General features: G+C 27.7%; 5 protein-coding genes across 5 annotated transcripts in view; all 5 read right to left on the minus strand.

Annotated features, from left to right (window-relative positions):
- The window catches only part of LOC135957699 (arrestin domain-containing protein 17-like), a 3,896-nt gene extending 3,673 nt beyond the window's left edge, over positions 1-223 (minus strand). The window contains exon 1 of the mRNA XM_065508528.1: positions 112-223. Coding sequence (XP_065364600.1) covers positions 112-223 — 112 coding nt within the window. The remainder of the gene's footprint in view (positions 1-111) is intronic.
- A 16,924-nt stretch (positions 224-17,147) lies between these two features.
- On the minus strand, positions 17,148-19,572 carry LOC135957799 (arrestin domain-containing protein 17-like). The gene is made up of 3 exons (XM_065508640.1): positions 19,461-19,572; positions 17,765-18,102; positions 17,148-17,676 (listed from the first exon to the last, which is right to left on the minus strand). Exons 1-3 carry the CDS (start codon positions 19,570-19,572, stop codon positions 17,164-17,166), a joined length of 963 nt encoding a protein of 320 aa, XP_065364712.1. The 3' UTR covers positions 17,148-17,163.
- Positions 19,573-22,864: 3,292 nt separating this feature from the next.
- Positions 22,865-25,062, minus strand: LOC135957890 (arrestin domain-containing protein 17-like). The gene is made up of 3 exons (XM_065508761.1): positions 24,951-25,062; positions 23,479-23,816; positions 22,865-23,396 (listed from the first exon to the last, which is right to left on the minus strand). The coding sequence occupies exons 1-3, from the start codon at positions 25,060-25,062 to the stop codon at positions 22,869-22,871; spliced, it is 978 nt and encodes a 325-aa protein (XP_065364833.1). The 3' UTR covers positions 22,865-22,868.
- Positions 25,063-29,138: 4,076 nt separating this feature from the next.
- On the minus strand, positions 29,139-38,455 carry LOC135957985 (arrestin domain-containing protein 17-like). The gene is made up of 4 exons (XM_065508877.1): positions 38,344-38,455; positions 30,295-30,647; positions 29,469-30,207; positions 29,139-29,398 (listed from the first exon to the last, which is right to left on the minus strand). The coding sequence occupies exons 1-4, from the start codon at positions 38,453-38,455 to the stop codon at positions 29,301-29,303; spliced, it is 1,302 nt and encodes a 433-aa protein (XP_065364949.1). The 3' UTR covers positions 29,139-29,300.
- An 8,553-nt stretch (positions 38,456-47,008) lies between these two features.
- On the minus strand, positions 47,009-51,562 carry LOC135958083 (arrestin domain-containing protein 3-like). Its single transcript, XM_065508983.1, has 4 exons — positions 51,451-51,562; positions 47,856-48,208; positions 47,127-47,768; positions 47,009-47,056 (listed from the first exon to the last, which is right to left on the minus strand). Exons 1-4 carry the CDS (start codon positions 51,560-51,562, stop codon positions 47,009-47,011), a joined length of 1,155 nt encoding a protein of 384 aa, XP_065365055.1.
- Between the last annotated feature and the right edge of the window lie 6,742 nt (positions 51,563-58,304).

Consider the following 58,304-nt stretch of genomic DNA (forward strand, 5'->3'; position numbering starts at 1 on the left):
AAAAATTAAATTTTGAATATAAAATTTTTTAATTACAGTTTCTTAATATGTTTGCCCTTGATTTGAAACCATACACAATGTTTATAGCCAAATTTATGTTTAATCACTTACCTTTTACATCCTTGGGACTGGTAGTGTTCAAAACAATTGTACAGCTAACAGTGTCTCCACTGTGGTAAATCGCATCGGGTTTGCTCAAATAAAATTCGCATGTTGAAGGCATTATTATTATTTTTTTTTAATTAAATATCTAATCCAATTATTATTTACATTATGTCATCAAATGTTTTTTGGGTAAACTTACGCCTTAGGTATTCACTCCACCAGATAATTTTTGGTACTAAATATTTAGATATTTTTGTTGTGTGTGTCTCCATAGTATTGTCCACAATTGCCAGATACATTTGGTATAAAAAAGTCTGAGAGAAAGTATGTTTTTTCGTATATGAAATTCATATTATGAATTGAAGCGCTACTGAGAGAGTACAAATATAGCAAAAAAATACATTTTAATCATTAAAATTAAAATTTAATGAGATTTGGAAAATTGAGATTTTTATACGGTTTTAAGCTATAACCGAAAGAGTACAAAATTATTTATATGCTTGTTTCGCTTATAATGAGTCAAAACAAGATTGAAATTCGTATTTGTTTTAGAATTTCGATTGTGTTTTCAAGTCGTTTGAACAAACATTCTAATAAGAGAATATATAAGTAAAAATTAAAGTTAATTTTCACTTTAAAATTTGTAATGTTATGTACCAAAAATATGCTCTAAAAAAAGTGTTTTGTGCGCATAAAAAATTCACTTAAAAACAAAAAAATATGCTCTTTAAATTTAAAAACTACGCACTTAAAAATAGTTTTTATTTGTTTGAAGTTCAAAGTTTTAATAAAAAAAATAAATAAAATACTGAACTCATAAATTTAGGTTATTTATTATACGATTAAATTTTGATTTTAGTGACTTTGGCACTCCTTGAGAATAATTCGATTCATTCATAAAGTTCCGCATAAATTTCTCTAAATGTCTCTACTCTACATAGAGCTACTTTTTTACATTCTAAATTATGTTGTCCCTTATAGGCAGTGTTGCCAGGAGCTGGCGAAAAAAGAAGCTATATTGGCTTCAAAAAAAGGCCAGAAAAAGCTAAACCGCTTTAGAAAAAAAGGCAAAAAAAAGCTAAAATATTATAAATTAAGAATTTTGGTTTATATTTATTTTTAAATAAAAAATTAGAAAATATGTTCATAAAATTCATCTGCTTTACTTAAAGGAAGTACTAAAAAGTTAAATACTAGATTAACCATGTCAGAAAATGGACATTGTTGGTTCTATATTTGTCCATTTGTAGTTTAATATATTCTGCCCCTGAGCCTTAAGCTTCGTAATTTTATTAGCACTTTAATTTTTCACTATCAATATGACATAATATATTTTTTTTTGGTTTTACTACTTTATTATCAACGGGAAAAAAATTGATTTTGCGTAGAGTTTTCATATGGTAATCTTTGTTGCAATTGCTCAATTAGTTTAATTTGTGGTATTATTTTTGTCATAATCTTCACTAATTAAAACGTTCTTTATTTTATCTCTCATTCATCAAACTAGTATGAAAAATGTGTCAAAAACATTAAACAATTTTCAATTGGCGACGATAATGGATCAAATTCCTTGAATTTTAAATCAGAAAACAGCAAATGATGAAAAAAGATGGTACACCAAATTATAATCAGTGTATTAATTACTTAAAAGTTTGGCTTTTTAGAATTGCTGGTTTGACGAAATTAAAACAAAATGGGTTTTAACTCGAAGCATAGATCCACAAGATGTTTAACGGCTATTGATCGCCATCGAGTATCACAAGCCTTCAAGAGTTTGTGGGGCTCTTGTCCATTATATAATGATGAATATAATGTGTAATAACAATTTTGTCTTGAAAGAGAATTTGCTAGACATTTAAGCTTTCAGATATAAAATACTCTATTTCATTTTGAACCACTTGATATTGGCAATTGTTATTTGTTCTTTTAATACTCCACAATTCTTGAGTATGTTGAAAAGCTAAATGAAAATCAGTAATGAATTAAAATGAAAATGGTTCACAAATATAAATTTAGCCTTTTTATTTACTCTTTAGTCTCGAAATGTTTAGCCTTTTTTAATTTCAAAAAAGGCTATTTTGAAATTAAGAAAAGGCAAGAAAAAAGCCACGAAGCTAAAACCAAAATTTCGAGGCTAAAGAGTAAATAAAAAGGCTAAATTTAGCCTCAAAAAGGCTAAACTGGCAACACTGCTTATAGGGTTGGGCATCATAACGTTCATTTTAATTTTTGTTCAAAAAAAATGAATGAACAAGTTTGTTCTTTTTCTTGAGCTATTCCTAATAGTGCTAATTTGCATTAAAGTTAGTTTTATTGGATAGTAATTCAGAAACAATTTTTCAACAAGATCGGTTGAGAACTCTCTCAGTTAGATGGGTTCAAAATTTGACATATTGACCAAACACGTGTTTTTTCTCATCCATGTAACTTGTTACCTATTGTTCTTAGCAAAATGTGTCCTAAATAGTTTAGACAGCTATATTTTCAGTCTTTGGAAAAAAATTTAAAAAAAAATAATAAATTTTTTAAATTTTTTTCGAAATCAAAAACTTTTATGATTTCATACCGATTGGAAGACATCAATTTCAAAATTTAGTTCTCTTGGCATGAAATCTCCCATATACGTATATAAAACCAAACAAAAATTTCTACCTACCTATTAGGGTATTCGAATTATTCGAGTTTTCTCTTGTTCGAATAAAACGAATAATTCGAATAAGAGATTTTAAAAAAGTTTTTAAAAAAGTTAAGAATGAAGTTTTGATGTCGGTTTTTTAATATTTTGTTGTTAAAGAAAAACAAAAAATAACGTTAAAGTTAAAGTTAACAATTCAAGTATTGATAATGTTAAAAAACATTCGAAAACAAAGTCCATCATTAAATTTTCATCAGAAATATTCTGATCAGATTAACTCCCGAACAATCTACAAAACAATTGACTATGCTTTAAAAAATGTTAGCTAGTTGGACATGATCCTGAATTCAAATACAATATAAACGTATTAAGAACTTTTTTATATCTTTCATTAATTAGGGTTTTAAATTGAGTAACAAATTCTTTAGTAAATTAATTATTCACTATTTCTAAATTATTTATAACAAATTTTATTATACATCAAGCTCTATCAACGTTGCCGAATCTTTGCTTAATAAAGTTTGATATCATTGTCAGTGAACGTGGGTAATTTGTAGTCCGGCAGTACATGATTGACGCATTTACAAATACGCAAAAAGTTTATTACCATGTTAGACAAAGATGTTCAAAATCATGTATAAGACGAACACCATGCTTTTTCTTTGCAAGATTTGTGTTTATCATTCGATTTATTAAATATTTTGCAACATCACTTATATACATATATTTTAAGATCATGGCCTCCATCTATTTCAATGTAATCATTATAAATGTCAACTCCACTTTAATCTAAGTTAAAATTTTGATTATTAAGTGTGATTCTTCTAATATTTCGCCAGCTAAATAACAAATATTTTATTCAGTACCTTTTATTTTCATTGGTTCAAGTTTAAGTTCAAAATTTTGAAAGATTTGTTTTTAGAATTGTAACTTCTTGCAGTAATATTTATAGAAGGAGCTATCGAAACACTCATCTACAGTGATCGAAAGTCCCTTTGTCTTTAGTTATTTGTCGAATTTCAGAAACAATGCAATTTTATAGTTTTGTTAAATTTCATCAAAATCGGCCCAAAAATATACAATATTTCGAACATTTCGAAATCTTTCCAAGAGAAATTCCAAATATTGAAAAATTTGACCTTTGACCTTCACGATTCAAGGGTTAACGTTTTCCGATTTTAGTAAAAGTTTCAGAGTATATTCAGAATTATCTGGACTATAAATATCTAGTAAAGTTTTGCTTAAACTTCATAAGAGTAAGGAAATAGAGCTCTTTGGCCTAAAAATTGCCAAATAATTGGTTTTTCTCGAAAATTTAAAAATTTAAATCACAGGTACGGAAAAACTATACGAGATATTTTCATAATTTTTTCACATTTTTATTCCCTATTATACTCTTAATAAATCCCAACGAGATGATCAAAAAATTCTGAAATTTGTGTAACAAAATTTTTAAAAATTTGAAAATGGAGTTTTGAAACTTCCGTTAAAAAAATTTTATTTTTTTGATCATACCTAAGAATAGGTTAACGGTATCCTACGAAGACAAAAACTCATATACAAGTATATATGGACATATTTTAAGTAAAAATGAGCTTTTATTTTAATATTTTTCAAAATATGTTAATTTTGTTCCTACATTTCTTGTTCTAGTGGCCTGAGACACGTTAAAGGCCTGGCGAATTTTTAATAACTTTAACATTTTTTTGACCGATTTCTGTTTTTTATATCTCATTAGAACGAAAATTACGTACACATTTCGATTATTTTAAATTAAATTACAAAAGTAATTTTTTAATGGCAAAATTTTTACAAAAACTGAAAAAATGCATTTTTTCCCCTTGTAAATGCATCTCAAAACTTCAGAGGGCTTGCGACACGTCTTATCCCCAACCGATTTATCTAAAATTTTTTCAAAATCCAACTTTCGTTTATTAAGGGCCACCCTAAGGTACATACTAGGGTATTCATTCGACTAATGATCGTTCGATTAATCGAATAATTTCTTACGAATAATTATTCGAATAATTTAAAAATGACCATTTTCGAATAACGAATAATTCGAACAATTTTATGTAAATAATCGAATAAAACGAATAAATCTTCATATATATTTAAATTTATTAAATTGCTTAAAATTTTTCATAATTTCCAATTTAAATAAGTAATCATGACTCACAAAAATTGTATTGTTTCTGAAATTCGACAAATAACTTTCGATCACTGTAGATGAGTGTTCCGATAGCTCCTTCTATAAATATATTAATAATACTGCAAGAAGTTACAATTCTAGAAACAAATCTTTCAAAATTTTTAACTTAGGACTTGAACCAATGAAAATAAAAGGTACGGAATAAAATATAGCTGGCGAAATATTTGTAGAATATCAATTAATAATCAAAATTTTAACTTAGATAAAAGTGGAGTTCAATGAGATGGAAAATGTGATTTTGAAACGGTCGTCGAAAGTGATATTGAGGATGACATTTATAATGATTACATTGAAATAGATGAAGGCCATGATCATAAAATATATGTATATAAGTGATGTTATTATTAACCGCGTACGTAAGTGTTGCAAAATATTTAATAAATCGAATGATAAACACAAATATTGCAAACTAACATTTTGTTGCAAGAAAAGCATTATACATGATTTTGAACATCGTTGAACATCTTTGTCTAACATGGTAATAAACTTTTTTCGTATTTGTAAATGCGTCAATCATGCACTGCCTGATTTCAAATTAGCCACGTTCACTGACAATGATATCAAACTTTGGACAGATTCCCTTTCTTAATTCCCCAAGACCACTTTATTAAGCAAAGATTCGGCAATGTTGATAGAGCTTGATGTATAATACAATGTGTTATAAATAATTAAGGAATAGTGAATTAAGTAGTTACTCAATTTAAAACCAGAATTAATGAACGACTTTAAAAAAGTTCTTAATATATTGTATTTGAATTCAGGATCATGTCCAACTATCTCAAATTTTTTAAAGCATAGCTCCAAAACGGAAACAAAAGTGTTTGCTAGTCAATTGTTTTGTAGATTGTTCCGGAGTTAATCTGATCAGAATATTTCTATTGAAAATTTAATGATGGACTTTGTTTTCGAATGTTTTTTAACATTATCAATACTTGAATTGTTAGCTTTAACGTTATTTTTTGTTTTTCTTTAACAATAAAATATTAATCATCAAAACTTCATTCTTTACTTTTATACAAAAATTTAAATTATTCGAATAATTCGATTAATTTTAAACGTTTGATCGAATTATTCGAACAAGTTAAAATCTCTTATTCGAATTATTCGTTTTATTCGATTAAGAGAAAAATCGAATAATTCGAATACCCTAGTACATACATATGTGGTACTTTTTATTTTTTTTTACTTAGGAGAATAAACGGTCGAAATTGAATTGTAGTCCTTCTAAAAAATATGAAATTTATAAGGGGTAAAATTTAACCCTATTTTTAGTACTTTTTTTACAAAAACATTTTCTATATATATTAATATGGTTAATAAAGAAATATGATTTTTTTCTACTGAGAAACAAAAAATGTACCAAAACGGGTAAATTACTCATAGCGCTGTACTTTTTAAAACATAATGGGTTCCTGGACTAATTTTCCTTGCTAATTCGAAAATGGATTTCTTATACTGACGTATTCGAAATCCAACATATTAGTTTCAGACTAATTTTCCTTGCTAAATCGAAAATGTATTTTTTATACTGACGTATTCGAAATCCAACATATTAGTTTCAGTTTTCGGTTTCAAATCGGACAAGTATATTTCTACTTTAGTAAAAACTAAGTGAAATATGACTAAAGAGTTAAAAAGATTTTATACTAAAAAATTCGTTCTCTTTTTTGTTTTTTCGCCCACGGCTAATCATTTGGGAAATCATAATTTAATCATTTTCAAATAGAAAACTATTTCGAAGAAATGCATTTAAAAAAAAGAATTGATTAGGTCTCCTCTAAAAATTTAACTCCAGAAAAAGAAAAGTTAAGAAACATTATGCGACTCGAAACCAGATTTCTAACTTCGTTATGTTTGAATTAAAATACAATTTCAATATTACAATGTATGTATGTAAGACCTACATTGCATGTATGTATATGATATAATGATTCATCAAGGACGTGACTGCATATAGAACATATATTTATTTACTACAATCTTACATAATCATGTGGAGGGTAAATTGATATGGTATTTCGTTTTAAATATTCATTTATTTATTAAAATTACATTTCTGGCTCAATTAAAATAAAAGGTATTAATACAAATTTAGTGGATGGTAGATTTCGTCGCGCACCTACAATGTTGATCGGACTAAACTGCGTACAAGACTAACCTTTTGAGGGAGTTACTTGCAACATCCGCTCTCCCTTCAATAAAGCTTTCTACAGAAGCTGCAAGTTCGCTCCCACATTGATAATATTATGGTCATATAAATAATTATTGTGACCATAATATTGTTAAAAAAAAAATTTAAAAAATTTTGAAAACTTTATTTTTGTGATTTTTTTTAAATAAGCGATTATATTTTTGTTTTTGGATTAGTAATAGAATTTGAAATTTTTTGGGTAAAAAAAATAAATTTTTTACTGAAAGTAGCGATTTTTCGAAAAATTTTAATTTTTTTTCAAATAAGTTTTTATTTTAATAAAATTCTAGAATTTTCTGAAATTATAATTTTAGTGATTTTTTTTTATGTGTGAAATTGAGTTTATTATTTTTTCAAATATGGGTTTTTTTTTGGATTTTAAAAAAATTTAAAAAAAAAATTAATTTTGGTGAAAGTAGCGATTTTTTTTAAAATAAGAGTTTTTTTAATATAATTCTAAATTTTTCATATTTTTTTTTTATTTTAGTGAAAATTAAATTTTTGATGGAAAATTTTTTTTTTGTGAAATTTTCGTTTTTTTTTAAATATATTTCTTTTATTTTAGTGAAAATTTATTTTTTTACGAATTTTTTTTTTGTGAAATTTTTGATTTTTTTCCTTTTAGTACAACTATACCAATTCTATGAACCAAACAGTCTACTTACTATTCAACAACGTTGTATTGGTTACAAAAAAAGATGAAACTACGTCAACAAAATTGTACTTAAGCTAAAACTTACAATCGTATTGTAACTAATAAAAACGAACTAGCACGAATCATGGCTAAAAACAACAACAACGCTTCTCTTGAATGTTTACACAAGTCCCATGAAAAAATGAGAAGTGCATAGTAAGCATTGTGCAAAAAGTAAAGCAAACATTTTTAGAAGGCCTATTTTAACAAGCAATATTTTATAGTAAAACAAAGTGGCATATAAAGTATTATATATCAATGGATAGGTAATTACATGTAGATTTTAGAAATTTAAGAAGTTTTTTAATAGTTTTAGCTTTATAACAGTTTATAGCCTATTAAAATCTGTGTTTATTTTGAAAGTTTATTAACATATTTTTGTTATAAAATTAAGTTTTTCGAAATCAAAAAAGTTTTTAAATTTGTTTACCAATTAGTGCTATAGCAGTGCATTAACTCTTTATAACTTCTTCCCGATTATTGCTAATATAAACATTTATAATTTCGCTATATAAATCATTCCCTTAAATAAGAAATCGTCTCCCAATTTTTCCAAAAAAAAAATATTTTTTATAAAACTTGTGCAATAATTGAGGTAAAACTAGTTGTCTTTATTTAAGCGCTATCGAGTATAAATTGTTTTTAAACAGAGGACGGGTAGACAGTTTCTACAAAAATTGTTAATCAATAGAGATTAACAATCCCTCAGACAGACAGATTAAATGATGGTGGACAATTAAATGGATCTGCGTTTGTTTATGTTTTATAGGAGGCTAAACTACCTGAAATTTTTTCAGTCTCTTCTTCAATATCTGGAAGAACTTAAACGCTGCTGTTTTTTTTTTAAATTTGAAATGGAAGTGTCCCCTCCTATTTTCAGAATATTTTGGGTAAATTTTCAAAAAACACACGTTTTAATTCAAAAGTTTATATAAAATTTTTGCAATACAAAACTTAATATTAGAATACATGGAAAAATATTACTTAAAATTATTTGAGGCAGCCAGTAGTTACTTTGAAGGTGTTCAATAACCAATAGAACAATAATGGTAGCTTTTATTAGGATTATTTTTTAACTGTTAAGAAAAGTACAAAATTTTATGAAAATAAGAAGAGGAAAGTAAATAAATATTGTATTACACTTACATAATTCAAGATAACTGGGTGATAAATCATTGTCCCTATTGCAGTTCTTCCACTACAGGGACAATAAGGCTATCAGTTTCCAATGGATCTGTTGATATCAAACCCTCTTTGAATGGCACATCGCCAACAAATATTGGAATGCTTATACTTTTATCATTATTAAAACCCGTAGTATTTAATGTAACCTTTAGTAAATATTGAACACTTATTATAGTTTCACCCACTGTGGAGGCAGGTGTATCATGTATAGGAAAGCTGCCATCAAAAATACGGTTAGACAAACGTAAACATCTAACATCATATGATTTTTTATATACAGTTGTCTCCTCGTCCCGTGTCTTTAGTTTGGGTTTATGGGCAGTAAAGGTTATTTTTCGAATAAATTTTATGGTATAACTAGTAATATCGACCTTTGATTCATTTTGTACATGGACGGAGTAGTCGACAAATTGACCTATAGCATAGCCACCAAACGGAATTTTAAGTTTGGCATTAATTGTACCGTTGCCACGCCAAACTGAGGTAAAGATTTCCTCATTTTCAATAGGAATCTAAGGAAAATTAAAATGAAAATAATTTAATTTATTTTGCAAATTATCAATGGTAATTTTTACCCATTTCATTTATTAATTTCATTACTTACCTTTAAACCCGGATTTAAATTTAAATCTTGTTGATTAATTAGTAAATTCATTATTGAATCGAAAAAGTCTTGTTAATTTAAGTGTAAGTTTATAGCGTGTGTGACCATGGGCACCCTCAAAAGAGGCGCGACTTTCTGGAGGTAGAACTATATCATAGTTATATGTATGAGTTCCTGCAGGGAGCGTTCCTTCCCCACTTACTGTTACAGTGTTGTCTATATACGGTTCTTTTGCTTTATAATCTACGGAAGTTTGTGATTGATTTTTATTTCGAGTCCATTTTACTTTTGCCTTTCCAAGCAAAGTGATAGTTATTTCTGAAATTAGAAAAATAAATTCAGTTATAGTAAGTAAGAAAGTTGATAATTGCCATATAATAACCTGAAAAAGTGAGTGGATTTTATAAAATTTAAGAACTGGTACGATATGTCACTGTACGTTTTATACCTGCAGTGTTATTAAATTTATGCTCTGGTACTATATTTAGTCAAATAAGTTTTATATATACCGAATTAATGTCATGTAATTTTATGATGATCGGTCCATAATTAGTCATAGCTCCCATATAATGCCCTCTTCCTAAAATCATTCACGAAAATAAATTATAGTATAGGGCTTGACCGAACATACACTCATACTTGTTTTTATCAGCTTTTTTATTTGTTTATAAGTAAAGCTGATGCCAAAAACAAACAAAAAAAACGTATTTTCATATTAAATGCTATAAAAAATTAAAAGTTCAACTTTAGCTTTCATAGAAAAAATTATATTTCAATTCAAACATTTATCCCATATTGAACTGGTTTCAATTATTTCATAACTAAATCAAGTATTCATTTGCTAAAAAACAAAATTTCTTGATATTTTCTATTGAATTTTGAGTTTTGAATTTGATTATTTTGACAATTGAATAAACAATTTTCGTAATTGGTTGAATTTCAAATACAAGAATTATTGAATCGTAATTGAAACACAAAAAATAACAAAAATATTATTCAATAATTTTTGTATTTTAAATTCAACCAATAACGAAAATTGTATATTCAATTGTCAAAATAATCAAATTCAATAGAAAATATCAAGAAATTTTGTTTTTGAGCAAATGAATACTTGATTTAATTATGAAATAATTGAAACCAGTTCAATATGTGACAAATATTTGAATTGAAACGGTTTAAGAAATAGTTTTTTCTGTGTTTGCTTTAACTTTCTCAACAACTGCTGAACCGATTTTAATGAAATTTAAAAAAAAATCAAGAAAATATCTGTTCACCAAAAAAGTTTCTATAATATCTCTATTGGTTCAAAACTTAAAGAGTTTTGCAAAAAAATGTGTAAAAAAAATTTGGTTTTCATAGAAAACAAGTAAGAAAGTATGGTCGGTCAAGCCCGACCATATAATACCCTACAATAAGTAAAAGAGCAAAAACATGTTTCTTTTAAAATTTCAATAATTTATATTTTTGAGTGATTTTCGGAAGTGGTATTATATGGGGGCTATGACCAATTATGGACCGATCACCATGAAATTAGGTAGTGTAATTTATGTCTATATTAAAGTTAACTATGTTGAATTTTGTGTGTTTACCAACATTTTTAAGCGATTTATGCACGTTAAAGTGATTTGCGGAAGCGGGTCTATATGACTAATTATGGACCGATCGTAACAAAATTTTGTGACATGAATTTTGTGTATAAAAAACTTATTTGGGGCGGAATTTGTGGAGATACATATATAAATTAAACATTTATGACCGATAAAGTCCAATTTCGGGTGGACATTTGTCTGGGGGCTAGGTGAAATAATGGACCGATTTCAGCCATTTTCAATAGGCTTGGTCCTTTGGCCGAAAAAATAATATGTACCAAATTAGATCAAAATATCTTCAAAATTGCGACCTGTACTCTGTGCACAAGGTTTACATGGACAGCCAGCCAGCCAGCCAGCCAGCCAGCCAGCCAGCCAGCCAGCCGACCAAACGGACGACGGACATCGCTTAATCGACTCAGAAAGTGATTCTAAGTCGATCGGTATACTTTAAGGTGGGTGTTAGACTAATATTTTTGGGCGTTACAAACATCTGCACAAACGCTGCAGATGTTGTATGGTGTAGGGTATAAAAATTAAAATAACTTTTGTTGAATTTGAAAAATTACGAAAAAAAAATAAAAACAAATTCTAAACTTTTTATAATAACTTAAACCCTTTCTTAGAATATACATTTTATGCAGACACAAAAAGAAAGCTTATTTTTGTGCCTATCCATAATTTTTTAAAAGTTTGAAATCGGTCTAAAAATGTGTGAGTTAGAGGTACTAAGGTACTAAGACCTACTCTAAAACAGTTTTTTCAAAATAAATCAAAATTTTGAGGATGTTTCAAAATCATTGAAAACGGTTTTAGTATGTCCTCACCTAGGCCTATAACCCTCGCTTTTCAAGTTCTGACAAAAAGTGTCATTTTGTAGCAGAGTGCAATCAAAAGTAATATTTGAAAATAGTCGGATTATTTTTTGATTACTTTTGTTTGTTTTATCGTAATCGCAAGTAATCTTGAATTTTTGTTGATTATTTGTAATCTTAATCAATTAGTAATCAGAAATTGTTCTAAAGAGAATTATTTTTAAAAAATAATCTAATTGATTACTAATTGTAAGCAAAAAATAACAGCTATGTTTTTAATTAAAACTTTTTGAGTAATCTTTGTTGCCGTCTAGTATGTGAGATATTTATTTTCAAAAATTAAATTTTGTATATAAAATTTTTTAATTACAGTTTCTTAATATTTTTGCCCATGATTTGAAACGATACACAGTGTTTATAGCCAAATTTATATTTAATCACTAACCTTTTACATCCTTGGGACTGGTAGTGTTCAAAACAATCGTACAACTAACAGTGTCTCCACTGTGGTAAACCGCATCGGGTTTGCTCAAATAAAATTCGCATGTTGAAGGCATTACTATTTTTTTTATTTATTAAATATCTACTCAAATTTTTATTTACATTGTGCCACCAAAAGTTGTTTTTGGGTAAACTTCCGCCTACGGTATTCACACCACCAGATTACAAAGTATACTGAGGCATCACGAGACAGCAAATAATCTAGTTTTCTATTTGTCTCTTTCTTTATAATCTGCCGTTTTCATCGTTTTGTTTTGTTTATTTATTTGTTTTGATTACATTACTTTGTCTACCATATTCGCATTGTGTATAGTGTTTTGCTTTAACATATCACTGATATTGTAGTACAAAATATTTGCTATCCCTTTTTAAGATAACTGCCCTATCATCTGATTTTGAATTTTTGAAACGTCAAATTTGATATCTCTGTATACTTTGTGACCAGATACTTGTTGGTACTAAATATTTAGCTATTTTTTTTTGTGTGTGTCTCCATAGTGTTGTCCACAATTACCAGATACATTTAATATATAAAATAGTCTAATAGAAAGTGTGTGTGTGTGTATGTATGTATATGGTCAAGCCCGACCATATAATACCCTACACTAAGTAAATGAGCAAATCATTTTTTTTTAAATAATTTTCATTAATATATATTCGTGAGTGATTTTCGGAAGTGGGCATTATATGGGAGTTCTGATAAATTTTCGCCCGATCACCATGAAATTAGTCCTTCTAAATAATATGAAACATATAAGGGGTAAAATTTAACCCTATTTTTAGTACTTTTTTTACAAAAACATTTTCTATTACATATATTAATATGGTTAATAAAGAAATATTTTTTTTTTCTACTGAGAAAAAAAAAATGTACCAAAACGGGTAAATTATTCACAGTGCTGTACTTTTTAAAATATAATGGTTCCTGGACTAATTTTACTTGCTAATTCGAAAATGGATTTTTTTATACTGACGTATTCGAAATCCAACATATTAGTTTCAGTTTTCGGTTTCAAATCGGACAAGTATATTTCTACTTTTTTAAAAACTGAGGAAAGCATAATTTAATCATTTTCAAATAGAAAAGTATTTCGAAGAAATGAATTTCTTAAAACAAAGAATTGATTAAGTTACCTCTAAAAATTTAACTCCAGAAAATGAAATGTTAAGAAACATTATGCGACTTGAAACCAGATTTCTAACTTCGTTATGTTTGAATTAAAATACAATTTCGTAACTATATTATATATCTATTAGGGTATTCTTACGAATAATTATTCGAACAATTTAAAAATGGACATTTTCAAATAACGAATAATTCGAACAATTTTATGTAGAATAATCGAATAAAACGAATAAATGTTCATATATATTTAAATTTATTAAATTGCTTAAAATTTTTCATAATTTCAAATTTAAATAAGTAATAATGACTCACAAAAATTGTATTGTTTCTGAAATTCGACAAATAACTAAAGACAAAGGGACTTTCGATCACTGTAGATGAGTGTTCCGATAGCTCCTTCTATAAATAAATATTACTGCAAGAAGTTACAATTCTAAAAACAATTTTTTCAAAATTTTTAACTTAGGACTTAAACCAATGAAAATAAAAGGTACGGAATAAAATATTTATTATTTAGCTGGCCAAATATTAGAAGAATCGCAATTAATAATCAAAATAGTAACTTCGATTAAAGTGGAGTTGAATGCGATGGAGAATGTGATTTTGAAACGGTCGTCGAAAGTGATATTGAGGATGACATTTATAATGATTACATTGAAATAGATGAAGGCCATGGTCTTAAAATATATGCATATAAGTGATGTTATTAACCGCGTAAGTAAGTTTTGCAAAATATTTAATAAATCGAATGATAAACACAAATATTGCAAACTAACGTTTTGTTGCAAGAAAAGCTTGGAGTTCATCTTATACATGATTTTGAACATCGTTGAACATCTTTGTCTAACATGGTAATAAACTTTATGCGTATTTGTAAATGCGTCAATAAAGCACTACCTGACTTCAAATTAGCTACGTTCACTTTCAATGATATCAAACTTTAGACAGATTCCCTTTATTGTATAATTCCCCAAGACCACTTTATTAAGCAAAGATTCGGCAACGTTGATAGAGCTTGATGTATAATACAATTTGTTATAAATAATTTAGAAATAGTGAATAATTAAGTTACTAAAGAATTAGTTGCTCAATTTAAAACCCGAATTAATGAACGACATAACATAGTTCTTAATACGTTTATATTGTATTTGAATTCAGGATCATGTCCAACTAGCTCAAATTTTTTAAAGCATAGCTCCAAAACGGAAACTAAAGGGTTTGCTAGTCAATTGTTTTGTAGATTGTTCGGGAGTTAATCTGATCAGAATATTTCTGTTGAAAATTTAATGATGGATTTTGTTTTCGAATTTTTTTTAACATTAGCAATACTCGAATTGTTAACTTTAACGTTATTTCTTTAACAATAAAATATTAAAAAACCGACATCAAAACTTCATTCTTTAATTTTTTAAAAAAAAATTTTAAATTATTCTAGTAATTCGATTAATTTTAAACGTGTGATCGAATTATTCGAACAAGTTAAAATGTCTTATTCTAACCATTCGTTTTATTTGAACAAGAGAAAAATCGAATGTAGGTCATAACACTGTGTGTATATGATATAATGATTCATCAAGAACGTGACTGCATATAGAACATATATTTATTTATATATAATTGCGATAATCATGCGAAAGGTAAATTGATAATATTATGGTCATATAAATAATTATAAAAAATATTGTTAAAAAAAATGTTAAAAATTTTGAAAATTTAATTTTAGTGATTTTTTTGTTTTTGGATTTTTAATAGAATTTGAAATTTTTTGGCTTAAAAATTAAATTTTGCTGAAAGCATCGATTTTTGGAAAAATGGGCAATTCTTTTTTCAAATATGTGTTTATTTTAATATAACGAAATTTTCTTATTTTCTGAAATTATAATTTTAGTGATTTTTTTTTTGTAAAATAGCTGTTTTTGTTTTTATGTGTGAAATTAACGTTTATTATTTTTTCAAATAAGCGATTATTTTTTTGGATTTTGGATTTTTAAAAAAATTTTAAATTTTTTTCAAATAAGAGTTTTTTTTTTAAATATAATTCTAGAATTTTCAATACTTTTTTTATTTTGATGAAATTTTTTTTTTTGGCGATATTTATGATTTTTTTTTCCATTTTTTCAATAATTTTTTTATTTTAGCGAAAATTTAATTTTTTACGATTATTTTCCTTTCAGCACAAATTTCCGATTTTTTCAATATTTTTCTTTTATTTTGGTGAAAATTTTATTTTTTACGATTTTTTTTTTTGTGAAATTTTTTTTTCTTTCAGCACAACTATACCAATTCTATGAACCAAACAGTCTACTATTCAACAACGTTGTATTGGTCACAAAAAAAAGATGAAACTACGTCAATAAAATTGTACTTAAGCTAAAACTTACAATCGTATTGTAACTAATAAAAACGAACTAGCACGAATCATGGCTAAAAACAACAACAAAGCTTCTCTTGAATGTTTACACAAGTCCCATGAAAAAATGAGAAGTGCATAGTAAGCATTGTGCAAGAAGTAAAGCAAAAATTTTTAGAAGGCCTATTTTAACAGGGAATATTTTATAGTAAAATAAAGCGGCATATAAAGTATTATATATCAATGGATAGGTAATTACATGTAGATTTTTAGAAATTTAAGAAGTTTTTTAATAGTTTTAGCTTTATAACAGTTTATAGCCCATTAAAATGTGTGTTTATTATCATATTTTTGTTATAAATTAAAAAAGTTTTTAAATTTGTTTAACATTAGTGGTATAGCAGTGTTGATTAACAAACATTTTATTAGGAATTAACTCTTTATCACTTCTTCCTGCTTGTTGCTGATATAAACATTTATAGTTTCGCTACATAAATCATTCCCTTAAATAAGAAATCGTCTCCCATAAATAATCGTCTCCAAATTTTTCCAAAAAAAAAAAATATATTTTTTAAATTTGTGCAAAATGGTTTTTTAACATGAGCGGATGAGCGGAATTTTTCTACAAACATTGTTAATTAATAGAGAATATTTTATACCCCTAATCCCACAGACAGACAGATTGAATGATGGTGGGTAATTAAATGAATCTGCGTTTGTTTATGTTTTATAGGAGGCTAAACTACTTGAAATTTTTACAGCGTCTTCTTCAATATCTGGAAGAACTTAAACGCTGTTTTTTTTTGTTTTAAAATTTTAAATGGGACTGTCCTCTCCTATTTTTAGAATATTTGGGGAAATTTAAAAAAAACACACATTTTAATTCAAAAGTTTATATAAAATTTTTGCAATACAAAACTTAATATTAGAATACATAGAAAAATATTACTTAAAATTATTTGAGGCAGCCTGTCGTTACTTTGAAGGTGGTCAATAACCAATAGAATAATTATGGTAGTTTTTATTAGGGTTTTTTTTGCAGGGAGAACTACTGTTAAGAAAAGTAAAAAATTTTATGAAAATAAGAAGAGGAAATTAAATAAATATTGTATTACACTTACATAATTGAAGATAACTGGGTGATAAACCATTGCCCCTATGGCAGTTCTTCCACTACAGGGGCAATAAGACGATCAGTTTCCAAATGTTCTGTTGATGTTGACTCTCTGAGTGGCACATCTCCAACAAATATTGGAATGGTTATTGTGTCAGCATTACTACAAGCCATATTTAAGGTAACCTTTAGTAAATATTGAACACTTATTATAGTTTCATCTGCTGTGGAGGCAGGTGTATCGTGTATAGGAAAGCTGCCATCAAAAATACGATTAGTCAAACGTAAACATTTAACAGCAAATGAATTTTTGTATAAAGTTGTCTCCTCGTCCCGTGTCTTGAATTTGGGTTTATGGGCAGTAAAGGTTATTTTTCGAATAAATTCTATGGTATACCTATTAATATCGATCTTTGATTCATTTTGTACATGGACAGAGTAGTCGACAAACTGACCTAGAGCATAGCCACCAAACGGAATTTTAAGTTTGGTATTAATTATACCCGTACCACAACACCAAAATGAGGTTAATATTTCCTCATTTTCAATAGGTATCTAAAGAAAATTAAAATGAAAATAATTTAATTTATTTTGCAAATTTTCAGTGCTTCATTTCGTTTACTAAAATAATTTCATTACTTACCCTTAAAACTGGGTTTAGATTTAAATCTTGTTTACTAATTACAGTCAGTATTTTAGTAAATTCATTATTGAATCGATAAGGTCTTGTTAATTTAAGCTTAAGTTCATAGCGTATGTGACCATAACGACTCTCAAAAGAGGCGCGACTTTCTGGAGGTAGAACTATATCATAGTTATATGTATGAGTTCCTGCAGGGAGAGTTCCTTCGCGACTTACTGTTACAGTGTTGTCTACGTACGGTTCTTTTGCTTTATAATCTATGTTACGATATGAATTTCTATACCGTTTTCTTTTAGACCATTTTACTTTTGCCTGTCCAAAGCATGTGATAGTTATATCTGAAATGAGAGAAATAAATGCAATTATAACAAGTAGGAAATTATATTCGGTTTTTCCCCACCAGCTAAGAATGTGATTTTAATTTAAATACACATTATTTATGTGGATTTTTATATTGGAGTTGACCCTATATAGGAAATGTGTCTTAGAGTTATTTCCCACATTATATGGGAGCTATGGCCTATTACGAACCGATTGGCCGATTGGCATACTCTGCATAATATTTCACTATTAAATTCAATAGTACGAGTACTCCAGCAATTGAGAAACAAAATTTCAGAGAACCTTGTTGAACTCATAACTTCTCATAGTCAAATGCGTTAATCACTAAGTCTGCTCAAGGCGAATTCATACAAGGTGCTATCAGTTCTACAAATACAACAATTGGTCTTAACAAATGTCAAAAAACAAAAATTAAAAATTAAACAAATATGTCTTAAGACTTAATGTAGTGTAGGCTTCACTTATTTATGTAAAAAATAAATATTTTGGTAATACGATTAGAATATGTAGATATTTAAGTATAAAAACAAGCTTTGAGAACTGTTAGAACCAAAAAGCGAAAACAAATTGTCAGCTGTTTGACTGACTCCACCTTGTATAAATTCGCCTTGAGTCTGCTTTTACGCACAGCAAGTTTACTTTGATTCTCTTTTAAACTTTCTCGTCTGTTTACAGTACAAACTTTACACACAACAAGTCTGTGTTCAATTTTGTATGTCAAAACCTAATAAAAGCCATAGTGAAAATGAGAAAACAAAAGAGAATTGAAGAGACTTGCCAGTACAAGCAAGTTCTTTCTTCTTGCCACTGTCTCATATAAACTCAGACTTGCGGCAAGAAAACTTGCGCTGTGTAAAAGCAGACTAAACCACAGAGCTCTTATTTGTGCTGCTGCTCTCTATTTGTTATTTAGAATTGAATGTAAGTGTACTCTCAATTTTTGTCATTTCTGTATCTACAAAAATACCAACGGTCATATACAGCATTACATGTGATCATCGAAGTGATATATTTATTATAATGGAATTTATTTTCAAAAATTTAAGACGAATATCTGACTATTGTTTATTACTGAATATGCTGCTGAAAAGTAGTGCAAATTACAACGATTTAACTACCACTTTAGCAGCCACATCGAACTAGTTAGTTGTACAAGTAGTAATATAGTTAGTGTAAGGTTTAAAATTGGCACTTTTCAAACTGCTGGACATATTTTTAAATGAAAACATTTTGAGTAGTTTCAAAAATTAATATTTTTGCCTATGAAACCAATCAGTATGCAACAGTTCAAATAAAACTACATATTTGAAACCATACACAGAGTTAGTAGCTAAATTAATGTTTAATCACTAACCTTTTACATCCTTGGGTCTGGTAGTGTTCAAAACAATCGTACAACTTACAGTGTCTCCACTGTGGTAAACCGCATCGGGTTTGCTCAAATAAAATTCGCACGTGGAAGGCATTATTATTAAATATCTGCTCCAATTGTTATTTACATTATGTCACCAAATGTTTCTTGGATAAAGTTCCGCCTTTGTTATTCACTCCACCAGATACTTTTTGGTACTAAATATTTAGATATTTTTGTTGTGTGTGTCACCATAGTGTTGTTCAAAATTGCCAGATACATTTGGTATAAAATACCAAATACTGAAAGAGTACAAACATAACAAAATATTACATGTTAATGAGATATGGTTTTGAGCTGTAACCGAAAGAGTAAAAAATTATTTATAAGTTTGTTTCGCATATAATGAGTCAAAATAAGCATGAATTTCGTATTTGTTTTAGGTTTATATTTCGATTCTGATAAGAGAATCTGCAGGTAAAAATTGAAGTTAATTTTGACTTTAAAATTTGTAATGTACAATATAATGTTATGTACAGAACAACCAAAAATGTGGTCTAAAAATTGTGGTTTATGCGCATAAAAAATTCAATTAAAAACTTCAAATATGCTCTTTGAATTTAAAAAAAATACTCACTTAAAAAGAGTTTTTAATTGTTTGAAATTCAAAGTTAAATCAAATACTGAACTCATAAATTTAAGTTGTTTAATATAGGATTAAACTTTGAATTTAGTGACCTTGACACTCCATGAAAATAATTCGGTTCATTCATAAAGTTCCACATAAATTTCTCTAAATGTCTTTACTTTACATCGACTACTTTTTTAAATTAAATTATCCCTTATAGTGTTGGATATCACAACGTTAATTTTAATTTTTGTTCACAACAAATGAATGAACAAATTTGTTCTTTTTATTCTGAGGTGTTTGACTGAACTAAGTGCTTGAACGTTTTCTATGTGAATGCTTTTGAAAACTAATTTAGCCTATCATTTGCATGATCTATATACATAAATAAAAATCAAATGTCGTTCGTTGGTAATTGCATCAGTAGAGAACGACTGGACGATTTGGACAATTTATTTTTTAAATGTTCGACAGAGTCCAGCTTAGTGTTTTATGGAAATAAAAATTTACCACGCCTACTTTTACGCCCTTTTTATACCCTTTACCTTCGTGAGAAGGGTATATATAAGTTTGTCATTCCGTTTGTAATTTCTAAATTTTTCATTTCCGACCCTATAAAGTATATATATTCTGGATCCTTATAGATAGCGGAGTCGATTAAGCCATGTCCGTCTGTCTGTCTGTCCGTCTGTCTGTTGAAATCAGCTTTCTGAAGACCCCAGATATCTTCGGGATCCAAATCTTCAACAATTCTGTCAGACATGCTTTCGAGAATTTTGCTATTTAAAATCAGCAAAATCGGTCCACAAATGGCTGAGATATGAGGAAAAAACCAAGACAACCTCGATTTTTGACCTATATCTGGATTACTAAGACATTAATATAGACAATATGGATATCTAATGATAGATATTTCAAAGACATTTGCAACGACGTATATAAGACCATAGTAAGTTGGACCTACAATGGGTCAAAAACGGGAAAAAAAATTTTAACCCAAAATTTTATTTTTCAAAAAAAAAAATTTTAAAATTTAAAAAAAAAAATGTTTAATTTAAAAAAATTAAAATAACAATCGAAAAATTTTTTTTCCAAAAATTGAAAAAAACATTTGTTGTTCATTTAGCCGTACATCTGGAAAATTGTCAAAGAGTATATTTTACTTTGGAGAATGTATTACAAGGAGTTAATCGACCAACATTGACTAGATTTTTTGAAATGTACCGAAATGATGAATTTTACTCGGAATCAATCGTCAAAGAAATTACAATGGCGGAAATACTGCTCCAACAACATCCTTCCATGATTTGTGAACTGTAAATGGTGAATTAGGTGACACGTATTGAGATGCATGTCAACGCTTGCAATTGTTAAAGAATGACACTCATTGGGAATACATCCTAGGAGATGCTGTGCTTTCGTCAAATGCTCATCAAATACGAACATTGTTTTCGATAATTATCTCAATATGGCTCCCATCCAAACCGATTGATTTGTGAGGAATTAACAAAACCTTGCAAGATTTACGAAACAATCAAAGCCGGTGAGCTTAATGCATATTTGAAGTCGTCCGTTTTGTGGAAACACGTCAAGAAACTCAAGTTGACTGTGAACATGCAAGTCGACCAGCAGAACGATCAATCTGGAGAAGTATTTTCCAAGTAATTGCTGGACATTGACATTGGCAAAATCCCGGTTGTCATTTCGATCGGCTGCATACAATTTTCTGTAGCTTTCTGTCAGTTCACCGAATCAAAATCCGAACTCATCGGAATAGTATTTTCAAACACTGCACAAAATTACAAAAATCATGATTTTTTAATTTGGACAGGACAACGTCTGTCGGGTCAGCTAGTAGGAAATAAGTATATGTTTGTGACAACCATTTTTATGATGAAGAATTTAGCATATTATGCTGTTTTCGGCTTATGGTTGCCATAATATGAGATCAACATATTATGATATAATGATTCATCAGGAACATGATTGCCATAAACGTATATTTTTTTTCTACAATCATATAGGTATGTATATGATTGCGATAATCATGTGGATCTTAACTTTACCATATTATGGTTACGGCAATCATATAAATAACTAAACCTATATTTATTCTCTTGGTGTAGATGAAAAATAAAAACCAATTTTTCTTAATGAACAAAAAAAATGATTTTTTGTTAAACTTGAGCAATTATTTGTGGTAAAACTAGTTGTCCTTATTTAGACCATATCGAGTTTTAATGGTTTTTAAAGATCGGACGGGCGGACATTTTCTTCTAAATTTTGTTTGGTTGGACCAAACATTTTCAATCCATAAAATATTTCATCCCCCTAGTCCCACAATCTAAATCGTATTTTGTCATCACCAGACAGCTGGATGTATGATGATGGACATTCAAATGAATCTGCGTTTGTTTTTATTTTATATAAGTATCTTCTTCCATATCTTGGAGCGTTTAACTATTTTGTTTTAAATTTCAAATGGGAAATAATTGGCGAACTTTATTACTTAAAGCCACACTAAATTTTCAAAAAACACATTGCTGCTTATAAATCCAACGTTTTAGTTCAAAAGTTTATATAAAATTCATGCAGTACAAAATTTAATATTCGAATACATAGAAAACTATTACTTAAATTATTTGAGGCAGCCAGTCGTTACTTTTTATTAGGTTTTATTCAGGGAGAAATACTGTTAAGAAAAATACAAAATTTTCATTAAAATAGAAGAGCAATTAAAATAAATGTTACACTTACATAATCCAAGATAACTGGGTGACAAATCACTGCTCCTCTGTCAGTGCTTCCACTGTAGGCGCAATAAGGCGATCAGTTTCCAATGGCTCTGTTGATACCAAACCCTCTTTGAATGGAACATCACCAACGAATATTGGAATGCTTATACTTTTATCATTACTAAAACCCGTAGTATCTAAGGTTACCTTTAGTAAATATTGAACACTTATTATAGTTTCACCTGCTGTGGAGGCAGTTGTATCCTGTATAGGAAAGCTGCCATTAAAAGTGCCGGTAGTCATACGTAAACATTTAACATTGTATGAGTTTTTATATAAAGTTGTCTCCTCGTCCCGTGTCTTGTGTTTGGGTTTCTGGGCAGTATAGGTTATTTTACGAATAAATTTTATTTTATAGCTATTAATATCGACTTTTGCTTGATTTTGTACATGGACAGAGTAATCGACATTCTGACCGATGGCATAGCCACCAAACGGAATTTTAAGTTTGGTATTAATTATACCGTTGCCACAACACCAAAAGCTAGATAATATTTCCTCATTTTCAATAGGAAGCTAAGGAAATTGAAAATAATTTAATTTATTTTGCAAATTTTCAATGGTTCATTTCGTTTACTAAAATAATTTCATTACTTACCCTTAAAACTGGGTTTAGATTTAAATCTTGTTTATTAATTACAGTCAGTACTTTAGTAAATTCATTATTGAATCGATAAGGTCTTGTTAATTTAAGCATAAGTTCATAGCGTATATGACCATGGCTACTCTCAAAAGAGGCGCGACTTTCAGGAGGAAGAACGATATCATATTTATACGTATGAGTTCCTGCAGGAAGAGTTCCTTCGCGACTAACTGTTACAGTATTGTCCACGTACGGTTCTTTTGCCTTATAATCTATGGTATGATGTGTTTTTCCTTGCTTCTTTCTTTTAGACCATTTTATTTTAGCCTGTCCAAGGAAAGTGATAGTTATATCTAAAATTAGAAAAATAAATGCAAGTATAACAAGCAAGAAAGTGTAAACGATTTTTTTTTTCACCAGCTAAGAATGTGATTTTAATTTAAATACAAATAATTTATGTCGATTTTTATATAAGAGTTGTTCCTAGAGTTGTTCGAACCTATCCTCACAAAACTTGGAAAATTTTATTTTGTTTATAAGCAATTTACTAGCTATTTCCATACTAATATTTTTAAGCGATAAAATTTGATGAAATAGAAACCTATTTGGATATCATATATTTTTAAAATTTTTATTAGAGCTTCTATTCAGAGTATTTGTATGAGGGCTTACGAGAAATAATAGGCCAATTACAAACAAATCCAATAGAGGTAATGAAGAATATGTGGCAAATTTCACCAAAATTGTTTGAATACAAAATTTACATGAACGGACGGACATAGCTTAAGAATGATTGGGAAGTTTTGCCTCACCCTACTACTATTTTTTTCGATCGATGCAGAACGCTCTCTCTTGGATACGCTTCACTTTGGAACAGAGATATTGAAAAGGTCATAGCTAACAATGGCCAATATTTTGAATAAATTTGTATACCCTACACCACATAGAAGCCTATTGAAATTGGCTGAAATCGGTCCATTATTTAACCTAACCCCCATACAAATGTCCTCCCTAAAATTGGACTTTATCGGTCACAAATGTTTAATTTATTTATGTATCTAAACAAATTTCGCTCCAAATAAGTATTAAATATACAAAATTTATGTCACCCAATTTTATTATGATCGGTGCATAATTAGTCATAGCTCCCATATAAGGCCCGATTCCGAAAATCACATAAATGAGAATAAATTTCTTAAGAATGTTGGTATAATAAACACATAAAATTCAAGACAAATAACTTTCATATAGACATAAATAACATGACCTAATTTCATGGCGATCGGTCCATAATTAGTATAATGCACTCTTCCAAAAATCATTCACGAAAATAAATTATTGAAATTTTAAAAGACAAATGATTTTGCTCATTTATTTAATGTAGGGTATAGGGTATTATTTTTTCTTACTTGCATTTTTTATATCGTACACTATATTTAAATTTTAAAACACAGTGGTTACAGCCAATTTTATGTTAAATCACTAACCTTTTACATTCTTGGGCTTGGTGGTGTTCAAAACAATCGTACAACTAATAGTGTCTCCACTGTGGTAAACTGCATCGGGTTTGCTCAATTGAAATTCGCATGTTGAAGGCATTATTATTAGTTTTATATTAAATATCTGCACCAATAGATATTTGCATTATGTCACCAAATGTTTTTTTTTTGGTAAACTTCCGTTATTCCGATATTCACCCCACCAGATACTTTTTTGTACTAAAAGTTTTGATCTTTGTCCAAAATTGTCAGATACATTTGGTATAAAATAGTCTAACTAAAAGTATATATACGCATTGAACATCTACTGAGAGAATTAAAAACCCAACAATAAAATCCACAAATTTTTCAATATAATTAAAAATTAAAAATTTAAGAAATACAAAATTTTTTGGAAATTGTTATTATAATAAAATATATGTATTATAGTAAAATATATATATATATATATATAGTATTATAATAAAATATAGATAGATAGATAAAATGTAGATAGATATATATTTTTGGTAAGTATTTTATATATCAATATTTTAATTTCAACACAAAACATAATTTTCCTAGCGGAGTGAGAACATTATATTGCGATAGTAATCAAACAGATTGAGTCTTCGGCAGACATTTGCAAACTCCAGACATCAAATGCAATACAAGTGAAACGGAAATGTAATTACTTGATCTAAATTCGGGCAGCTAATTTTTTTTTTGTTTTTTTTTATCTTTTTTTCTTTATTGAATCTTTCTTTTTCGAAATTTACAATCAGTATTAAAATCTTAACCTAAACTAAGATAATGGCAACCAGCAAGATTTAAGGAAGAATATTGATGGATCTACACACAGGATTTTGTTAAATTTGTTGTAAATAAAAATCAAATTCTTTTAATTGATTCAAATATTTAATTGTTAAAACTTATTTTTAAGGTATTAATAGACGGCAATACTGCGTTAAAACGCAGTATTAAAATATTATTGAAATCATTCGGTATTTCAAAAAATCGTTTCGAAAAAACATTTATTGTTTAGACGATAGTATAACAAATATTTTATTTCTGTGGTGATTTATATTTTTCTGCAAAGTTTATTTTTATTTTATATTTTCTTGACATTTTTATTTTTTTGCTTTATTTGTATTTATAAAATACATACCCGATACATATGAAAATAAAAAGTTTTTGAATTGTTTTAAACAAATTTTGAATACCGACCGTAAATCCGTAAAAAAAATCATTTGTATTTTTTGAAAATCTAATACAAATTTTATTTAGACGATGAAATTGTATTATGATACTTGAGTTTTTGACAAATATTAATACTCAGTAATGCCGTCAATAAATACCTTCAGTAATATTGTTTGAAATTTCCAAAATATTTTAATCTTGTATTTTAATAAAGAAAAAAACATTAATTCATTCAAAAATTTACGGTTTTCTAAGTTTGATTTTACAATTTTTGTGATAAGTCCTATTTTAGTTAAACATATATTTAGTTTTAGTTAAACATATTTTAAGTTAATTTTAAAATTTAAGTTAAATCAAATTTTTATACCCTTCACCTTCGTGAGAAGGCTATATATAACTTTGTCATTCTGTTTGTAATTTCCACAATATAATTTTCCGACCCTATAAAGTCGTTTATTCTTGATTAATATTATTAATTATTATTTAGGCTCAAGTTCTTTAAATTGATTTCCTTATTACCGCCATTAACACGAAGTCTGGTTATGTGTTAACTAATAGTTATACTGACAGTTTTCATACAAAAATAATTTTAAACGATAGTATAACTATTAGTTAGCACCTAACCATACTTCGTGTTAATGGGGGTTAGAAATACAATTTATTTTATTAAATTTTCATAATTCTAAAGAAGACTGAAAAACTTATATTTAGACACACGGCAGAATGGAATGGATCCTTAGAGATAGCAGAGTCGATTAAGCCATATCTGTCTGTCTGTTGAGATCAACTTTCCGAAGCCCCCAAAAAACTTACATACACGGATTCTGGAGATATTGATGTGTGAATATCAATATCTCCAGAATCCTTCCGCCTCGGTTACTATTTAAAATCGAGAAAATCGGTCCTCAAATGGTTGAGATATAAGGAAAAAACCAGGACAATCTCGATTTTTACCTATTTTTGACCTTTATCTGGATTACTATGGACAATATGGATATCGAATGATAGATATTTCAAAGAACTTTGCAACGACGTATATAAGACCATAGTAAGTTAGACCTACAATGGGTCAAAATCGGAAAAAATATGTTTTAACCCAATTTTTTTTCACCAAAAATTTATTTTAAAATTTAAAAAAAAAAATTTAAAAAAACAATTCGAAATTTTTTTTTTTTTCAAACAATGAAAAAAACAACTGTAAAAAAGAAATAAATTTTGTTTATCTAAAAATATTTAAAATTTTTATTTTGAAGTATAATTTAGTGAAGGGTATATAAGATTCAGCATATCCGAATATAGCTCTCTTACTTGTTAATTTAGAAAATACCGGTCTTGGGGAGACTGTAGCCAAAAAGTACTGATAAACGTACAATGATACTGAATTTTTCATTCCTGGCAAATGAACTTATTGGACCCATTACACATTAGGCAATTTAAATACGCAAGACTCTTGCCCAACAACAAAACACCATGAAAAATTTTCTTCTCCTTAACCCTATCTTGCCTCTGACATCTATAAACAAAAGAGACTTGCTCAGCTAAATTACCTAATGTGAAAGGGATCTTACTCTCTCACACAACTGATCCATCAAAAACAACTGATCCAAAATAAAAAAAATTATTATTATTTTTATGGGAAAGACATCAGAATTTGTATTAAAATTAAATTAAATAATTGAGTTTTTACTATAAAATTTAATTATTTAATTTCAAGAAAAAAATACGTTACATTATTTTGGAGCATCGAAAAAAACGATTCGGCATCTCTGTCTGATATGTTAACAATAGATGTGTGGTTAGTTTGCTAAATTGAGAAGTAAAAATTCGCATATGCCGACGGATGACAACAATCTTAAGCGTGTGCGAATTTATAATATTTATCAAGGTCACACAAACTGTCAGGGATGGAGAATTGTTCTATAAATTAATATTAAAACTTGGAAAAAACTTTAAATAATATATATGGGATAATATATACCGATTTAACACCAAAGTTATTACTTTTGGGTAGTAATTTTCAACAAGATCCGTCAAGAACTCTGTGAATTAGAGGGGGCCAAAAGAAACCTTAGGTCTTGAAAAAATGTATGCTTAATAAAACTTACTTTTTTATTTTTTTTTTTCAACACCACTATTATGAAACAACAAAAATAATATATTAATTGTCAATGTGTAATTTGTTTATATATTAGATCAGGTATAAAATCATTCATTTAAAATGTTATCGCTAAAAAAATGCATAAAAACGTACTTTTTTATTTTTTTTTTTTAACAAAATGTACTTTTTGATAAGTAAGAAACTTGTTACCATTTTCAGGTGTGTTTTTTAAGGGGGCGAAATAAGTGTTTTATTTATTTCAAAAAATGTTCAATGATCACAAAATTACACTTGTAACTGTACTTACAGAAACGAAACTAGAACATCGATTTAAAAATGTCCCTTCCTAGTGTCTCTAAGTCATCAGTTTGGTCGACTTTTTTGGTGACTTTTTGGTAACATCACAGAAAAAACTATATTTCAATGCAAACATTTATCACATATTGAACTGTTTTCAATTATTTCATAACTGAATCAAGTATTCATGTGCTCAAAAACAAAATTTTCTAATATTTTCTATTGAATTTTGAGTTTTGAATTTGATAATTTTGATAATTGCAAATTTTGGTTATTGGTTGAACTTTAAATACGAAAATTATTGAATAGATAATTTTCGTAATTGAAAAAATAAAAAATAACAAAAATGTGTAATTTAATCCCCTTCGTCTTACCTCCCTGATCTATCATGCCTTCAACAGACAGACCGACGGACATAGCTAAATCATCTTAGAATTTTATAAGGACCCAGAATATACGTACTTTTGGGTTTCGGTATGTTACCAACTGAAGGGCAAAATCAATTTCTCTAAAAGCTGTCAAACAGAAGACAAATAATACACATTTTGCTAGTTTGTTTGGTACTTATGCTTATCAAATTAACTTTACACTTATGAACCTAATGATATTGCTGCTTATAAATTTTAATTTGTTTTTATTTATTGTAAAACTTTATAAAAAAATACATTTCCTACAAATATAATACATATTCGATTGCATGGAATAATAATTACTAAGAACATTTTGAGGTAATTGAACTAGTCATCACTTTGCGAGTATGTGGGTTATAAAGGCTTAAACCCAATATGGCGATTGTGCTCATTTCTATCAGTATCTATAAAGGGAGCACTACTACGCGTAGCCTCTTCGAATGAGGGAGGTCCTATTAAAAAAAGGGGAAACAAATATTTTATTTTAAAAGCCATACATCGAATTATGTAAGTAACACTTACCCAATTCCTGATAACTAGGTGGCGAATCGTTGCGTCTTTGGTAAACGAGAGGTAGTTGGGATGGTGTGGGTGCCACTGTAATATGGCGATAATTTTCCAAAGGTTCTGTCGTTACCATATTCCCTCTCAGTAGTTCGGGAGCTGTAGGTGTCACTGTAAGAAGGCGATAATTTTCTAAAGGAACTGACGTTACAATACTCTCTCTACTCTCTCTCAGTAGTTCGGGTGCTGTGGGTGCCACTGTAATAAGACGAGAATTTTCCGAAGCTGCTGCCGTTACCATACTCTCTCTCAGTGGCACTGTCCCAATAACTATTGGTACAGTCATAATATTGTTCGTAGTCAAACCCACCATATTTAAGATCACCTTTAATGAGTAACGTACACTTATAATACACTCACCTTCGGTGGTGGGAGGTGTGGAGACTATTAGAAAATTGCCACCAAAAATACGCGTGGTGAAACGTAAACAGCGGTTACCATATGATTTTCTATATAAAGTGGTTTTATCTTCACATGTCTTGTGGTGGGGTGTGCGGGCAGTAAATATTATTTTCCGATTAAATTCGATGGTGTACCCTTCAATATGGTCCATCGATTGATTTCGTACATGGACTGAGTATCTCACACTCTGGCCAATGGCATAGCCACCGAATGGAATTGAAAGCGTAGTATTAACTGTACCATTTGAAAAACAGCAAAAGCTGGAACTAAAAATATCCTCACTTTCAATGGGAATCTATATGGAAGAAAATATGAAAATTATTTCATTCAAAAGATAAAAACAAAAATGTTAACAATTTAATTTCTCAATTTCTCAACTCACCCTAAAAGCTGGATTTAAGTTTAAATCCAGTAATTTAATTACAGTCAACGGTTTACTAAACTCATTATCGAAACGAGACGGCCTATTAATTTTCAATATCAGTTCGTAGCGTATGTAACCGTAGCGACCCTCACCAGAGGAGGCACAACGCAGCGGTAGAAGTATTTGAAATGGATATGTATGGGTTCCTGCGGGCATAGTTCCCTCACCACGTACGGTTGTGGTATTGTAGATATACAACTCATTGGCTTTAAACTGAATCGTGGGATTGGTGTAAGTACCTCCTGATTGTGTGTGCCTCTTAGTTTCAGTCCAACTTACTTTTCCCTCGCCTCGGAAAATTATGCGTATATCTGAAATTAGAGATTTAATTAAAGATTTTTTTTTGAGTTCGACCGATAATTTGGTCTCGGCTTAGGTTAAAAATCTGCCTAATACCAGTATTCGGTAATCGGCAACATTTTGTTGCAAAGGTCTTTGAAATATCTATTATTGGATATTAGGGTATTCGAATTATTCGATTTTTCTCTTGTTCGAATAAAACGAATAATTCGAATAAGAGATTCTAACTTGTTCGAATAATTCGATCACACGTTTAAAATTAATCGAATTATTCGAATAATTTAATTTTTTTTAAAAAAAAAGTATAGTATGAAGTTTTGATGTCAGTTTTTTAGTATTTTATTGTTAAAGAAAAACAAAAAATAACGTTAAAGTTAACAATTCAAGTATTAATAATGTTAAAAAACCTTCGAAAACAAAGTCCATCATTAAATTTTCAATTGAAATATTCTGATCAGAATAATTTCCGAACAATCTACACAATTTTAGAGCTATGCTTTAAAAAATTTTAGCTAGTTGGACATGATTCTGAATTCAAATACAATAAAACGTATTAAGAACTTTTTTATGTCGTTCATTAATTCGGGTTTTAAATTAAGTAACTAATTCTTTAGTAAATTAATTATTCACTATTTCTAAATTATTTATAACAAATTGTATTATACATCAAGTTCTATCTATCAACGTGTCCGAATCGTTGCTTAATAATGTGGTCTTGGGGAATTACACAATAAAGGGAATCTATCCAAAGTTTGATATTATTGTTAGTGAACGTGGCTAATTTGAAGTCAGACAGTGCATGATTGACGCATTTACAAATACGCAAAAATTTTATTACCATGTTAGACAAAGATCTTCAACGATGTTCAAAATCATGTATAAGACAAACTCCATGCTTTTCTTGCAACAAAACGTTAGTTTGCAATATTTGTGTTTATCATTCGATTTATTAAATATTTTGCAACACTTACGTACGCGGTTGATAACATCACTTATATGCATATATTTTAAGATCATGGCCTTCATCTATTTCAATGTAATCATTATAAATGTCATCCTCAATATCTCTTTCGACGACCGTTTCAAAATAACATTCTCCATCACATTCAACTCCACTTTAATCTAAGTTAATATTGTGATTGCGATTCTTCTAATATTTCGCCAGCTAAATAACAAATATTTTATTCCGTACCTTTTATTTTCCTAAGGTAAAAATTTTGAAAAACTTATTTTTAGAATTGTAACTTCTTGCAGTAATATTTATATATTTATATAAGGGACTATCGGAACACTCATCTACAGTAATCGAAAGTCCCTTTGTCTTTAGTTAATTGTCGAATTTCAGAAACAATCCAATTTTTGTATGTCATTATTACACAGAGAAAACAGATTCGTGATAGCAACCGAATTTGTTGCCAATCGAATGATTCTATCTTAGTGACCGAATTTTACAGTTATGGCTACAATATTTTGGAAGGGGTAACTAAAGTTTGGTTGCCTCAACTGAAATTCTTCTTTATCAACTGACTTTCTGTTTTTAGAACTGAAAAATTCTATGTGTGCAACCGAATCATTCGATTGGCAACAAATTCGGTTGCTATCACGAATCAGTTTTCTCTGTGTACTTATTTAAATTTGAAATTATGACAAATTTTAAACAATTTAATAAATTTAAATATATATGAACATTTATTCGTTTTATTCGAAAATGGCCATTTTTAAATTGTTCGAATAATTATTCGTAAGAAATTATTCGATTAATCGAACGATCATTAGTCGAATAAATACCCTATTGGATATCCATATTGTCTATATTAATGACTTAGTATGGGATCTATAGATCAAAAATAGGTAAAACAAGTAAGAATGTATGGTCTGTCAAGCCCGACCAAAAAAATTTTTCTTTTAAAATTTCAATAATTTATATTTTTGAGTGATTTTCGGAAGTGGGCCTAATATGGGGCTATGGCCAATTATAGACCGATCACCATGAAATTAGGTCGTGTGATTTATGTCTATATGAAAGATTACTATGTTGAATTTTGTGAGTATACACAAATTTTTAAGCGATATATGCACATTAAAGTGATTTTCGGAAGCTGGTATATATGGGAGCTATGACTAATTATGTACCGATCGTAACAAAATTTGGTGACATGAATTTTGTATATATAAAACTTATTTGGAGCGCAATTTGTGGAGATACATTTATAAATTAAACATTTATGACAGATAAAGTCCAATTTCGGAAGGACATTTGTATGGGGGCTAAGTGAAATAATGGACCGATTTCAGCCAGTTTCAATAGGCTTAGTCCTTGGGCCGAAAAAATAATATTTTCCAAATTTGATCGAAATATCTTCAAAATTGCGACCTGTACTCTGCGCACAAGGTTTACATGGACAGCCAGCCAACCAGACGGACGGGCATCGTTAATCGACTCAGAAAGTGATTCTAAGTCGATCGGTATACGCATTATACCCTTCCCACTATGGTGGTGTAGGTTGTAATAATTTTACAACAATAAATGTTATAACAAGTAGATGAACTAATTTATCTAAAACCATGGTAGGCGTTCATATTGTTCAGGTTACGATGATTTTCGTCAAACAACCCGAATGTGAACAAAAGAGCGTAATAGAGCGTTGTTGTGGACAGCGTTGCCGCTTTGGTCCAATTGGACCAAAATTGGTAGTTTCATGTTAACAAATTGACTTTTGGTAGTTTGGTTGGTTTGTTCCGATATTTGTCGTATTTTGGTAGGCTACGATACTGCTGAATACATAAGTATTTTTAAGAACAAAATAATTAAAATAATAACGAAAAAACTACTTATGTTATGCCAAAATAATAAAACTACATATTTGCAAAATATGAAGATAGCTTTTTCTTAAATATTTAGTTTAGTCAGGTAAATGTGTATTTATTTAGTAGTGTTGAGTTCAAAAAATGCCAAAGGGCTCTCAAAACTTTTATTTTCTAATAATATGTGTTAAACTCTGCTTCAATATTTCAGTTTCATCTGACACTTTAAATATCCAAATATGGAAATTAGGACGCGTACTTTTTTTCTATGTGAAACTTATTTGTGTTGAATTTTTTCGGGATACCAACACTTTTAGGTGTTTTATGCTCGTTTAAGTAATTTTCGGAAGGGGGCCTTATATGGGAGCTATGGTCAATTATGAATTAAATTTTTAGGTGTTATTTATTTGTAAAAATGTTATTTAATATCTATATAAATCAAGCATTTATGACGGATAATGTCTTATTTCTGGAGGACATTTATATGGGGGCTATGTGAAATACATGGACAACCAGCCAGACAGACGTACGGAAGGACATCGTTAAATCGACTCAAAAATAAAATCTCGAAAACTGAACGATTTTAACATATTTATGATTGTAGTTTAATTAAATAACTTTCTTCCTCTGGGTAATTTTATAGCAGCAATAATATAATTTTAAGTTAACTATTAATTTTGAAACGAATCCATATAGCATTTCTCAAATATTTTAAATTTGGTAGGATTTGGTAGGTTTTGGTAGTTTTTAATTAGAAATTTGGTAGGAAAAATATTTTATGAGTGGCAACGCTGGTTGTGGATATTTTATTTTTTACCCAAAAGAGCACACAAATTAAATGCCTCTTTTTGCCTACCAATGATCTAAAAGTATACTTTGTTGAAGGGTATCTATCAGTGTTGCCACTTCATGTGTAATTACACATATTGTGTGTAATTTTAACTTGGATGTGTAGCCCATGTGTAATTGAATGCATGTGTAATTCATGTGTAATTTAAATTCGAATTATATAAAAAAAATGTATTGTCCCCTCAATAAAACAAAAGTGTATAAACATATACACCATTAATTTTTTATTGCATAATAAATGTGAAATTCTACTTCCACAAAGTGGGTCAAAATATCAATTGAAATATTACTTTTGTTCTAGATGTCTACTAACACAAAAATTTTAAACTCAATTATTTATTTATTTTATTTTTATTTAATATTTCGAAATGGCATAAAAAGTATACACTATTGTTTTATTAAGGGGACTATATTGTGAATTAAAATTAAACATTAAAATTAGCGCCATTCATATTGACTGTATTTTTCGTGATTTTAAAAGTTGAGGGTAATTTTAACCCCAAGTGCTATTAAGGGTTAATTTTAACTTTTGTGCTGGTATTATATATACTAGACTTCATGTTATATTTTTCTTAAGTTTCATCAAAATCAGCCCAAAAATATATAACATTTCGCTATTTTTCCAAGAGAAATTCCAAATATTGCAAAAATTTACTTTTGACCTTCACGATTTAAGTGTTAACGTTTTTCGATTTTAGTAAAACTTTCAGACTATATTAAAAACTAACTGGACTATAATATTCTGAATAGCTTTTACTTAAAAATCATAACAGTAAGGAAATTAGGCTCATTCTCCAAAATACGACCAAAAAATTTGTTTTTCTCGAAAATCGCAAAATTTATATATTTAAAGTAGAAATAAGTTCTTGTTTTAATATTTCTCTAAATTCTAAAAACCTAAACGTTACAAAAATTATACATTTATTTACTTACAAAATTTTACTGGTAAAGTGTTCATTTATTTTTTTCTATTTTTTAGTATTTTACTCTCTCGTTACAAGTATTTACTAGTAAGATAAATGATCAAAGCTATAATTTACAAATAGTAAAAAATAGTTAACTATTTGAAACTGAAAACAAAACTTATTTCAAAAGCCTTAATATAAATTAGCTAAAAATTCAAATTCGAAAGCAGTGTGCTATTTATACCCTACACCACCATAGTGGGGAGGGTATTATGCGTTTGTGCAGATGTTTGTAACGCCCAAAAATATTAGTCTAACACCCACCTTAAAGTATACCGATCGACTTAGAATCGTCGATTAAACGATGTCCGTTCGTCCGTCTGGTCGGCTGGCTGTCCATGTAAACCTTGTGCGCAGAGTACAGGTCGCAATTTTGAAGATATTTCGGCTCAAGGACCAAGCCTATTGAAACTGGCTGAAATCGGTCCACTATTTCACCTAGCCCCCATACAAATGTCCTCCCGAAATTGGACTTTATCGGTCATAAATGTTTAATTTATATATGTATCTCCACAAATACCGCTCCAAATAAATTTTATATACACAGAATTCATGTCACCAAATTTTGTTACGATCGGTCCATAATTAGTCATAGCTCCCATATAGACCCGCTTCCGAAAATCACTTTAACGTGCATAAATCGCTTAAAAATGTTGGTAAACACACAAAATTCAACATAGTTAACTTTAATATAGACATAAATCACACGACCTAATTTCATGGTGATCGGTCCATAATTGATCATAGCTCCCATATAAGGCCCCTTCGAAAAATCACTCAAAAATATAAATTATTGATATTTAAAAAGAAAAATATTTTTACTCATTTACTTGGTGTAGGGTATTATATGGTCGGGCTTGACCGACCATACTTTCTTACTTGTTTTTAAATATTGTTAAATTTTTAATAGAAATGGAACAATCTCCGAATGAACATTGATTAATATTTGTTAAAAGCGTATTTGACATATTTGACTGATCTCAAGAATTCATTAAATTAGAAAAGTTCACGAAAAAATAGAAATTGCTGACTTGGGTTTATTCCAATATATAATTTAAATTAAAATCACCCCAAGTGAAAATTACCCTTCATTTTGTCATTTGACGCTAAATTGATAGTATTTGGTCCAAACATCCCAGAGTCCACTGTGACTAACCTTTTATATTCATGTACGTTTTAAAAATCTTGTATTCATCGCAAGATGCGATCACGAAAATTTATTTACATGTGTAATTTTTACCCATATGTGTAATTTAGGTATGAGGCATGTGTAGTTTAAAATTAGCTTGGTGACAACACTGGTATCTATTAGGGTATTCAATTAATCGGGTTTCTGATTTAATCGGTTAATCAAGCAAATAATTAATCGAGGTTTAGATTTAATCGGTTAATAATCGGTTAAATTATTCGATTAATCGAATAATTTCCATTTTAATTTTAAATTGAAAAGAAAAACAAGAATTTTGTGTATTTATATAAGCATTTTGTTAATAAAAAGAACAAAAACATAAAAAACGAACAAAACATAACATTTCAACAAAACAATAAATAAACATGTGAGTTTTTTAGGATTTTAGGGAGATATTCTGAAATAATCTTTTAAAAAAAGAATATAATTTAAATGATTTCTTTTTAAATGATTTTTTTAGTTTTAATAAAACTTGATCTGACTGATTGTAGATGTTGGAGAAATCGAAAGTAAGGCATGATAAAGAATATCCAATTTCTCAGTTATTTTTTTAGTTTTTTCTAATCATATAAAATCTTCCATCATACCATGGATTTTTTTAGATTTTAAATACTTTAATACTTTCTTTAAGTTGTGATAAAAGACTCGTTTCAGTAATATCTTCAGTTTCGTCTATTACCATATCGTCCTCCGACTCATTAGGACAAAAATCATCATAGAACATTCTAGAAATAAGGGTCATTTCCAAATTCCTTAGTCAGTTTTCGTACTATACTTAAAAAAAACTATTGCTTGAAGGGAATGTTTGCGAGTTAAGAAATAAAATTTGTGTGTTTAAAACTATATTTCTATATAAAGTGCAAAGCGGTTAATCGGTTAATCGACACAAATTAATCGGTTTATTCGTTATTTGAAAATCGTCAATTTTAAATTATTCGAACAGTTAACCGACAAAAATTAATCGGTTAACCGATTAACGGTTAATCGATTGTATACCCTAGTATCTATATAAGATTCGGCACAGCGAAATATAACTCTCTTATTTGTTTGATTTTACTTGGTATCAATTTATAGTGGGTTGACGATGTTAGCAAATATTTATACTGCTAGTTTAAAATCTTTGGGTAAATTAAATACAAAACCAAATTTAATTTTTTTTTTTTAAATGTTTGAAAATATTTTTACTTTGACATAAAACTTGAAATTTCAAATAAAATGTGTAACTTCTAAACGTTATCCCATTTTGGTAAAATTTCAATAATTTGGGTCTTAGATGGCGGAGAACAATTAAAAAGCTTCAAATAATTGAAACAATCCAATATCAGGTATATTTTGAAGAATTTGATATTATACCGGTTGTTATTTCATCAAATAAAATAATTTTTTTTTATTAATTCTCCTAATATGTAGTGTAAATAACAAATAAAGAAACTCATGAGTGTCACGTTTTAATCATTATTTTCTTATATTGTCCAATCGTTCCCTTACAAAGTATGTCTTTGACAAAACTAAAGACTTTCCTAATAAAAAATCGTATTAGTTGCGGCATATTATTTAATGCCAGTTTGAAAGTATCTCATAATGTTTTTGTATAGCCATTGAGTAGCAACAAATTATAAAAAGGGTGAGAGTGAAAGAGATATTTTTAAATTCTAAAAATTATTATTTCAAAATTACTCTCACTAAGGCCCAATAGATTTTTGATTAAAATGCAAACATATTTATATAAATAATGAATTTGAAACACACATATCTTGAAAATAACTTTAAAACAGCAAATATATTTATTTTTGTAACTTCAGGGTTAGAGTTATGAAGAATGCAGCATATGTTTTAAAATATTCTTATAAAGTAATCAAATTAAAAGCATCCAGCTTCATGTTCTGTTTTTGCACTTACCTCTTATATCTTTGGGCGCGCTTGTGTTCAAAACAATCGCACCACTTACTGTGTCTCCACTATTGTAAACCGCATTGGGATTGTTTAATTGAAATTCGCATGTTGAAGGCATTTTTTGGTTGTAGTTATATTTTTATATTTATTTATTTTCTACTAATAATAATATAATTATTATTTTCATTGTTTTTTTTTTTGGTTAATTAATTCACTACAAAAAGAACTCAATACAAAATATTCAGAAAACACAAAATTTCAATATTCATTCCATCAGATACTTTTTGTTACTAAATGTTTAGATTTTTATTTACGCTTGCTTTTTATTTACGGAATCCAGAAGTAAACATGCCTCTATGCGAGAGTATACAAAATATGTAATTAGTTTGTGTAGCTCTGAGAGATAACAGTTTGGTAATGTTAACAGAAGAGAAAATAATGTTAAGCATGTGGGAATGTTTAACCCAACATGCTCACACGATCTTCGTAGATCAGTATTGGGATATTATATACTCTTTTGATTTTATTGGTACATTGGTACAACTAATTACTTGTCGAACTGGTAGTGCTGCACACAAACTTATTTAAGCACTTGTTAGTAGACTTTCTTAAGCCACAATAAAATTAAACAAATACTCATAAAATATGAGTTTTGTGACATAAAATAAATATTATTTAATAACGTGCCAAACGATTGAAGCTTTTCACTGTGGGTTCCTCACTCCCCAAAACGATTCACTAAGAACTGATTTTTTTGGAAATTAGAACGTTTAGGGGATAAAATCGGTTACCTTATATCTTCAAAATTAAAAAAGACACAAAAAAAACTTAAAATGTTACTCCATTTAAAAATAAAAGCTGACAGGTGTTTAGTACTCTTTCGAAATTCGAACTTTTTAGGGGATAAAACGGATGAAAACTGTATTTTGGTACTCTTTTTGTTCCCTATATATCTTTTATTTTTTACTTTTCAAAAAATAACAAATAGGTACTTTTGGGAAATTCGAACACTTAAGGTATAAAAATATTGTTTATTTTTGGTACTTTTTTTCATTAAATATGTTTTTTTTATAAATTTACATAAACATCACGATACAGAAATTTATTTAAATAAAATTTTACCGCCGCAATGGAGATCAAAAAGGTACCAAAAAGGGGTAAACACGAGAAAATATATTTTATTTAAAATTATTAAGCCAATTTTGATAATTTTTTTAACATTAAAACGAATTAATTCATTTAACGTTTGAAAGTCATTGGAGGTTGCTGATGAGCAGGGAAACCAAAATATGCAAATACATGTTTTTTCTTGTTAGTCTAATGAGCACATGGATAAGATATTTACACGTTTCAGAACTATTTAAGAATTTTGGCATCGATTTGTTAGTGCATATTTTTGCATATTTTACCCTTAAATGCATATTTTTGCATATATTTGTTTTAAGAGCATATTTATGTCATATTTTTGCGTTTTTAGAGCATATTTTACTGTTTAATAGCATATTTTGACTATATCAAAAACAAATTTTGTATTACTTACTTCTCGCTGTTGTGTTACAGGTTTTTACTTCCTTTGTTTAAAATTCAAAATTGAAAAATAGATTTTTTGATATAAAATAAGCCCTATTTTAATAATAGCGCCATTTAAATATCAAATTTTAGTTCTAATTCAAACTTAACCGTTCTAAGTGTTAAAGAAATATTGTCTTTTAAATTTGCTCCTATAACATCAGTTGATGTCGAAGGAACATTTTCTATTTATAAAAATGTTTTCAGATCCAATAGACAACGATTTTTATTTGAAAATTTAAGTGAATATTTTGTAATTGATTGCAATAATAACCTAAATTGAAGAAGTGACTTTTTATTTATATAAAATATCATCAAAAAATATCTCTCGAGGCCTTTTCATATCTTAAGTTCCTATTGTTTTTATGTTGTATTTAGTTTTTGTTATACTTGTTTTAGTTCTTGTTATTTTTGTTTATTTTATGTTACTTTACCTTTTTAGAAATCAATTGTATTGATTTTTTTAAATAAAAGTCTATTTTTTGGTTAAAAATTATGTAAAAGTTGTATTTTAAGAGCATATTTTTAAATTTTAAGAGCATATTTTAAAGTTTTTACTGTTTACTAAAAATTTATTTACTAAAAAATTAATTTTTTAAAAAATGAATTGGATTTTTTACTGAAAAATGGATTTTTTACTGAAAAATGGATTTTTTACTGAAAAATGTATTTTTTACTGAAAAATGTATTTTTTACTGAAAAATGTATTTTTTACTAAAAAATTTATTTTTTACTGAAAAATTTATTTTTTACTAAAAAATTTATTTTTTACTGAAAAATTTATTTTTTACTAAAAAATGTATTTTTTACTAAAAAATTTATTTTTTACTAAAAAATGTATTTTTTACTAAAAAATGTATTTTTTACTAAAAAATGTATTTTTTACTAAAAAATGTATTTTTTACTAAAAAATGTATTTTTTACTAAAAAATGTATTTTTTACTAAAAAATGTATTTTTTACTAAAAAATGTATTTTTTACTAAAAAATGTATTTTTTATTAAAAAAATGGATTTTTTATTAAAAAAATGGATTTTTTATTAAAAAAATGGATTTTTTATTAAAAAGTGTATTTTTTTACTAAAAAAATGAATTTTTTACTAAAATTTTTTTCCTAAAAAATTAATTTTTTACTAAAAAATGTATTTTTTACTAAAAAATTTATTTTTTACTAAAAAATGTATTTTTTACTAAAAAATGTATTTTTTACTAAAAAATGTATTTTTTACTAAAAAATGTATTTTTTACTAAAAAATGTATTTTTTACTAAAAAATGTATTTTTTACTAAAAAATGTATTTTTTACTAAAAAATGTATTTTTTACTAAAAAATGTATTTTTTACTAAAAAATGTATTTTTTACTAAAAAATGTATTTTTTACTAAAAAATGTATTTTTTACTAAAAAATGTATTTTTTACTAAAAAATGTATTTTTTACTAAAAAATGTATTTTTTACTAAAAAATGTATTTTTTACTAAAAAATGTATTTTTTATTAAAAAAATGGATTTTTTATTAAAAAAATGGATTTTTTATTACAAAAATGGATTTTTTATTAAAAAAATGGATTTTTTATTAAAAAGTGTATTTTTTTACTAAAAAAATGAATTTTTTACTAAAATTTTTTTCCTAAAAAATTAATTTTTTACTAAAAAAAATGGATTTTTTACTAAAAAAAAAATTGATTTTTTACTAAAAAATTGGATTTTTTTACTAAAAAAATTGATTTTTAACTAAAAAACTCTATTTTTTACTAAATACAAGTCAATTTGTATTTCAATAGTGTTTAAAAGACGGAGGGAAATTTACTTCTTTTTTGGTTGGAGCGATTTTGCTCATTTTCAACACCAAGGGCCCAGATGTACCTTTGTGGGTCTATGACCATTAATTCGATGTGTCTCTGATGGTAATGTTTTTAACGGATTTGGGACTTATGGGTCGATAGTCACAAAATTAAGTAGCATACTTGAAACAAATTTGTGTAAAATTTTTAACCAATTTTTTTATGCTCATTTATGTATTTTTCAAAATTGGGCATTATATTGGAGCTATGATCTATTAAGGGGCGATCATCATAAACTATTTTTTTTCTTTTATAAAAAAAGTTTTTAAAACTTTTATTTAAAAACTTTTTTTAAAAAAAAAATGCATTTTTTACTAAAAAATGTATTTTTTACTAAAAAATGTATTTTTTACTAAAAAATGTATTTTTTACTAAAAAATGTATTTTTTACTAAAAAATGTATTTTTTACTAAAAAATGTATTTTTTACTAAAAAATGTATTTTTTACTAAAAAATGTATTTTTTACTAAAAAATGTATTTTTTACTAAAAAATGTATTTTTTACTAAAAAATGTATTTTTTACTAAAAAATGTATTTTTTATTAAAAAAATGGATTTTTTATTAAAAAAATGGATTTTTTATTAAAAAAATGTATTTTTTATTAAAAAAATGGATTTTTTATTAAAAAGTGTATTTTTTTACTAAAAAAATGAATTTTTTACTAAAATTTTTTTCCTAAAAAATTAATTTTTTACTAAAAAAAAATGGATTTTTTACTAAAAAAAAATTGATTTTTTACTAAAAAATTGGATTTTTTTACTAAAAAAATTGATTTTTAACTAAAAAACTCTATTTTTTACTAAATACAAGTCAATTTGTATTTCAATAGTGTTTAAAAGACGGAGGGAAATTTACTTCTTTTTTGGTTGGAGCGATTTTGCTCATTTTCAACACCAAGGGCCCAGATGTACCTTTGTGGGTCTATGACCATTAATTCGATGTGTCTCTGATGGTAATGTTTTTAACGGATTTGGGACTTATGGGTCGATAGTCACAAAATTAAGTAGCATACTTGAAACAAATTTGTGTAAAATTTTTAACCAATTTTTTTATGCTCATTTATGTATTTTTCAAAATTGGGCATTATATTGGAGCTATGATCTATTAAGGGGCGATCATCATAAACTATTTTTTTTCTTTTATAAAAAAAGTTTTTAAAACTTTTATTTAAAAACTATTCGCTTATGGTTTCTTGAATCCATTAAAGAGTTATTTCATTCGTTGTTATTCATTATGACATCCGGTTGGAAAGTTTAGAAACAAATATGTCAACACAGAAAAAATTATATTTCAATTCAAACATTTATCCCATATTGAACTGGTTTCAATTATTTCATAATTAAATCAAGTATTCATTTATTTTTGAGCAAATGTATATGTATAAATGTATATGTTTATACAATATGTAAAATAATTATAATAATGAAATAAAATTAAAAAATGCCAATTAATTTCAGAATTGTGTTAATTAATATTTTAATAAAATTTAGTGGAAAATTGCAATTACAAACATAATTGATTCAATTAAAAATTTAATTGAAATTTGTGCAGAAATTCAATTATTTTATTTAATACTAATTTAATTGGTTTTTTAACACTATTTTTGTCAATTAAACTTTTTAATTTCCAATTAATTAATAGTATCATTTTGATGATTGGAGCAAAATCAAACATATTTTTAATTAATATAATCAATTTCGTAATTGAACCGCATTTTTATTTTTTTCTGTGTGGAAATGGTAACAAGTTTCTTGCTTATCAAAAAGTACATTTTGTTTTTTTAAAAAAAAAAGTACGTTTTTATGCATTTTTTAATGATAACATTTTAAATGAATGATTTTATACCTGATCTAATATATAAACAAATTACACATTGAAAATTAATATATTATTTTTGTCGTTTTATAATATTGGTTTTGAAAAAAAAATAAAAAAGTACACAGAAAAAATTATATTTCAATTCAAACATTTATCCCATATTGAACTGGTTTCAATTATTTCATAATTAAATCAAGTATTCATTTGCTCAAAAACAAAATTTCTTGATATTTTCTATTGAATTTTGTGTTTTGAATTTGATTATTTTGACAATTGAATATACAATTTTCGTTATTGGTTGAATTTCAAATATAAAAAATTATTGAATAGATAATTTTCATAATTGAAACACAAAAAATAACAAAAATGTGTTTTCAATTACGAAAATTATCTATTCAATAATTTTTGTATTTGAAATTCAACCAATAACGAAAATTGTATATTCAATTGTCAAAATAATCAAATTCAAAACTCAAAATTCAATAGAAAATATCAAGAAATTTTGTTTTTGAGCAAATGAATACTTGATTTAATTATGAAATAATTGAAACCAGTTCAATATGTGACAAATATTTGAATTGAAAGGGTTTAAGAAATAGTTTTTTCTGTGAATGCCTTAGACATTAATGTAATCCATTATAAATACATCAAATACTTTATATAGAAGTACTTTACACAATATTGTTCCCATAAATGGGATCCAAATTCGAATATTGGTAGCTTTCTCTTTAAATACATCATTATATCGAAACAACCTTTAGAAGATATAATTTGATTTAAGGTAGAATTAATTTTGCTCTATCGTAAAGTTATAAATCAGCTGGCTTCTTTAAATTAATGTAGAAAACGAATAATTGATTTGTGTTACAGTAAAATAAATGTACGTTCACATTGTTGAAATATTTGTCCGACTTTTCCCATTTTCAATACAAAACATGTTGATCAATAAACAATATTTGGGGATAATTTAATCCCTCTCCGTCTTTCCTTCGTGTTCTATCGTGCCTTCAACAGACAGACTGAAGGACATAGGTAGATCATCTTAGAATTTTTTAAGGACCCAGAATATATGCATTTACTTTTTGGTTTCGATATATTACAAAAGGTAGGGCAAATTAATATACCACCCATATTTGTTTTAACATTCTGTAAATATTGCTATTTTGACCCAAAACTCGAAACATAATAAATGAAATGGCTGACCTCTAAACGCAATCCGATTTCGCTCAAATTGTTTGCACTTTATTTTTAGATAACAAAGCAAGTTTAGATCTAACAAAAGAGCCATCCTAATCTTTTAGCAAATAATTGTTAGACGTTTTTAACTCCTTTTGTAAAAGCTGTCAAATAGAAGTCAAATACATATTCTGCTAGTGTGTTTAGCTCTTACGATTATCAAATTAACTATACATTTATGAACCTAATGATTTTACTGCTTATACATACATAAATATTAATCTGTTTTTATTTATTGTAAAAGTTTATAAAAAAACACATTTCCTACAAATATAATACATATTCGATTGCATGGAATAATAACACGGTGCTACGATGGAAAAAAACTTGGAAAAGGACCCAGCGTTGGTTATAGGTCTTGCTGAGTACATTACGAATTGTGTCTAAAAATTTCAGAAACACCCTCAAATTCAGAAGTTATTCTAAAAAAAAAACATTTTCAGTGATGTTCGCCAACATATCGACCTGTAACTCAGTCAGATTTTATCTGACTTTAAATTTTTTAACGGTTTTGGAAAGAAAACTAGTAACGCTTTAAAATGACGTGTATACTTATAGTACTTATTGCTTACAGTTTTAAGCAATAAGGATTGTTTATGTTAAGAATATCTAAAAGAAAAACCAAATTGCTCAACTTTTTTGATTTTGGTCGCTTTTTGTTGCTTATTTTGATATGAAAGCTTATAAAAATTTATACTAACGAATTAAGGAAATTTAATTCTTAACAAAACATGGTTTTTTTATTTTTATCGGATGAAAATTGTAAAAGTTATTCAACTTTTCATTAACACATTTTTTTGTATTTTCTCCCCCAGCGCATATGAATAAACAAAAAAACAAAAAACTATAAAAAAACAAGTCAAGCCCGACCATATAATACCCTACACTAAGTAAATGAGTATAAACATTTTTCTTTTAAAATTTCAATAATTTATATTTTTGAGTGATTTTCGGAAGTGGGCCTTATATGGGGGCTATGACCAATTATGGACCGATCACGATGAAATTAGGTCGTGTGCTTTGTGTATATATGAAAGTATACTATGTTGAATTTTGTGAGTATACCAACATTTTTAAGCGATTTATGCACGTTAAAGTGATTTTCGGAAGCGGGTCTATATGGGAGCTATGACTAATTATTATACCGATCGTAACAAAATTTGGTGACATACATTTTTTATATATAAAACTTATTTGGAGCGCAATTTGTGGAGATACATTTATAAATTAAACATTTATGACAGATAAAGTCCAATTTCGGAAGGACATTTGTATGGGGGCTAGGTGAAATAATAGACCGATTTCAGCCAGTTTCAATAGGCTTGGTCCTTGGGCCGAAAAAATAATATGTACCAAATTTGATCGAAATATCTTCAAAATTGCGACCTCTACTCTGCGCACAAGGTTTACATGGACAGCCAGCCAGCCGACCAGACGGACGGACATCGTTTAATCGACTCAGAAAGTGCTTCTAAGTCGATCGGTATACTTTAAGGTGGGTGTTAGACTAATATTTTTGGCGTTACAAACATCTGCACAAACGCATTATACCCTCCCCACTATGGTGGTGCAGGGTATAAAAAATATTTGTTAAATTTTGAATTTACAAGGCAAATTTTTTTTTGAACTTTTTTCGAAAAAGTTTAATAACTTTTGGAAATATAAACCGATTTTAACAAGTAATGTCTCATCTTTGTCTATATAAAATTGTATTTAAAAAGTTGTGCAAATAAAAATAAGTTTCCATAGAAAAAAATTAAAATAACTATTGTTGAATTTGAAAAATTACGAAAAAAATAACAAATAAAGTGAAACTTTTTATCAAAACTTATACAATTTTATGAAAACTCAGTTCTTTGCCTATCCATAATTGTTTAAGATTTTGAAATCGGTATAAAAATGTGTGAGTTAGAGGTACTAAAGCACAACGACATAACCTAAAACCGTTTTTTCAATATAACTCAAAATTTTGAGGGTGTTTCAAAATCTTTGAAAACGGTTTTAGTATGTCCTCACCTAGGTCTACAACCCCCAATAGGTCGCTTTTCAAGTTCTGACAAAAAGTGTCATTTTGTAGCAGAGTGTAATTATTCGATTGCATGAAATAAAAACATTTTGAGGTAATTGAACTAGTTATCACTTTGCGAGTATATGGGTTATAAAGGCTTAAACCCAATATGCCGATTGTGCTCATTTCTATCAGTATCTATAAAGGGAGAGCTACTGCACGTAGCTTCTTCGAATAAGAGAGGTCCTATTAAAAAAAGGGGAAACAAATATTTTATTTTAAAAGCCATACATCGAATTATGTAAGCAACACTTACCCAATTTTCGAAATTTTCTGCCGTTACCATACTTCGTCTCAGTAGTTCGGGAGCTGTAGGTGCCACTGTATTAAGGCGATCATTTTCTAAGGGAACTGACGTTACCATGCTCTCTCTCAGTAGTTCGGGAGCTGTAGGTGCGACTGTAATAAGGCGATAATTTTCCGAAGTTGCTGCCGGTTCCATACTCTCTCTCAGTGGCACGGTCCCAATAACTATTGGTACACTTATAATATTGTTCGTAGTCATACCCACCATATTTAAGATCACCTTTAATGAGTAACGTACACTTATAATACACTCACCTTCGGTGGTGGGAGGTGTGGAGACTATTACAAAATTGCCACCAAAAATACGCGTGGTGTAACGTAAACAGCGGTTACCATATGATTTCTTATATAAAGTGGTTTTATCTTCGCGTGTCTTGTAGTGGGGTGTGCGGGCAGTAAATATTATTTTCCGATTAAATTCGATGGTGTAGCCTTCAATATGGTCCATCGATTGATTTCGTATATGAATTGCGTATCTAACACTCTGGCCAATGGCATAGCCACCGAATGGAATTGAAAGCGTAGTATTAACTGTACCATTTGAAAAACACCAAAAGCTAGAACTAAAAAATTCCTCACTTTCAATGGGAATCTATATGGAAGAAAATATGCAAATTATTTCATTCAAATGATTAAAACAAAAATGTTAACAATTTAATTTCTCAATTTCTCAACTCACCCTAAAAGCTGGATTTATATTTAAATCCAGTAATTTAAGTACAGTCAACGATTTACTAAACTCATTATCGAAATGAAACAGTCTATTAATTTTCAACATCAGTTCGTAGCGTATGTGACCGTGACGAGCTTCACAAGAGGTGGGACAACGCACCGGTAGAAGTATTTGAAACGGATATGTATAAGTTCCTGCTGGCATAGTTCCCACACCACGTACGGTTATGGAATTGTAGATATACAACTGATTGGCTTTAAACTGAATCGTGGGATTGGTGTAAGTACCTCCTGATTGTGTGTACCTCTTAGTTTCAGTCCAACTTACTTTTCCCTCGCCTCGCAAAATTATGCGTATATCTGAAATTAGAGATTTAATTAAAGATTTCTTTTAGAGTTCGACCGATAATTCTGCCTAATACTAGTGTTCTGTAACCGGCAACATTTTGTTGCAAAGGTCTTTGTGGACAGGTATTTTACTTTTTGCACTTTTAAGGGTATAAAACGGCCAAAACCGACTTTTCATATTCCAGAAAAAAAATTTAAATGGAATTGTAGTCCTTCTAGAGAAATTTCAAATGGAATTTGGCACTTCATAGAACGTCAAATTGATGCTTTTTTTGAATTTCGCATAATGCTGTACTTTTTGAAACGAAAATATTTTCAGTTTTCTGTAGTTTTGAGTGGTTAATAATGAAAATAGCATAATTTTGCGTAGTAGCACACGCTGGGTACCCAGCCTTTTCTTCTTTGTGTCTAAAAACTATATGCGAAAACTTAAGCAAGATTTTAATTTTCCGCCACTTATGCACAAAAGTGTTGCCTATGATAACGTTGGGAAGTGGTATTTATGTAGGAGCTATTGGTCATAGCTAGAGTTGTCAAACCGGTTTTCGAATTATTCGAAAAACCGGGTTTTTTCCAATTTTCCGGTTTTTTTAAACCGGTTTTACAAAAAGACAGTTTTCGAGTTATTCGACAAACCGGTTTTTATGTCTCGAATTATTCGACAAAATCGAATATTTTTTAAAATTTATTTTAAGATTTTATTCGATTATTTTTAATAATTTTAATTATTACAAGTAAGAGAGCTATATTCGGCTGTGCCGAATCTTATATACCCTTCACCAAATTATACTTAAATTTTTTTTTTATTTTTTTTATTTAAAAAAAGTTTTTTCCAATTTTTTTTTTTAGTTTTTTATTTTTAAAAAATCTTTTTTGGGAAAAAAATATTTTTCTGATTTGACCCCTTGTAGGGTCCAACTTACTATGGCCTTATATATATGTATATGTCGTTGCACAGGTTTTTGAAATATCTATTGTCTATATTAATGATTTAGTAATCCAGATATGGGTCAAAAATCGAGGTTGTCCTGGTTTTTTCCTTATATCTCAGCCATTTGTGGACCGATTTTATTTGAGGGCCACGGAAAGTTGATTTCATAGTGGCGGACAGACGGACATGGCAATATCGACTTCGCTATCTATAACGATCCAGAATATATATACTTTGTGGGTTATTCGAACCGGTTTTTGATAGAAATACCCGAAAAAAAAAATTATGCTTTTTCGAATTATTCGAAAACCGGTTTTTAGAATATGTCGAATATTTGACAACTCAAGTCATAGCTATTATAAAAGGTCAAACTCTGTTGGAAATTTTTAAGAGTCAGTACTTATTTCAATTATAGCATTTTTAAACATTTAAAATAAAATAGCTTATGCGTAATATAGTCATTATATCAAGATATAAAATAATACCACATAATTAGCGTTAATTCTTAATAACAAACAATAAAAAAATTATTTCATTATAATTTTACAGCAAGTATTTTTGAAACAAGTAGATGAATAATTATAAAACAAAATACATTATTTTTAGCACTTTTGTTTCAATAATTATTCATCCATTAACATTAGTAATATTTAATAATTTCTTCATGTTATTAAAATTTGGAATATCTGGAGAATTGGCACCTCCTGTAGTTTGAATAAACCTTCCTCATTTTCAATTACATTATTTTCATCAAACTCATCATTTGAATCAGTTATTGGCATTAATTCAATATTATGATTTGTACAATTCTCAATCTCTGGTGCTACTGCCCATTATTTGTTCAGAGATAAACATTTTATGTATTTATTTGTATGAATTGTAATAAAGAGTTAACATTTTTATTTTCAATTTGATTTAAAATAAAAAATTATTTCAATATTATTTTAGAACAAGTATTTTTATAACATAATTTATCTAAAAGCATACTTTGTTGAGGGGTATCTATATAAGATTCGGCACAGCCTAATATAACTCTCTTACTTGTTTGATGTTATCAATTTATAATGGGTTGACGATGTTAACAAATCTTTATATTGCTAGTTCAAAATCTTTTATTTTTTCACAGAAAAAATTATATTTCAATTCAAACATTTATCCCATATTGAACTGGTTTCAATTATTTCATAATTAAATCAAGTATTCATTTGCTCAAAAACAAAATTTCTTGATATTTTCTATTGAATTTTGAGTTTTGAATTTGATTATTTTGACAATTGAATATACAATTTTCGTTATTGGTTGAATTTCAAATACAAAAATTATTGAATAGCTAATTTTCGTAATTGAAACACAAAAAATAACAAAAATGTGTTTGCAATTACGAAAATTAGCTATTCAATAATTTTTCTATTAAAAAGTTTTCTACTAAAAAATCTTATTAGTTGCGGCATATTATTTAATGCCATTTTGAAAGTATCTCGCAACGTTTTTGTATAGACGCTGTGCGGTGATACTTTTCGTACAATTATTGAATATATGTAAATTTTTATGATTTTAAGGAAAATGTTTCTATTTTTTTAAGTTGATTTCTAGTTTATAGGATTTTTTATAAAATGAATTAAAAAAAGGTTTAAATATGTATTGAAAAGTGACCATAAATTGCTAGTTTATATTATGAGTATGTCTGTACGGAGACTTAATTGATTCAGTGTATATAAACTATGAAAAAGTTCTTGAAAAGATCTCTAAAACAGCAAAAATATCTTTTTTTGTAACATGTTTTAAAATATTCTTATAACGTAATCAAATTTAAACCTTATATGTGTGACAGGGTACCTGGGTAACTTTTTGGAATTTTATCTATATTGAGAATTCCTAGACGCTTGAAACTGAGAACTCATAACATTTTGTTGTATTTATTTTTTATAATGGATACTTTTGTGTCTCGACTTGGGAGGGAGTGGTAAATCATTTTATATTTTACAACCTTAACAGGGTGACAAGGCACCCGGGTACCACATACAAATTATATGGAAAATATTACTCATACGCTCACAAAACAATATTGAGTAGTCTTTCTACTTGCTGAATTTATTTGAGTACTGTGTATATAAATGGGAATACCCATTTATTGAATTGACTTTAGCACAAACTAAAACATTGTTCTTGTTTTTAATAATATAGAGCATTCATATATTTTGCGCAATACTATGAAATATTATATATTAAATATTATATTATTAATATTGTGTTAAGGGTGTTTTTTTTTGTCACACACATAAGGGTTAAAGCATCCACATTTATGTTCTGCTTTTGCACTTACTTCTTATATCTTTGGGCGCGCTTGTGTTCAAAACAATCGCACCACTTACTGTGTCTCCACTATTGTAAACCGCATTGGGATTGTTTAATTGAAATTCGCATGTTGAAGGCATTTTTTGGTTGTAGTTATATTTTTATATTTATTTATTTTCTACTAATAATACTATAATTATTATTTTCATTGTTTTTTTTTTTTTTTTGGTTAATTAATTCACTACAAAATGAACTCAATACAAAATATTCAGAAAACACAAAATTTCAATATTCATTCCACCAGATACTTTTTGTTACTAAATCACAAAGTATACAGAGGTGTCAAATTTGACAGTTCAAAAACACTAAAATCCGCTTTTTTTGAAATTGTTTCGATAGAAATAGAAAACAAATTTGCGGTTTAATACCGACAAGGCGTTAAAACAAACAACTATATAAATAAGCACAAAACCAAACCAGATGAAATTGTTTCGAGCGAAAGAGATAAATATATTTTTTTGCCATGTCGCCTCTGTATACTTTGTGACTAAATGTTTAGGTTTTTTATTTACGAAATCCAGAAGTAAATATGCCTCTGTGCGAGAGTATACAAAATATGTAATTAGTTTGTGTAGCTCTGAGAGATAACAGTTTGTTAATGTTAACAGAAGAGAAAATAATGTTAAGCATGTGGGAATGTTTAACCCAACATGCTCACACAATCTTCGTAGATCAGTGTTGGGACATTATATACACTTTTGATTTTATTGGTACATAACTATTTACTTGTCGAACTGGTAGTGATGCACACAATCTTATTTAAGCAATGAAGAGAATCTCACTTGTTAGTAGACTTTCTTAAGCCACAATAAAATTAAGCAAATGCTCATAAAATTTGAGTTTTGTGACATAAAAAAAATTTGAGTTTTGTGACATGGGGTTCCTCACTCCCCAAAACGATTCACTAAGAACTGATTTTTTTTGGAAATTAGAACGTTTAGGGAATAAAATCGGTTACCTTATATCTTGAAAACTAAAAAAGACACAAATAAAACTTAAAATTGCATGTTACTCCATAAAAAAGCGTTTAGTACTCTTTCGAAATTCGAACTTTTTAGGGGATAAAACGGATGAAAACTGTATTTTGGTACTCTTTTGGTTCCCTATATATCTTTAATTTTTTAGTTTTCAAAAAATAAAAAATAGTTACTTTTGGGAAATTCGAACACTTAAGGGATACAAATATTGTTTATTTTTGGTACTTTTTTTCATTAAATATGTTTTTTTATAAATTTACATAGACATCACGATACAGAATTTTTTTTAAATAAAATTTTACCGCCGCAATGGAGATCAAAAAGGTACCAAAAAGGGGGTAAACACGAGAAAATATATTTTATTTAAAATTATTAAGCCAATTTTGATAATTTTTTTAACATTGTTTTTTTTAACATTAAAACGAATTAATTCATTTAACGTTTGAAAGTTTGCTGATGAGTTATCGAAAGTTTAAACAATTTCCAACATCTTCCAAAAATATTTATTTTACATTTTATTAATTTTCATCCAAAAATAATTAAGTAGTTTTTAAAATACTAAATGTTTTGAAAACTACATTTCATTACCTTTCCACTGATATATAAAACATTATATGTAGTTATTTATTATACTTTAAAATAATGCATGCAAATCACACACCTTGTAAAAAATCTCTATTATGCCATTCAAGTCAAAGACAGCTTACTATGCGCTTCTCATTTTTTCATGTACCATATGTACTTTGGTTTTTGTTGTTTTTTTTACGTGCTTTTTCGTTGCTTCTAGCATTTGCGAGTGTTTAAAGTGGCTTAAGTAAACTTTTATTAACCAAACATTATACAAATTGATGGAATTTGTGCGTGTTCATAAACTAGAAACTACTGCGTTCACAAAGTCCATGATAGAAAAAAGAGATTTTTCGTGACAAAAATTGATTTTTTACCACAAAATGGATTTTTTACTAAAAAATGTTTTTTTTACTAAAAAATGTTTTTTTTACTAAAAAATGTTTTTTTTACTAAAAAATGTTTTTTTTACTAAAAAATGTTTTTTTTACTAAAAAATGTTTTTTTTACTAAAAAATGTTTTTTTTTACTAAAAAATGTTTTTTTTACTAAAAAATGTTTTTTTTACTAAAAAATGTTTTTTTTTACTAAAAAATGTTTTTTTTTACTAAAAAATGTTTTTTTTTACTAAAAAATGTTTTTTTTACTAAAAAATGTTTTTTTTACTAAAAAATGGATTTTTTACTAAAAAATGGATTTTTTACTAAAAAATGGATTTTTTACTAAAAAATGGATTTTTTACTAAAAAATGGATTTTTTACTAAAAAATGGATTTTTTACTAAAAAATGGATTTTTTACTAAAAAATGGATTTTTTACTAAAAAATAGATTTTTTTACTAAAAAATGGATTTTTTTTACTAAAAAATGGATTTTTTACTAAAAAAATGGATTTTTTACAAAAAAAATGGATTTTTTATTAAAAAAATGGATTTTTTACTAAAAAATGGATTTTTTATTAAAAAAATGGATTTTTTATTAAAAAAATTGATTTTTTATTAAAAAAATGGATTTTTTACTAAAAAAATGGATTTTTTACTAAAAAATGGATTTTTTTACTAAAAAATTGATTTTTTACTAAAAAATGGATTTTTTAAAAATGGATTTATTATTAAAAAATCCATTTTTTAATAAAAAATCCATTATTTAGTAAAATTCCATTTTTTAGTAAAAAAATCCATATTTGAGTAAAAAATCCATTTTTTAGTAAAAAATCCAATTTTTAGTAAAAAATCCATTTTTTAGTAAAAAATCCATTTTTTAGTAAATTATTTTTTTTGCAATATCAATCTGTATCATGGACTTTGTGCACGCAGTAGTATCTAAATTGTGAACGCTCACAAAGTCAATCAAATTGTAGAATGCTTGGTTAATAAAAGTTTACTTAAGCCACGTTAAACATTCACAAATGCTAGAAGCAACGAAAAAGCACTTAAAAAAACAACAAAAAACCAAAGTACATATGGTACATGAAAAAATGAGAAGCGCATAGTAAGCTGTCTTTGACTTGAATGATATAATAGAGATTTTTCTACAAGGTGTGTGATTTGCATGCATTATTTTAAAATATAATAAAGAACTACATATAATGTTTTATATATCAGTGGAAAGGTAATGAAACGTAGTTTTCAAAACATTTAATATTTTAAAAACTACTTAATTATTTTTAGATGAAAATTCTTAAAATGTAAAAAAAAATATTTTTGGTATGTATTGGAAATAATTTAAACGTCCATTAACTCATCAGCAACCTCCAATGACTTTCAAACGTTAAATGAATTAGTTCGTTTTAATTGAACAATGTTCATTAGTGAATAACCTTAAATAACTTTCAGTTTTCTAAATGTAACATTTTGTAGGAAAAAAAATATTTTTCAAACACAACCCTGCTAAGCTTGTAAAAGATTTAAGGTTAAGATCTTCCATAAAAATTATCCTCATCGATAAAACTCTGACAATAAGAATCTATCAGACATTAACTTACAACATTTTTTTCCAGTTAGTATAATGCTCCCTTCGTTCAAAAACTTAAAACTCATACCAGCTGATCTATAAGTTTATTCTACAAAAATTATCTACTCAACATGCCGCACAGTGGTATGAGTTCATATATTTTTTTGCAAAAAGTAGAAGGAGTGCTCCTATGATAATAAAATTTGGTACACTTGGCTAGTTTCATATAGAAAAGCTAAATATTAAAAATGGTTAATATCGGATAGTCCCTAGGGGTACTTCCCATACAAGGGTCCTAAAATAACGTTGTATCAGTCATAAATAATGCAGCGATCTTATTTAAATTTTACATATGTTAGTTCCAAGTGCCCAGATATCATACTACAAAGTATGAAGAAAAACCGGCCCATATTTGAAACTAGTCCACATATAGGTCCCTTTCTGAAAATAGTTTTATCGTTCAAAACTTACATAAAAATAATAGTATCGTGATGAAATTCGACATACACAAATTTTATATAAAACCAAATCTATCTGTTAAGTTTCATAATTGCTCCTATCCCCCGTATAAAAAGTAAAAGCCTAAAAGTATGCAAAACCTTTTATTGTAAATATGCACTGCAATTTATTGTAAATATTCATAAAAATACGTGAGTTTTACAGAAAATTTATAAGTTTGTTCAGCGATCGCAAAAAGTTGCAGAATTTTTTTACATAAAATGAAAGAAAATATTCCAAACTTTCATTTATTAGTAGCACTAGCACGGATGTATACCGAGCTAACTTACTTTTTTCTAATGAAAACGCAAATGCTAAATTTTTTGGAGCCATTTTGATTTGCTCAGATCTCCTAAACTATATCGACCCCTTTGCGCGAAATTATCGTATGTTACAAAAACCAAATTTTACAGGAGAGCGTTTTTATTAAATTTCTTTGCTTTGGCTGGTAACATCAATACCAAATTTTAAATGTGATACAATAACCGATTTAGTAAAATAAATTGAAAACTTTTTTAATGGAAAAGCTTGTATATTTAGTAATAAACGGTTTTTTTTGGATATACGATATTTTTGCCCACACAGTTTTTTAATTGTGTGCGTTATGTTAGGTACTTACGATAGTAAAATGGCACGTTTAATTGAATACAATTTTTATTTATGATGAAATTTGAAAGAACAAAATTTTTTATTTTTAATATCTTTAAGTAAACAATAAACATAAAATATCCCCCATATGCATAAAAAAAATTTAAATTTATCAAAGGTTTATAAATCAAATTTTGTTTTATAAACCTTTGATAAATTTAAAAATTGTTTATGCATATGGAGGTATATTTCTACATACGATTTGTTTTAATTCAATAACATTAGTTAGTATTTAATAAGAAATGTAATAAGTAATTTAATCATCGTCGTCTGTTTCATTTAATGAATCCTTAATGTTTAAGGAATGCTTTAAATTTAAATATTCATTATGATATTTTGGAGGTATACTATTTTTTAAACAAAGATTTTGTAAATCATTAAATTTTTTTGTCGAAATACATAAACTTTTCTGGTATAATGATTCTAGTTTATAACTAAAATTCAGGTTGCTTATGTTTTTTATCATAGAACTATCAAAATATCCATAAAGTAGTTCAATTGAACCTAAACTTTTTTGAAAATTAGCGATGCGAAGCTTATTTAAGTTAAGCTTAATTTTGTTGGGTAGTAACGAATCTGCAAATGACTTCCAATTTTTAAAGTCGGTGTGCTGCATCTCGATTCATTCGTAACATGTTGGATTAGTTCGTGCACTACGAATAAATATGGGCCATTCACTAGGTGCCCACACTGTTCGATTTCGCATAAAAGATTCAATCGTGCTATGCACGGAATCAACTGGCATCATAGTATGGCCCGGAAGTAAGTAGGTAACTTTAATTCTATTGACAAAATTTGAAGAATTTAAAAAATATGCGAACATGGCAATTACAGCCTTGTTGCGGTTCTGACCTGCGCAACTGTCGCAATACAGACTTAGTTCATTAGCTGTTTCTTTATGATCTATGATTAGCAAATATTTGTAAAGAGCTGAGCATATCTCATTGGAGCCACGCTTACCGTCGTGTTCACCCCACAAAAAACAGTAGCCATTTCTTGTGCCATTTTCGTAAACGCTGAAATTATAATAAGCGTATTTACGGGAGTAAAACAGTGTTATATTTTTTCCGAACGGAGTATTCAAGACTTTCTGCATATCGAAACTGGCGCATAAAAAGTTTGATTTCTTCTTGCTTTCTGCCTGGTCTCTTAAAAATAGGGTTTTGCTCTCATCCTTGTCTTTAATGTGCAACTTATACTCATCTGTATTCGTGAAATTATTTTTTTGCTCCTCATCGAGATATTTAATATTTTCGCACTTAGTGCATTTATCTTTTTTTGGCAAATGAAAACCAATTTTAAAATCATTTTTAAAAATCTTCCTGAAAACCCAATTCGATACTATAGAGTTGCTGAAGTTGTTATCATTCATGTATTGAATGTAGCACTTATAAAGATTTTGGACATTTCTAAATTCCTGTGGCAAATAAACTTTACTGCTTTTGGCTCTGCAATAATGTGATGGCACGGCAGGAAGTTTCTCAAAGTATGATTTAAGAAGTTTTAGATTCTCCTCATCCGTTTTATTGTGAGGTACAAATTTTGGTCTAGCCTGAACTGAGTTTTCTTGAGCAAAAGCATATCTTAACTTCATTTGTGAAATATTAAAAGTTGCTAAAATAAATTTTTGTCAAACTTTAAAAGCGACTCCTTCATAGACTAAAGAGTACTCAAACGAATTGTTACGTCTGTTTACTTTTTTTGGTGCTGCCCTTCGCCTTTGTATTTGTTTCGGCTTTAAACACGAAAGAAGCCATGTTCTTCTTCTTGTAGTTGACATTCCCCAGTAATGTTCATTTAAGTGCTCTCGAGAACTCTCGAGAATATTACTGCAATCTTTATGACAGCTCTTGTTTAGGCATGGATTAGGTAAAACTTTTTTGTCGGTTTTTTTACGAGATTTAATAGTTGGACATTTTTTGTAACCCCGTTTTCCAACACAGTTTTCGTTTTCGTATTCATCACTGTCACTTGAACTGTAAGGCACAAGTGAAATTTGGGATAACGATTGCATTTTTAATATATTTTAAATATACTATATTCCACAATTAGTTTTTCATACAAACTTATCACTGATCATAAATGTTTATTAAATGAAATATTCAAACATTTACTGTTCAATTTTAATATGCTACTAGTTATTATTGAAAAAAAAGAAAAAGAGAATTCCCAAATAACGGT

This window comes from Calliphora vicina, chromosome 1, assembly GCF_958450345.1.
Source record: "Calliphora vicina chromosome 1, idCalVici1.1, whole genome shotgun sequence".
Taxonomy (NCBI): Eukaryota; Metazoa; Arthropoda; class Insecta; order Diptera; family Calliphoridae; genus Calliphora; species Calliphora vicina.

Coding starts and splice junctions, on each gene's coding strand:
- LOC135957799 (XM_065508640.1), bottom strand. CDS start 19,572: ATGCCTTCCACGTGCGAATTTTATTTGAGCAAACCCGATGCGGTTTAC. Junction 18,103..19,460: donor CAGACCCAAGGATGTAAAAG/GTTAGTGATTAA, acceptor CTCTCATTTCAG/ATATAACTATCACATGCTTT. Junction 17,677..17,764: donor ATCTAAACCCAGTTTTAAGG/GTAAGTAATGAA, acceptor AATTTTCTTTAG/ATACCTATTGAAAATGAGGA.
- LOC135957985 (XM_065508877.1), bottom strand. CDS start 38,455: ATGCCTTCAACATGCGAATTTCAATTAAACAATCCCAATGCGGTTTAC. Junction 30,208..30,294: donor ACTTAAATCCAGCTTTTAGG/GTGAGTTGAGAA, acceptor TCTTCCATATAG/ATTCCCATTGAAAGTGAGGA. Junction 29,399..29,468: donor ACCTAGTTATCAGGAATTGG/GTAAGTGTTACT, acceptor TTTTTTTAATAG/GACCTCCCTCATTCGAAGAG.
- LOC135957890 (XM_065508761.1), bottom strand. CDS start 25,062: ATGCCTTCAACATGCGAATTTCAATTGAGCAAACCCGATGCAGTTTAC. Junction 23,817..24,950: donor CAAGCCCAAGAATGTAAAAG/GTTAGTGATTTA, acceptor TTCTAATTTTAG/ATATAACTATCACTTTCCTT. Junction 23,397..23,478: donor ATCTAAACCCAGTTTTAAGG/GTAAGTAATGAA, acceptor CAATTTCCTTAG/CTTCCTATTGAAAATGAGGA.
- LOC135958083 (XM_065508983.1), bottom strand. CDS start 51,562: ATGCCTTCAACATGCGAATTTCAATTAAACAATCCCAATGCGGTTTAC. Junction 48,209..51,450: donor CGCGCCCAAAGATATAAGAA/GTAAGTGCAAAA, acceptor CTCTAATTTCAG/ATATACGCATAATTTTGCGA. Junction 47,769..47,855: donor ATATAAATCCAGCTTTTAGG/GTGAGTTGAGAA, acceptor TCTTCCATATAG/ATTCCCATTGAAAGTGAGGA.